General features: G+C 47.4%; 2 protein-coding genes across 2 annotated transcripts; both read right to left on the bottom strand.

Moving 5' to 3' along the window:
* Positions 1–16,264: 16,264 nt before the first annotated feature.
* LOC119954238 (late histone H2A.2.2) lies at positions 16,265–16,812 on the bottom strand. Its single transcript, XM_038779313.1, has one exon. The coding sequence runs from the start codon at positions 16,773–16,775 to the stop codon at positions 16,329–16,331; it is 447 nt and encodes a 148-aa protein (XP_038635241.1). The 5' UTR covers positions 16,776–16,812; the 3' UTR covers positions 16,265–16,328.
* An 11,491-nt stretch (positions 16,813–28,303) lies between these two features.
* Positions 28,304–68,822, bottom strand: c2cd2l (c2cd2 like). The gene is given in 15 exon segments (XM_038778805.1): positions 28,304–29,141; positions 33,043–33,091; positions 33,093–33,329; positions 35,187–35,323; positions 36,913–37,005; positions 42,101–42,272; positions 43,295–43,422; positions 44,879–44,943; positions 48,534–48,657; positions 53,869–53,986; positions 54,616–54,726; positions 56,754–56,861; positions 62,820–62,939; positions 66,041–66,253; positions 68,733–68,822. Coding segments are annotated over 15 exon segments (1,995 nt in total). The 3' UTR covers positions 28,304–28,911.
* Between the last annotated feature and the right edge of the window lie 3,267 nt (positions 68,823–72,089).

Below are 72,089 nucleotides of genomic sequence, written 5' to 3'. Positions count from 1 at the left end.
CGTAACTTGAAACAAGCCATGATTAGTGCCCCTGCCTTGGGACTTCCTAATCTCACCAAGCCCTTTACTCTTTATGTGAATGAAGCAGGGGGATTTGCAAAAGGGGTCCTGGTGCAGGAGCATGGAGGAGGGAAACGACCCCTTGCCTACTACTCGGTCGCCCTATGTGCAGTGGTAAAGGGTATGCCAAGTTGTTTAAGGGCAGTAGCAGCCACGCCGCCATAGTAGAAAAATCAGTACCCCTTGTACTCGACCACCAGTGTACAGTATTGGTTCCTCACTCTGTTTTGCTGCTGCTTAATTCATCCGCAACGCAGCATTTTTCGGTGGCCCGACACACTGGGTAGGAGGTAATTCTTCTCTCTAAGACTAACTTTACCTACAAGCGAGCGCCGGCTATCAACCCTGCTACACTCTTACCCGTGCCTTCGGAAGAAGAACATCTGTTTCATCATGACTGTGTGCAATTGGTTGAAGCCATCACATCTCCTCGCCCTGATTTACTGAGTCACCCACTTGAAAATCCACACATCATTTTTTTTACTGATGGGTGTGCAACCCGACCAAATGATACGACCCCCCTGGCCGGCTATGCAATAGTAACTCCATTCGAGATAGTGGAAGCCTTTGCTCTGTATTCGGGAATGTCTGCCCAAGCGGCTGAATTATTTGCGCTTACCCGGGCATGTATTCTAGCTAAAAATAAGACAGTCAACATTTACACTGATTCTCGATACGCTTTTGGGGTAGTACACGATTTCGGCCAGCTATGGAAAAGCAGGGGGTTCATAACCTCCTCCGGCCAACCTATTAAACATGCTAAATTGGTTTTAAATTTACTGGATGCTGTTCAGCTGCCCAGCAAAATAGCCGTATTAAAGTGCGAAGCGCGTACTACCGCAGACGATGAGGTCTCCAGTGGTAACAGATTTGCTGATAGAATAGCAAAGGAAGTAGCTCTCAAACAGCAGCAGCAACTGCAAGCTGCTGCAGTTGAACTTCCATCCACCATAACAGAACCACAGTTAAAACAGGCCCAAGGAGCAAGCCCCCCCCACAGGAGCATCGCTCTTGGCTAAAAGCCGGTTGCTCTCAAGACAGACATCAGATCTGGGTCCACCCCGATGCCCGCGCAGTATGCCCCAGGAGTCTGCTTTTGCCACTATGTCGCCTGGCCCATGGACAGGCTCATGTGGGCAAAGAAGGAATGACACACGCAATATGTCAACAATGGTATGCTCCTGGTATTACGGTAACTACTGAAAAAGTAGCCCGCACATGTATGATTTGTCAAAGAAATAATCGGGGCAAAACACCCGTTGTCTTTGATCACCTCCCACAACCCGAAATGCCTTTTGAAAATTTGCAGATAGGTTTTGTACACATGCCGATGGCCAAGGGATTTAAATACACGCTGGTGATAGTGGACATGTTTTCACGGTGGGTGGAGGCTTTTCCCACCAAAAGAGATGATGCTAGAACAGTGGAAAATATTCTATTGAAAGAAATAATACCTAGGTTTGGAATAGCGATGGGTATTAACAGTGACAGGGGGACTCATTTCACTAGCAAATTGACCAAAGCTCTCGCAGAAGCCATGGGATTTGACTGGAAATTGCATATACCATATCAGCCACAATCGTCAGGGATGGCGGAACGAGTGAATGGAATAATTAAAAACGCAGTAACAAAAGTGTGTCAACATAATGGCCTGCTATGGCCAGATGCAATACCCGTAGTAATGTACGCCCTGAAAAACCAGTAAAATCGCAATACAGGCCTAACCTGAGATATTAATGGGACGTCCTGTGACAACTGGAACTAAACCCCCAATGACCCCAGCGGTAGTAGCCTTAATTTGGGCAGATGAGGCATCACTAAAATATGCCCAGGCCGTGTGCGAGACCGCTGGACAAATACATGAAAAGGTGCGACAGGCTCAGATGCATCCAAAAGAGGGAAATACACACCCCTTTAAACCTGGAGATCAAATATATGTGAAAGCACAAAACAAAGATTCTCTTTCTCCTAGGTAGAAAGGACCCTACCAAGTGCTGCTAACAACTCCACAAATGCATTTGTGTCAATAAATTTCCTTAAATCGAACCTCGAGGAATTTGTCTTTATTATGATTTCCACGACATGACCCAATCTCACTGGAGCACGTCTGAACTTAAAATGGCTATAAATGAGCTGATATCAGCATATGTAAGTCAGGAAATGAAACATTTCAGCCCATTGCTGGGGTTGTTTAGCACACTGGGCTAAATCGCTGGCTTTGAAAGCAGACCAAGGTAGGCCAGCAGCACAGTTCGATTCCCGTAACAGCCTTCCCGAACAGGTGCCGGAATGTGGCGACTAGGGGCTTTTCACAGTAACTTCATTGAAGCCTACTCGTGACAATAAGTGATTTTCATTTATCTGAGGATGTTTAGCACAGGGCTAAATCACTGGCTTTGAAAGCAGACCAAGCAGGCCAGCAGCACGGTTCGATTCCCGTAACAGCCTCCCCGAACAGGCGCCGGAATGTGGCGACTAGGGGCCTTTCACAGTAACTTCATTGAAGCCTACTCGGGACAATAAGCGATTTTCATTTCAGTTCATTCATTTAATTTCATCCATCATTCATGGCCCTAACATGTTTAAGAACCTTCAACTGGGGAAACATTAAAATTTTGAATTTGATTGATAGAAAATACATTTAATGAATCAGAAAATACTGAGCAGGTCCCAGTGAGGATATATTTTTTACAATGAAAAGATCGAAAAATTTGGTTGGGGCTTTGCGAGTTCTCTAACCCCAAGTAAGTGCAGATAGAGAGGACTCACATTTAGAGTTGGGTGAAGCATTTGATGGGCAGAGGTGGCTTGGGCGTAACTCGCGCCCAAAATTCCAAGAGCTGGAGCACAAAACCCTGAAGCTGATTAATTGAGAAAGACAGTTGCTTACCGTGTTCACACTGACGCTACCGGCTCACAATATCACCAACTTGCCACCTGAAAAATTAAAACCTCTCACCCAGTCGAAGGGAAGGTTGCCTCAAATGCCCAGCTGCAGCCAAAGTCTGGGCTAGACGACTCTCATCCGTTATTGGTGAAGCCTCTGAATGCCAACGTGGTTTTGATGAAAGATGTTCTCTGTGCAGATCAAAGTCACATTGGCACACCCAGATCACGGAGAAACAAAGGTAAGATTCAAACATAACATATAGTGATTGGAACTGAATGATGAGATGGTAAATTACTGTCTGAAAAAAAACCTGCCAATAATTATTGAGTATGTTTTTTGAGTATATAGTTATTAACTCTTCAGATAGACTTGATGAGTATTTCCTGTTTTGACATTTCCAAATAGTTTTCTACATCAGGCACTCAGTTCTGCTTTGATATCTGATCAAAGTTACTGACACCTCATTTGTTCATGACAGGTTCTTTCATTTTTAAACTTTATTCTTCTTCAGCATTAGCTACCTCGACAGCCAAGGTGGAGACGACCCTGCTACCCACGGCAAAGCTCGGAAAGACCATCAAGCAGGTCCAGCAGAGGCCTGTTTTATTAAACATCCGGAACTCTCTTTGCTTCATCGTGCCTTCAACTGCCGAAACCCTAAACTCCAGAATTCTCTTTCTAACCATTCTCATAGAACTTGAACACAGAACATTCAGTGCAGAAGGAGGCCATTCGGCCCATCGAGTCTGCAACGACCCATTTAAACCCTCACTTCGACCCTATCCGTGTAACCCAATAACCCCTCCGAGCCTTTTTTGGTCACTAAGGGCAATTTATCATGGCCAATCCACCTAACCTGCACACCTTTGGACTGCGGGAGGAAACCGGAGCACCCGGAGGAAACCCACGCAGACACGGGGAGAACGTGCAGACTCCGCACAGACAGTGACCCAGCAGGGAATCGAACCTGGAACCCTGACGCTGTGAAGCCACAGTGCTTATCACTTGTGCTACCGTGCTGCCCCTTCCGTCTCCTTCCACCTCTCTCCTTTGATGGCATCCTCTAAAACCTACCTCTTTGACAGAGCTTTCAGTCATTCCTCTTCTGCTTTAGTGTCAGTGTTTGTCCAGTGACGCACGCTGGGATGTTTCCCCATGTTAAAGGTGCTAGATAAAGGCAGATCTGTGTTGCAGTAAGGTCTAGAAATGTCACACGCTCACTTTGACGTGAGTTCTATGCGGGTCACCCACTGCATTGTTTAAAGGCTGCTTTAACAATGATCACATCTGAATGCTGAATCATCTCCTTGGATGGAATGGAAATACCGGAATAACGGGGAATGCTTATGTTAGTGGCATCAGATTCAATACATTTAAATCCTGGGGAATATGTAAACAAATATACAAGATTTATTTTCTTAATACTGGCATATCTTATGACGTGGAGATGCCGGCATTGGACTGGGGTGGCACAATAAGAAGTCTTACAACATCAGGTTAAAGTCCAACAGGTTTATTTCGGATCACTAGCTTTCGGAGAGTAACTCCTTCATCAGGGTGTCAGATGAAGGAATCATAGGATTTACAGTGCTGAAGGAGGCCATTCAGCCCATCGAGTCTGCACCGGCCCTTACAAGAGCACCCTACTCAAGCCTACGTATCTACCCTATCCCCGTAACCCCCACTTAACCTTTTTGGACACTAAGGGCAATTTAGCATGGCCAGTCCACCTAACCCGCACATCTTTGGACTGTGGGAGGAAACCGGAGCACCCGGAGGAAACCCACGCAGACACGGGGAGAAAGTGCAAACTCCGCACAGACAGTGACCCAGCCGGGAATCGAGCCTGGGACCCTGGAGCTGTGAAGCCACAGTGCTAACCACTGTGCTACCATGCTGCCCTGAGGACTGCACCATCTTCCAGAGCTGTACTCCGAAAGCTAGTGATTCCAAATAAACCTGTTGGACTTTAACCTGATATTGTAAGACTTCTTACTGGGCATATCTTATAGCATTGCGAAAGAATAGCATGCGTTAAAAACCATAACACACAATTTTTCTCACCCAGAGCATTGAGATAAATTATAATTTTAATTCTAATTAATAAATTCAACTAGTTGCAAAAATGTGAACTTTATCTGCTGCTGTGACTTTTTATAAGTATCATTCAAGTGTAGATTCTCCAATACATTGTTACAAAGAGAAAGGAACCTATACACGGTTGGCACGGTAGCACAGTGGTTAGCACTGTGGCTTCACAGTGCCAGGGTCCCAGATTCGATACCCTGCTGGGTCACTGTCTGTGTGGAGTCTGCACGTTCCCCCCTGTGTCTGCGTGGATTTCCTCCGGGTGCTCTGGTTCCTCCTAAAGATATGCAGGTTAGGTGGATTATAAATTGCCCTCAGTGACCAAAAAAAGACTAGATGGGGTTATTGGGTTACGGGGACAGGGTGGAAGTGAGGGCTTAAGTGGGTCGGTGCAGACTTGATGGGCCGAATGGCCTCCTTCTGCAGTGTATGTTCTATACCTCGCTGTCCTCTTTTACATAGTGTGCCAACAAACTCTTCATTTTTAAATATAAAAGCAGCTGCTGCCTCAATGGTGCCACCAGAAAATCTGGCCAGCAATTTAAATGGTGAAATCTGTATTTTAATTCCAACCATCTTGATTCTGTAACTAACAACGTTTCACTCAGAGCAAAAAGGCTACGGACCATAGTTTGAAATTTTCAATTGAGACCCATCCACGACAGTCTGAGGGGAGAGATCCCGATTTGCTTTATGTGAAGAAGTGCTTTATGGCATCACCCCAAATGGCCAAGCTTTAATTTTTAGGCTAAGCTCCCCCCCCCCACCCCGCCCTCGACTCTGGACCTTTCCCAACTCACCCCATACGGGAATAGATTCTGTCTCCCCAATCCACCCCTCTAACCATTTTCAACCGGTCAATTACATCACCCAATTATCTTCCACATTCAAGAGCATACACACAAGACAAGGCAAGATGTGCGCAGACGTTGACCTTTTTGACCCAGTACCATTCTGCTGCATCTGCGTTCTGCCCTCCTCCACAGGCAAGATATCTTCCTGAGGTACAGTGGCCAGCATGGAACACTGGACTGTAAACAGGGTCTGGACAAACTTCCATCCAGTTGTCATATTTGTTTAAATTCATTTTTTACAGGATGTCGGCTAGCCCAGCATTTGTTGCCCATTCCTAATTGCCCTTGAGGAGGTGGTGAGCTGCCTTCTTGAGCCGCTGTGGTCCATGTGGTGTAGGTACACCCACTGTGCTGTTAGGGAGGGAGTTCCAGGATTTTGACCCAGCGGACAGTGAAGGAATGTTGGGTATATTTCCAAGTCAGGATGGTGAGTGACTTGGAGGGGAACTTCCCAGTGGTGATGGTCCCATGTATCTGATGTCCTTCTAGATGGTGGTGGCCTTGGGTTTGGAAGGTACTGTTGAAGCAGGCTTGGTGAGACCCTGCAGTGCATCGTGTTGATGGTACACACAGCTGCCACCGTGTATGAAATAACGTAGTGTTTGCAGATGGGGTGCCAATCAAAGTGCTTTTTCTTGGATGCCGTTGATCTTCTTGAATGCCGTTGGAGCGGTACCCATCAGGCAAGGAGAGTATCCCATTAAACTCCTGACTTGTGTCTTGTAGATGGTGGACAGGCTTCGGCAAGTCAGGAGGTGAGTTACTCGCCACAGGATTCCTAGCCTTTGACCTGCCCTGGTAGCCACAGTATTTATACAGCTAGCCCAGTTCAGTTCATGCTCAATGGTAACGCCCAGGACATTAACAATGGGGGATTCAGTGATGGTAATACCATTGAATGTCATGGGGTGATGGCTTGATTTGGCACTTATGAGGCACAAATGTTCCTTGCCAATTACCAGCCCAAGCCTGGATATTGCCCAGGCCTTGCTGTATTTGCACATGGAGTGCTTCAGTGTCTGAGGTGCTGGATATTGTGTGAATCACCATCAGATTCAATTCCCACATCTGACCTTGTGTTGGAAGGTCATTGATGGTTGGGCCCAGGACATGACCCTGAGGAACTTCTGCAAAACTCCTTCAACAGCACCTTCCAAGTCCACAGCCTCAACCACTTGGAGGAACACCATCGCCTGCAAGTTTCCCTCCAAGACCCACAGCATCAGTTCCACAGTTCAAGGCAGCTCAGCATCATGCCAGTGATGAATAGTCTCTCGCAATAAATCAGAAGTTTTTAAAAATTGGTAAAAGATATCATGGCATCCAAATTAAATGAGAATTTACTATTAAAAACAAACCTGCAAGACGACTTCCGATGGCGACCATGGAGTGAGTGGTCGTACATTTGGCAGCTCAAAGCGTTTTTTTGAGACCTTTTCCCCACTTGTAGGGTGGATGTTTTGCTGATAAAGGTGCAGAAGTGACTGGAGAAATCTAAACTGCACTGGGTGGGGCTGGTGGATGGATCCACGGACCAGTATTGGGTCAAGAAGAAGGGAGCAGTTGGAGCAAGAGAACCTTTGTGCGCCACAGGTCAAGATGGTGGAGGGTAAAGGGCTTGTCCTGCCTGCCTAGTGGTCAACAGAGCAACTGGTGGACTTCTTGAATGAGAAGTTCAGCCAACAGAGGTAGGAACCCAGGAGGACCTAGCCAAGGCGGTGGAACCATTGAAAGGGGGAATTGATCGCGTGGAACAGAGGCTGGAGTCCCAGGGCCAGGCTATTCAGCGGAGGCGGTGGAGGCTCACGAGGTGCAGCTTGCCTCATTGGCGGCCAAAATAGGTATGATGCAGGAGACCCAGGAGCGGTAAAAGGAGAAGATGGAGGACCTGGCGAATCGCTCCCGGAGACACAATTTACGCATCGTAGGGGTGCCTGAAGGCTGAGGGAGTGGACTCTGGCACGCATGTGGCTAAGATGTTAGAAGAGTTGATGGGGGAAGGGGCCTTTGACCGGCCCTTGACTGAGCTCACAGGGCGCTGATCAGGAAGCCGCAGGCGGAAGAGCTGCCGAGGGCAATGGTGGTGCCTCTCTACCGTTTCCTGACTAAGGGAAAGATATTGAGATGGGTGAGGCAGGCGAGGAGGTGCACCTGGGAAGAGAACGAGCTTTGGGTGTACCAGGAACAGACAAAGAGGCGAGCCGGGTTCAGTCGGGTGAAGGCTGCCCTCTTTAAGAAAGGGGTGAAGTTTAGGATGTTGTACCCGGCCTGCCTCTGGGTGACTTTAAACAGCCGAAAACACTATTTCGGTTCACCAGAGATAATGGACTGGCAGGAGGAGGAGGATATTGAACTGTGTGAGGACGTGTTTGTTTTTTCTGTCTTGTGGTTGTTGTTGGAGAACTTTTTTCCTCTGAAATGTTTTGTTGGGATGGTGGCGGGATGCTTCTGGAACGTCGAGGGTGAGTGCACCTTTTCTCTTGTTTCTTTGTTGTGTGTTCAATGGACGTATGCGAGTGGTGGGGTGGGGATTAGTGGGGAGGGGGGGAAAGGAAGCTCAGTAGCCTTGGGCAGGGGCTGCCAGGCTAACTGGGCAGGCTAGTTAACGGGAGCACATTCTGACAAAGGTGTGTCTGCTGTGGCGCAGCAAGGAGTGATGACGGAGGGAATCCGAAGATGGGCCTGGAGGGTCATTTGACACGGGGCAGCGCTGGCCCAAGAAATGATATGGTTGATCGGCAGGGGAAGGATGTCCCCGACCAAGCTGGTCAAATGGAATGCGAGAGGGCTGAATGCGCCAGTAAAACGGTCGCGTGTGTTCGTGCACTTGAGCCTGAAGGCGGACGTGGCTTTTTTTTACAATAAACACATCTGAAGATCAAGGATCAGATAAGGTTAAGGAAAGGGTGGGTAGGGCAGATCTTTGACTCGGGTTTAGAGACGAAGACGAGGGTGTAAGCGGTGCTGGTAAACAAGCGGGTGGCGTTTGAGGTTGGGAACATTGTGGCACATTCGGGAGGCGGGGTTTGTGATGGTGAGCGCGAAGCAGGAGGGAATGTCGGTGGGTTTGGATAATGTTTATGTGCCAAACTGGGACGATGTGGAGTTTATGAGGCGGGCAATGGGGAAGATCCCAGATCTGGACTTGCACCAGGTGTTGATCATGAGTGGGGTGGTGGGCAACAGACTTTAGCACGGTCATTGAACCAGGTTTGGACCGGTTGAGCCTGAGGTGGGGGAGTGTCGACGGTGGTGAAGGAGCTGAAGGGGTTCATGGGGCGCATGGGGATGGGGGTTTGGACCTGTGGAGGTTTGGGAGGCCGAGGGCGAAGGAGTTCTCGTAATTCTCCCATGTACGCAGGGTATACTCCCGGGTTGATTTTTTTTGTGGTGGACAAAATGCTGTTGGCGGGGTTGTCAACTCAGGGTACTCTGTGATTGTGGTTTCAGACCACACTGGGTAAATTTGCAAACGGACCGGGGTGGGGTGGGGAGGCACAGTGCCCGCATTGGAGGTAGGATGTGGGGCTACTGGCAGAGGAGGTGTGTGAGCGGGTGAGGGCCGCCATCCGGAGTTATGTGGAACTGAATGATACAGGGGAGGTCCCGGCCACCACGCTATGGGAGGGGCTTAAGGCAGCGGTAAGGGGAAGAGTTAATAATAATCTTTATTGTCACGAGTAGGCTTACATTAACACTGCAATGAAGTTACTGCGAAAATCCCCTAGTCGTCACATTCCGGCACCTGTTTGAGTACACAGGAGAATTGAGAATGTCCAAGTTACCTAACAGCATGTCTTTCGGAATAGTGGGAGGAAATTGGAGCACCCGGAGGAAACCCACACAGACATTGGGAGAATGTGCACACTCGACACAGACAGTGGCCCAAGCCGGGAATCGAACACAATGGGAAATGCCATTGCCGTCTGGCGGGACGGAGAATCCTGCCCAGCCAGTTTATTCCATCAAAACACCTCACAATTTCGAGCATCTCTACCAAATTTCTCAAATCTCCAGGGAACATTCCCAGATTCTCCAGTTTTGCCAATAACCGAGGTCCATCAGTACCGATGTCAAATGCACCATCTCCCGGGGCATTTGATCAAATTGCAAAAGAGGCACTGAACTTCTTTCGGATTGATTGATTAGCCAGCATTTTCATTTCCTTGAGCTGCTGATACAATGTCTGGTGCAGCTACACAATGTCAAAACAATCTAGTGCCTGAAGTAAAAGAGATGACTCCACAAACCCAAAGTTCTGGCCGTAGAGAGAGCTGGGTGCAGTAACAATGGAATGCACCCTGGCTGGTACTCGAGCAACTTCAAACGCCAGCAGAAACTAGGAACTTCCACTGGATATTGCAACAAAAAAAATTCCCAACTGACAAATTGCCTTCGTTAAATTATGCCAGGGATTTGCCAAGATTAACATCAGCTCTACAAAAATGTCATTGATGAAATAAGTTTCAGTCTGGGTGCAACAGGGGCTGGTTTAGCACAGGGCTAAATAGCTGGCTTTGAAAGCAGACCAAGGCAGGCCAGCAGCACGGTTCAATGCCCGTACCAGCCTCCCCGAACAGGCGCCGGAATGTGGTGACTAGGGGCTTTTCACAGTAACTTCATTTGAAGCCGACTTGTGACAATAAGTGATTTTCATTTCATTTCAAATGAGTAAAATCAGAGTGGACCGACGCCTTTCACTGTGCAAACAGCTCACCCGTTAAAACTGGTGAAATGTGCTCTTTGAATCAACCCTTAGAAAAATAATAGACTTAACTGCTCATTGAATGTGAGAGGGGCGATATTATCCACCACATCCCCGATTCACCACTCCAAATCCCACTGATACAAATGGAGGTGTGTCTTTGGAGGATAAATTCAGCCCAATTATTAACGGATTTAGGATGTTCGTGTCCAGTGTAGCGAGCAATCAAGTTCCAAGCCTACACTTACAAAAACATCGCTCTCCGTTCAGTTTGTATTAGTTCCTGTGTAAGATAGCCAGTTCATGGGGATGAAGGATTGTTCATCTCAATCCGGGCGCATGAGGGGGAGGAACATGCTTATCCATTGGCAGGTAAGTTTCAAGTGAAAGACTGTAAGCCGTAGGTAAAAATGTAAACTGGTCCTGGCTCCCTGATTCCAACCACCATATTAGCAACTCATTTCTGTACAGTTCTACCTTTACCTTGCAGCAGTGGGAAAGGTCATTTCCTCCCCAGTTTGTTACAGATCATAAATGCACACGGGGCCGGCGTCTGTGTTACTGTTTGGTTCAAGCACGTTTTTTCGTAAGCAGCAGTGATGTGTTCATTCAGTTCTGAGTTGTTACTAGTGTACGTAGCATCTGCGCATACACATTACAGCCCCTCCATTGAGAGGCTTCTTGAGGCAGTTACTGTGTTATGACAAATGTTCCATTTAGATTGTCAGCTAATTTAGTTTATGTTTGCAACGCAATGGGGCACATTTTAAAATCAGGGGCACAAACACTACATTTGTGTGCTGACAATAACCAGTTCACTTTATCATACTAGCAATGGCGAAAAATAAATGAGAGGAACACCCTTCCAATTATCTAGGTCTCCCTCCATGCATGAACTTTTATCAGTTAGGGAAAAAAAATGCTTGTATCTTTGGGCAATGTCTCAGACTGCGGAAAGGAAGCACAATGAACATCATGTAAAAGCAACATACTGCGGATAAAAACAGAAAATGCTGTATTAACTCAGCATGTCTGGCAGCACATGCAGAGAAATAGTTAATGCTCGGTCCATATGACCCTTCTAAAGGGCTCAGAACATGGAACTGCGTTTCTACCTCCACAGATCCTGCCAGATCTGCCGCGTTTATCCAGCATTTTCTGTTTATATTTCAGCAATACATCATGCTGGTTTTCAACAGGCCAAATAAACAATAGTCAACTTTTTAGATTTAAAACAATACCTAACAATGGGTTTCCTCCAGGTGCTCCGGTTTCCTCCCACAGTCCAACGATGTGCAGGTTAGGTGGATTGGCCATGCTAAATTGCCCGTAGTGTAAGGTTAATGGGGGATTGTTGGGATACGGGTTACGTGGGTTTAAGTAGGGTGATCATTGCTCGGCACAACATCGAGGGCTGAAGGGCCTGTTCTGTGCTGTACTGTTCTATGTAAAGAAATACCATGGTACTCATTTGGTATTGACTCCAGATGCCTGAGGTAGCAAACGTCCTGTCGGACAAACAAGTTATGGTGCATAAGCATTGGTCAGATGTATTATTCTCCTATTAGGAATACATCCTTCCAGATAGCCTTTCAGTGTGAAATCCCCCACTACTGTACAATGAATGGGGAGTTCAACTTGCATTTCAATGGAATACTTAAGGGAACAAAATATAAATGGCATTACATTCTTGTTAGTAATGGGAGAGCTGCAAATTAACTTTCTGAAACAAAATAAAGTTAGTTGTGTGGACTGTATCATAGGAATGATATATGGGCCTTGGATGAAGCATTGTAATTTGATTGAATGATACAGGGACTCCAAGAGTTAAGTTACAAGAGTACATAAAGTAGGGTTAGTGGTTACAATTTACTGTTGTATGCCAAGCTCGATTTGATTAGTTATGGGGTAGATATAAATTAGAATGTTTGGGATGTCTAAGAGTAGGGAGCATAATCCAAATGATAGTCCACTTAGTCTGCCCACCAGCATCTATTACGAGCCCATTGATACCCAACTACATTGATGCCTCCAAAGCCTTCATTCCTTTTGTGTTTCTGTCACATCAGGTCAATGTCCCACCAGGACATCCTTTTTCCTGTTGGCAATTCGCCTCTAATGGTCGTTGACAGGCCACTTCATTGCCCATGTCTCAAATTTTGCCCAACACCCTTTCATCCCACAATTGAATCATAGAATCCCTATGGTGCAGGCCATTCAGCCCATTGATCCTGCATCAGCCATCCAAAAGAGCACACTCCCCACCTAACCATTGGTCACTAAAGGGGCATAGCCAACCCATCTAACCTGCACATCTTTGGACTGTAGGAGGAAACCCACAGAGACAAGAACATGCAAACTCCAGTCATCAAAGGTTGGAATTGAACATGGGTCCCTGGCAATGAGGCCCTCATATTTTACCCCAACTCCTGGATCCAATTTGAGCAGCACTGATGCTTCACAGCCCCAGGGTCGATTCCCCTCTGGGTCAGTCTGTGTGGAATCCACATGTTCTCCCCGTGTCTGTATGTGTTTACTCCAGGTGCTCCGGTTTCCTCCCAGTCCAAAGATGTGCAGGTTAGGTGGATTAGCTGTGCTAAATTGCCCTTAGATTAGGTGGGGTTACTGGGTTAAGATGTGGGCTTAGGTAGAGTGCTCTTTCCAAGGGCCACTGCACTCGATGGGCCCCTTCTGCACTGCAAATTCTATGGATCATCCACTACCATTTACATCTTCCCAGTATTGATGTTAAGACTTGATGACTACCCCCACTGTCAGTGAGCAGATGCTGCTGGTTGTGGGTGGAAGTAGTGTGAGCTTGTTTTCATGTAGACCGTTCCAAGGTCAGATTTTGCAACCTTCCCTGCTCCAATGTGTTTTTTTCAGTAATTGCCTCAACTGTGTTGCACCATTGGTTTGTGTGGTCATTTAACCGCTTCAGCACACCATCCAAACCTGGTGTCACCCATTTACTCAAAAAGCAAAACACTTTAACCAGACATCTGTGGAGACAAGTTAACATTACAGCTGGCCGACCAAAGGGTTTCAGAAAACTGAAATGGCTGCCTCTATTAGATATTGCCCCATGTCTCCCTCTAGATTTATTAGATCTAGTTTGTGAAAATGAGAATTGAAGCCTGTATCTTCATTAGGTGTGCAACCAAATCAGCTGAGCGGGTGTAGTTTGAGTGTTCAGGAGACATTTTAGCTAAAGGTTCAAAGAAGCTGGGGCTACTCTACACTGAGCCAAGGAGGTTGACAAGACCTAGAACAGTCCCAAAGGTACAAGAAAACCCTATTTAATATTTGAGGCAGGGAGAACTGGCAATGCCCAACAAAGATGGACACCAGATGTTAGAAACATTCAGCAAGCAAGCCAGCATCAATGGAGTAGTTTCATTTCACTATTTGTTCTGAAAAGTCTTCAGCAACCTGAAACGCTGCCCGAGTGGTTATTTCAAGCAATTTCAGTTTTTACAGCCTGAACAACTGGTTGGGAGAAAGGAAAGTACTGTTGCCTGATCAGTCAGTAACTATTGCTGGCACGGAGGTTCCTTTCCTGTACGTCAATGCACTAGATCCTACACGGTCAGGTGTGGCGCATTCCACTCACTGAGACAAGTCCTACTTTGACAAAGTCATTGGACTCGAAACGTTAGCTCTTTTCTCTCCCTACAGATGCTGCCAGACCTGCTGAGATTTTCCAGCATCAGCAGTAATTTGCTTTTATCTAGTGTTTAACTCACTGCCACTTCTCTTCCAGGAATGTCTACCTGAAGTACTGCTCTTCTCTCCGACAGGTTTTCCGCATGTCCCTCCCCCACTATCCGCCTTCACTGCTTTCCATTTCTCTTAGTGTTGGACTAGGTATTTGCCAAGACTCGCTTCCACAACCATATTTCCTTCCTCAGGGGCTTTGGCAAAGTCATTGGACTCGAAACGTTAGCTCTTTTCACTCCCTACAGATGCTGCCAGACCTGCTGAGATTTTCCAGCATTCTCTCTTTTGTCGCACAAGTGCTCGGTGTAACATGTCACAAGAGTACTCCCCAGCAAACCCCATCTGTGAAGCAAGGAGGACTGAAACAAAATAAGATCCATACAGATTCAATTTCAAAAAGTAAATAGGTAATCTTTATTCTGAACGGACTAAAATCTTCTTACCCACCCAAGGCTAGTAGCAGACCAAAAGTCATTTTACTTATATACATGGAATACTACCCTTGTATCTAAAGACAGTTCAAACAGGTCTCCAAAACATCATTGGACAATTCACTTGCCATAATCTACAAAACAGCAGCTGCATACACCCGCTTAAAAAGGCAGCTTACTTGGTTTTCAAAACAATTCTTGCCCCTCATCTTGAAGAAATGTAACACTTTGAAATCTAAACCCTTGCTCGTGGGCGATCCAACGGAGCACATTAACCTCAACATTATAGGAAACCTCAAGTGTAACAAGTGTAGCTCGATACTTGAGGTAGCACCACATTCGTCAGAAGAAAAAAGTTATTTAAAGAACGGTTACAGTTGAGGTTACACATTGCCCATTTACTGAACTTCAGGCTACAATTATCAGGACAGTACATTTTGTTACAAGATCTTGAATCTTATCTTGAACCGTCTGACGAAGTGCTTCGACCAAGTTATGAAGACTGCAACAACACCATGGAAGTTGCCTGAAGCCGGACACAGGGACTGTTTTTTGCCTCGGTCAGAGCCCAAGTCAAAAAGGAAAACTTAACTCGGAAACACTCCAGGCGAATATCGGAAGTCTTCGGCGAAACAAGAGGATTACCAATAAAAAAATACATAACGAAGCACAGGCAGGAGCAACACCTTCTCATTACAAAAGTAAACTCAAAAGGGAATGTTAAAAAAAAAACACTGACTGAACCTGGTAGCAAACCCAACCCAGACTGATAACCCCCCAAAAAAAACAAGTCAGGCAAGAAACCCAAAAAGTAAAATATAAACAACCAAAACCTCACAGCAAACCCCAATCCACCCACAACTGACATGATTTTTTTTGAAGGGGGTCTTCAAAAAAAATCATGCACAAAACCAGCAATGTAATGAAAAATTAGTTGTAAGAATTGTTGTTTCAAAACAGCACAAAAGAAAATTAAGGGGGGGGGGGGGGTTAGAAACAAAGCAGAGAGAAGGAAGGAGAATGAATGTAGAGGAAGGGAATGCCAGGCATCCTATGTGCCCATGTGGGAGAGAAACAAAACAAGAGGACGGGGGGGGGGGGGGGGGGGGGGGGCAGGGAGAACAAAACAGAGATGGGGAATGTAGAGGGAGATGGAAAGGATGCCAGAAGTCCCGCGTCCATGTGGAACAGAGAGGGGGCGGGAATGGAGAGGATGCAGATAGAGATGTAGGTTTCCAAGGTCTCCCCCATATCCATGGGGGAGGCGCTGAGAAGGGCCAGAAGTTGGGGATGATTATTTTTGTTGTACATAGAGTCTGTTCTCAATGTCCATCTCCTGATTCTCTCCACGCTGGAGGGGGGTGGGTTAGGGGGAACGGGTTTGGGGTAGGGTGGAGATGGGTTGGGGGAGGGGATGGGTTGGGGGGAGGGGATGGGTTGGGGGGAGGGGTTAGGGGGATGGGTTCGAGGGGGGATGGGGGAGGGGTTCGATGGGGGGGGGGGGAGAAGGGTTCGAGGGGGGTGGGGTTGGGGGGGTTGCGGAGTGGGCTGGGGAGGTCGGTTGTCAGCCGGTGAAGGATCTAGAACTCCTGCGACTGCTGCGAGCTCTTCTTGCCGCCGCTCTTGCCGCCTCCTCCCCCTCCGGTGCCGGCGGCCGACCCCGACTTCTTGGGCAGCAGCACGGCCTGGATGTTGGGCAGGACGCCGCCCTGGGCGATGGTCACGCCGCCCAGCAGCTTGTTGAGCTCCTCGTCGTTGCGGATGGCCAGCTGCAGGTGGCGGGGGATGATGCGGGACTTCTTGTTGTCCCGGGCCGCGTTGCCGGCCAGCTCCAGGATTTCGGCCGTCAGGTACTCCAGCACGGCGGCCAGGTAGACCGGGGCTCCGGCGCCCACGCGGTCCGCGTAGTTACCCTTGCGGAGCAGGCGGTGCACGCGGCCGACCGGGAACTGCAGGCCGGCCCGCGACGAGCGCGTCTTGGCCTTGGCGCGGGCCTTGCCGCTGCTGCTCTTTCCTCTGCCGGACATCTTCACTCCGCAAAATGGCGGCCGGCTGTCGGCCCGCCACCCCCATATATACCTCTCCCCCGGCTCCCGCCCCCGCGCTCCGATTGGACTGTGCCTGGACCCGCCCCACTCCCCCATTGGCCAATGCCCACGTCAGTCAGAATCCAACCGGGTCCCGCCCACCGCCCATTTACAAACCCCTCCCCCGCGCTCCCATTGGACCGCGCCTGGTCCCCGCCCCCCTCTCCCATTGGCCGCGGTCCACGTCAGTCAGAGTCCGGCCCGCGCGCCCCCCGCCGCGCTCCCCTGCCATTGGACGCCTGGGGGTCGGTCGCCCACCCAATGGCTGGCGTTCCCGCCGCTAGCCCCCCTCTTCAAAAAATTTGAATGGGAAATATAGCGCGCGTTTATTCGCGCGGGAGTAAATGGGGATGAGATGGGGGGAGGGGAGGTAAAGATTCCAAATTATATCTACCCAAAATAAATCACCGGAGCTGAAAATAACAATTGCCTTTTTTTCCTATCAACACAAAAATCATCCGCTGCACATAAAGATGTGGATTTTTTTTAAAAGAGAAAAATTGCAATTGTAGCAAGTTTAAACTTAGGTTGGTTCAAAATTCCACTTTTGTCAAATTTTATTCCGAGTCCGGGACAAACAGTTCCTTTTTAAGAAATGGCAACTCTTATCATTTATTTGAGCTGTTATACGAACGGAAACTTTACATCCAACAACGTATTCCGATGTTTGATTGTTTGTTATAATCAGAAGGAGCAGCTTTTCTAAGGGAAGGTTGCAAGAGAAGCTGAAATTGCATCCGAGAAAATATAAGCACCGGCTGTGGGTGGGCCTGCTGTCTATTTCCCTGACTTGTACATTTAGAGCGCCTGCCCTTATTTGATAACAACAACATGCATTGATATAGCGCCTGCAACCTCGTAGACTATGTCAAACCATAAGGCAGGAGCCTTACACTGAGCCACGTAAGGGGGTATTGGGGCTGGTGGCTGACGGCTTAGTTAAAGGTGGATTTCACAGAAGATCTTAAAGGAGGCAGACCAGCTTGGGAGGGAAATGCTAGTCTTTAGGGTCCAGGCGGCTGAAGCCGCTGCCACCATAATACTGTTTTTTAAATTTAAGAGTTAATTTTTTCCAATTAAGGGGCAATTTAGTGTCACCAATCCACCTAGCCAGCGCATCTTTGAGTTTTGGGGGCAAAACCCACGCTAACACGGGGAGAATGTGCAAACTCCACACGGACAGTGACCCAGAGCTGGGATTTGAACCTGGGACCCTGGTGCTCTGAAGAAACAGTGCTAACCACTGTGCTACCATGCCACCCAAAATGGTGCAGTAATTAAAAGCAGCAATGCTCAAAGGGCTGTATGCCTGGGAAAGATTAGAGATGTAGGGAGGGATTTGAGGGAGGGGCTGGTTTAGCTCACTAGGCTAAATCGCTGGCTTTTAAAGCAGGCCAGCAGCACGGTTCTATTCCTGTACCAGTCTCCCCGGACAGGCGCCGGAATGTGGCGACCAGGGGCTTTTCACAGTAACTTCATTGAAGCCTACTCGTGACAATAAGCGATTTTCATTTTTTTCATTTCAAAAGAAAGGACAAGAATTGTAAAATTCAGGCATTGCGTCACCGGAAGCCAATGTTGGTGAGAGAGCAACAGGGGAAATGGGTGACTGGGATTGAGTGCGAGTTAGGACGGAAGCAGCAGAGTTTCAGATGAGCCTGAGTTTGGGGATGGTAGAATTGTGGGCAGCCGGCAGGTGTGCACGTACAACCACAGAACACACTGACTCAAGCTGCACAGGAGTTTTAGGAGCAGAAAAAACACAGCCACAGGAAATGAGTCACAGTAGATTTGTTTTGAATACTTTGAGTATCATTACTGCCACAGAAAGACACCTTCAAGAAGAAAATGCTGCTGAGATCTTATTCACCACCTTAAAAAAAACAAGTTATTCATTTACACAGATTTACGTGAAGTCAAAATAGTCACCTACTCGAGGTAAAATAATACATCTTCGATACAAATCCCCCCCTCCACTACTTAAAAATCGCATGGCCATTTGCTAGCCACTTCACAAACTCCCAAGCCAATTGTAACTTCTGTGCAAGACCATGTATGTTAGATTTTTTTTATTCCTTGTGAGAGGATGTCACTCCTCTCCATTTAAAGGAGATTCTTCTCAACTTCTAGTACCAGTTTAGTTTTCATGCAGGTCTGACCCGCAATGCCATGATCTCCACCAGGGAAAGGGCAAGGAGGCAGCTCCCAAATCCACCCCAGGGGAGAATGACCGATCTGATCCACACCAGCCATCCGGCCAAATGAGCCAACCAGTACCCCAGGGTTAAGGGTGGCGGTGGCAAGCTGCGAGTATCCGGCACTATGCATACAGATAATGAAGACTCCAATGTTCTTTCCATCACTGGTTGTCCAGGAATATCTCCCACTCTTATCTGGAGATGTGGTGGCATAGTGGTATTGTCACTGGACTAGTTACCAGAGACCAAGAGATATGCTCTAGGAACCCAGGTTCAAACCCCACCATGACAGATGTCGAAACTTGGATTCAATAAAAATCTGGAATTAAAAGTTTTATGATGACCATGAAACCATTGTTGATTGTTATCTTTACCCGGCCTACATGTGGCTCCAAATTCAAGCAATTTGCTTTGGACGGGCAATAAATGCTGCCCCATGAACAAATACAAAAAACACTTGCCAATGGTGGTGTGGCTTGGTAAGATTTAAAATTGATACGCTGTTGGTTGACTTTGTTATTCAAGTTCCTTGAGTGCAACCCAAACCCGGGCTCAGAGGCGGGGACATTAGTGAGAGATGGTGGCAGAGTGGTAATGTCACTGGACTCTGGGGATATGGGTCCCATATGGGAAATGGGTTTGAATCCCACCACAGCAGTGAATAAATCTGGAATATAATGCTAGTCTCAGCAATGGTGGCCATGAAACTATTATTGATTGTCAGAAAAGCCCATTAATGTCCTTTAAGGAAAGAACTCTGCCATCCTTACCTGGTCTGACTTACCTTAACTGCCCTCTGAAATGGCCAAGCAAGTCAGTCAGTTGAAGGACAGTTAGGGATGGACAATAAATACCGACATTTCCAGTGCTGCCCATGCCCATGAAAGAATAAAAGACGTCTCACAAACCTGATTTTAGGGAGGTACAAATATCCAATCTTCATCATGAAGAGTTTGAGGAGTGACCGATGCATTATAAGAACATGCAAACAGTGAGCTTTCTCTACCATTCAGTGAGATCAGAGCTGATTGCCCCTTAATACCTTTGGTTCACAAAAATCTATCTCAGAATTAAAATGAACAATTGCCATTTATGGAAGAGTTTTCCAAACTTCTACCACCAGTTGTGCAAATAAGTGTTTCCTGAAAGGTCTGACTCTAATCTGTTGACTATGTCCCATAGTCACAATTAGCAGAAATGTGTCTATCTGTCCTATTAATATTTTGAAACTGTGACCAAATCATTCCTTCATCTTTGAAGTTCACGTGTGGTCTGAGCGAGCCCTTGTAGAGCTGGCTGGAAGGGGCTTTTCTGTCAGGATTTGAGCAGAATGATTTTGATGCCCCCGAATGATCGTAATAGAGAGAAACGTTGGAAGTTACAAGTGAGACAAACTGAATTTATCTGATGCAAAAATACAATTTTTGGACTTTATTTTTATAACCGGCTACTCCATTTGTCGTGGTGTCGATTGCTCACTGATGTTCTGCAAAGCTTCCTGCAAACAAAGTCTGATTTTAGGGCTCTAATGAAATGGAGATCACGCAGCATGGCCTTGGAATCATTTGTAGCTGATTAAATGGGCGGCACGGTAGCATACTGGTTAGCACTGTTGCTTTGCAGTAGCAAGGACCCGGGTTCCATTCCTGGCTTGGGTCACTGTGTGTGGAGTCTACACGTTCTCCCCATGTCTGTGTGGGTTTCCTCCGGGTGCTCCGGTTTCCTCCCACAAGTCCCAAAAGACGCGCTCGTTCGGAGAATTGGACATTCTGATTTCCTCCTCTGTGTACCCGAACAGACGCCGGAATGTGGCAACTAGGGGATTTTCACAGTAACTTCATTGTAGTGTTAATGTAAGCCTACTTGTGACATTAATAAAAGATTAGATTAAATGTTGCAACATTTATTTTGTACTGTAGGGGAGACTGAACAGGTACTGGGGGCAGCTTTGTGAAGCATGATGGGGGCAACTCCAGAATTTCATGCAAATGGCTAGAATAACTTCACAGTTTCACTCCAGAGCCATTTTCAAAAAGACTGGGAGGGGCCAGAACGGCTACCCACACCACGAGTAACAGGTAGCCAAGGGACCTATTAAGGAAGCTGTCCTGAGCAGACTGGTAATATTAAGCTGACAGGCGGGTCCCCTGTGGTGATCAAAGCACAGCCAGTGAGAGTGGGCAGCCTCACAATGTTTCCTCAACAAGGTCGGACTCTTTCCATTCTTATATTTTTTTCAAGGTGTTCAGAGGGCACCTTTCTCTCTCTCCTACATACATCAGCATCTCCTACCTCATATGGAGGACCTTCCATTGTGGCATTGATGGAGGGCATCCTATCGGCCCTCCATCTTAGGGGCGAGCCTCCAATCCTCAACTGAATAGTGAGTGCAGCCTTCAGTAATTAATTGGCCTGGCACTAAAAAAGAAATAAATCACATAAATGACCCAGTGCAGGGGCAGGAACTGAAAGCTTTCCCTGTGCCGGGGGACAGGAAAATGCAGTCCCAGCTGCCTCTCCAGATGTGGTCGGAAACTATTGAAGGGAGCACCTCAGACCAGCATTGTGATGGATAACTGCTTGTGACCTGCTCGGACTGGCAATGATAGATTCCTGGGAGGATGCTGCCACTTGCTGTCAGGTGTCATGTCTATGGGGCATCAGGGGCAACTGATGACTAAACACTTCACTCCCAAAGAGGCGGAAATCTCTTTCTTGAAAATTCATCCAGTAGACCAATTGGAAATCCCAAAGATTTCTGGAATGGAGCTAACTATGATGGGCATAGACATTAGTGTCATGTTATCGCTGTAAATCTGACAGGGCATCTATTAAGACAGATGGTGTGATTTTGACAGTGGCCACAGACCAGTAAAATTCAGATGTAACAAAAGTCATGTTTCAATATCAATGATTGACTCTTAAGGTGTCCCTTCGCAGCACGGTGGCGCAGTGGGTTAGCCCTGCAGCCTCACGGCGCCAAGGTCCCAGGTTCGATCCTGGCTCTGGGTCACTGTCCGTGTGGAGTTTGCACATTCTCCCCGTGTTTGCGTGGGTTTCGCCCCCCACAACCCAAAGATGTGCAGGCTAGGTGGATTGGCCACGCTAAATTGCCCCTTAATTGGAAAAAATGAATTGGGTACTCCAAATTAAAAAAAAAATGTTCCTTTCCATGATGCTGATGCACAGAGCAACACACATATACATTTCTCGCAATAGGCTTGTTGATAGGCTTAAAAGCAAATTACTGCGGATGCTGGAATCTGAAACGGAAGAGAAAAAGCTGGAAAATCTCAACAGGTCTGGCAGCATCTGTAGGGAGAGAAAAGAGCTAACGGCTTTGACAAAGAGTCGTCGGACTCGAAACGTTAGCTCTTTTCTCTCCCTACAGATGCTGCCAGACGTGCTGAGATTTTCCAGCATTTTCTCTCTCGTTGTTGGTAGGCTTGTTGTAAGGTACCCAACTTAGAAGCTTGATGTCCAACCGTGCTGTACAAGATGACACATCTGCTGACAGGTGCCTACGTGTTGAGTGGAAACCAACAATGCCACATTCAAATCTCACTTACAATCCTGCACCTCTTATCAGCACAGAAGCTCCTCTGAAACCAGGTGAGCTCTGTCCTGGTCAGATCTCACTGTAGGTTGTCCACTCATTATGGCCGACTGCTTTGGAGCCAAGGCCCGATGAGATTCAGGTGGAATGCGCACTGTAGTCTCAGGTTCCAAAGGCAAGGCAGCAGCTGCACAGGTTACATGACTGACAATGGGGAATGACTGTGCTGAAACTACCTTGGTCCCAAAGACTGCACCAAGAATTGGACAGAAAAGGTGTTGAAACAAAAATAGAAGACAGCATGTGAATTGCATGCCAAAACCAAGGATTAATTATTCAGCTGTCCAACCACTTTTCTCAAACTGTCTGTTGGGACCTCAAAATAATAAGGGAAGTTATCAGGTGCTGTTTGGAATCTCTTACTGCGGTTTCTGGTGGCAGAATTAATAACATTACCTGAGAAATCAAGGTGATTCTCACAGTGAATTAAGTACCATGTGATAATCCTTCTCATGTGATTTTTAATTCCAGCATTAACCCATTTATTCATAGCGGGTAAATGAATAGAGATAAGAGGATTTTCACACATTATGGGTCATTTTTTAAAAATAAATTTAGATTACCCAATTATTTTTTCCAATTAAGGGGCAATTAAGTGCGCTCAATCCACCTAGCCTGCACATTTTTGAATTGTGGGGGCGAAACCCACACAGACATGGGGAGAATGTGCAAACTCCACAAGGACAGTGACCCAGAGCCGGGATCGAACCTGGGACCTCAGGGCTGTGTGGCAGCTGTGCTAACCACATTATGGGTCATTTTAACTTTCATTGTTCGGTAATAATAAATCAACACCTATTTTGGACATTATATTGGATTGAGTATATAGGATCATAGATTCCCAACAGTACAGAAAGAGACCAGTAAGCCCATCGAGTCGAGCAGTCTACCCAGGTGAACTGCCCCATCCATCTTGTCTTAGCCGCGTAACCCAACCTGCACATCCCTGGACCCTAAGGGCAATTTATCACGGCCAATCCACCTAACCTGCACATCTTTGGACTGTGGGAGGAAACCGGGGCAGCCGGAGGAAACTCACGCAGACTCCGCACAGCCACTCCACAAAGTCAGAATTGAACCTGAGCTCCAGTTGCTGCGAGGCAGCAGGATATACAGCACCGAAACAGGCCATTCAGCCCAACCAGACCATGCTGTTTATTTTGCACTCGGGCTTCCTCGGTCTGTCCTCATCTAAATCTATCAGCATTACCCTCAAATCCTTTCTCTCTCATGTACTTTTCTGGTCTCCTCTTAATTGCACTATAATATTCACTTTCTGCTGAATGTTCATATCCTGTCGGATATGCTCCTGTATTTCTGGTGTCCTATCCCGATGGCTATCCCCACATTCCTGGTGTCCTATCCTGATGGCTATCCCCACATTCCTGGTGTCCTATCCCGATGGTTATACCTCTGCTGTTTTGGTATTCTGTCCTGATGGATATGCCCCACATTTCTGGTATAATAATAATCTTTATTGTCACAAGTAGGCTTACATTAACACTGCAATGAAGTTACTGTGAATATCCCCTAGTCGCCACAATCCGGCGCCTGTTCGGGTACACTGAGGGAGAATTCGGAATGTCCAAATTACCTAATAGCACGTCTTTTGGGACTTGTGGGAGGAAACCGGAGCACCCGGAGGAAACCCACGCAGACACTGGGAGAACGTGCAGACTCCGCAAAGACAGTGACCCAAGCCGGGAATCGAACCTGGGACTCTGGCACTGTGAAGCCATAGGGCTAACCACTGTGCTACCGTGCTGCCCATCCTATCCTGCTTGATATGCCCCACATTCCTGGTATTCTATCCAGATGGATATGCCCCCACATTCTGGTATCTTATCCCGATGGATAAGCTCCCTAATTCCTGGTATCCTATCCCAATGGATATGCCCCCATATTCCTGGTATCCTATCCTGATATATATCCCTGCATTCCTGGCATTCTATCCTGATGGATATGCCCCCACATTCCCGGTATCCTATCCCGATGGATATGCCTCCACATTCCTAATATCCTATCCTGATGGATATATCCTGCATTTGTGGTATCATCCTTGTCAACTTTCTTCGAACTTTCTCTAGTGTGTCTATATGTTGTTTATAATAATGGAGTCCAGAACCCTGTACAGTACTACAGATATGGTCTAACCGAGGCTGGATACAAGTTTATAATGTATAATTTATTTTATATATGATATATATATTATCTGTAATATATATAAAAACATCAAACTGTAAAAGGCAAGTTGTTAATTCGCTGCTGTTGGTTTTACCCAATAGCAAAGATTCAAATGACCCCAGTCAGTGCCTGCCTGCTGGTATCTCCAACAGCGAGTTCCAGGCACCTGTGATTCTGACACTCGGGTAAATCTGATTGGCTTCAAAAAAATAAACAGAAATGTCGCTCCTGGTGCCTCAGCGTGTTTGAGAGGGATGGGGAAGGTTGCCCATTGCCCCAACACACTGGGGATCAGACAAATTTCCCTGCGCCCCAATCTACCTGGTGACCCAGAGGGACAGCGACAGGTATAGCAGATCAGGTGAATACGCTAGGTTCATAATGGGCTGAAGCACATCCTCAGCTGTAAATATAAACATTCAGAAAAACGATCGGATCCTCCATGAATCATCCAGTTGCAACATGATGGACGCGTTTTTTTTTTAATAATCAACTTTTATTTCCAAGGTGATTAAAGATGCGTATGCTCTCTTTGGAGTCTGGGTTTAAAGTAGCATTCAGGACAGTGCAGCACATAACACTCTATGGGAAAATGTCTACACCCCATTTGCAGTCTGTTTCCTCTTCAAATGGAGTATTTCTAACGCGAGTAGGCTGACCCTTTCCGTAGCAGCAGGTACCACTCTGAAAATCAACAGCAGCTACTGTGTGACTGATGTCACTGTCTCGGTAGCGTAGGTGTCGAGCACGCTGTTCAGTTGTGCTTCAGAGGCAAACAGAAAACCTCCAGCCTTTCATTCCCCAACTATTTATCTGACCCTTGCTTCTCTGGAGACATTTGGTTGGTGGAGTTTTGATAAAAATTTCAGTCTCAGCAGAACAGACCTCAGACGTTGAGCTATGATCACATTCCCTGCACCCACTCCATCCCATTCACCTGATAATCGACACAAACTGAAAACAAAATGGCTGCCAATGAATTGCAGAGTGTCACCTGCTGCTGTGAAGTACCCGCCTATAGCTGCTAGAAAAGTTTCACATCATAAATATAACCACGCTCGTATATTCCACCCCCCCCCCCCACATTACCAACCTCCCCCAGACACTAGATTAAAATTTACTATGTACAATAAACTTTTTACACTCGTATCTCACAAAGAACCATCTACAAACATCTCCTTGAACCAGGGGCTCCACCCTCTTCACAATGGAAATTGACTCAGATGCTTCAGTATGTACCTGGAAAACAAAATCTCGAAAAGCCTCTCTGTAGGTGGGGAGCCACTCCGTAAACCCCGTTAATAGTTTCCCCGTATCACCCATCTCCCACAGCCCAAGGACAAGTTGTCTTGGTTCCACTCTCCAATTTCATCAATATGCAGACAAATCTTTCGGAACTTTGAGTCTCAATTTACCTTCTCTCGAGATACGTATAGGAAACCTCTGCAGCAAGGGAAGAAGAAACACTGTCACCTCTCCAGTCCGGAATGCTTGGGACTAAGTCATTTCTAGATTTTGGAATTTTCTGGATTACAGAATGACGTTCAAATGCCTAACCACAATTGTGTGGACGGAAACTCCGTAAACCGGAAGCATAGAGCGGTGATAACACATCATAAAGCAGTAATTAAAAAAACAAATCCAAAGACCATATCTTCCATGTTTCAGCTTCCAAAGCACTGGACTAATGTGATGCCGTGAGTAACTTGGTGTTTGCTCAATAGATTTCTGGACGATTGGTGTTTCCGGGACTTGAGAAGTCACAGTGTAACTGGCCTATTGCTATCGAGGGGCTGACGTGCTGCAAGATCTGGGTACAAGACAGGTTTTTGATGTACAGACAGTGGCATCTACCCCCCCACCCCCCCACCCCCCCACCCGCTCCCCACTCCTCCCCCGCCACTACCATAAATTTCTATACAACATGCATGACAACATTCCTCAAATAACATTTTAACTTATTCGCTGAAGGTTGCCACTGTGATCATAATCACCTAATACTGTGCTCAGGGTGTGCTGCGGGAATGGTTATGGACACATTGAGCGTTCCTGTCAACGCTCCCTTAATTGTGGCAAATTTTACTTTCATGTCAAATTCTGGCCCATTAGCCAAGTCTCCTCTCTGGATAAAATTTTGACAAAAAGCAAAATACTGCGGATGCTAAGGAATTCTTTTATAATTATTCACTGGGATGCGGGCATCGCTGGACCAACATTTATTGCCTATCCCTGCGTGCATTTAAGAGGCAACCAGTTAGGGGTGGCAGATTTCTTTCTCCAAAAGGTCACTCGAGAACCAGATGGGTTTTAAGAACAACAAAACTTTTAAATCCATATTTTTTTCCATTGAATTCAAATTTCACCATCTGCCACGGTGGGATTTGAACCCAAGCACCCCAAAGCAATAATCTCTGGATTACTAGTTCAGCGACAATATCACTACCTCACTGCCTCCTCTCTGAAATAAAAGACAGTAAATTATGGGAATACTCATCAAATCAGGCAGCATCTGGAGAGGGAGAAATAGAGTTAGTGTTTCAAGAAATGGCCTTTTGAGTTCTGGTGAAAGGTCAGCAACCCGACATGTTAACTCTGTTTCTCTGCCCTACCGATGCCGCCTGACCTGTGTTTTCCAACATTTTATGATGATGTGTTGAAATGGTTTAGCTGAAGGTGTAAATTGGTGTCGAGGTTCCTTGACCTAATGGGAGCATGCATAGAAAAACGGGAACAATATCGCAATGAAGGCCATTCATGCTTGTCGAAGGAGCAACTAAAATCAATCCCTTCTGCTCTTTCCCAATAGACATGCACTCCCCCCCCCCCCCCCCCCTGTACATATCCAACTCACTTCTGAAAATTACTATTAAATCTGATCGCCCCCCCCACCTTTTGGGTAGTGCATTCTGGGTCATTAGAAATCATCGCATAGAAAATAAAATAAATCCCATTTGCCCCTGGTTCTTTTTGTCAATTAACATAAATATGTCCTCTAGTTATCGACCCTTTCTACAATGGGAAACAACTTCTCCTCGATTAAACTCTCCTAATCCTTCATATAGTTTCGAGTATCTCCATTAAATTTCATTTGAAGCTTCTCTGCTACAGGGAGAGAAAACCCAGCTTGGTGAGTCTCTCCCAAACCAAAGTCCGCACACTAGTGGTACCATTTTAGCAACCCTCCGCTGCGCCCTCGCTCAGAGCCTGACAGAGTTCCTCAAGTGCGGTGTCCAGAATTGGATACAATATTCCAGCTGAAATCTATTTACGCGCACACTTAGGGAACTGGACGAGAACATATGTCTTTGAGACCCGTGAATCGGGAGAACTAAGTGCACGTTAAAGGCAAAATATTCCAACTCACTGACATTATTCCCCTTTCCCCACAGAGCGTGCACTCTGTCCTGCAAAAATAACTCATCTCACCGTCCACTAGGTTCTGTTCAAGGACTTTAGGCAGTACAGCAACACTAAATCAAGATGTTTTCTTTTTACGTCGCAAAGGTGTTTACATTTGTTTTTTTCATTTACTTTCCAGAAGAACAACACAATATAATGCCCCAGCAAACAGTCGAGGGTAGAAAGCAATCAATGAAATAGCTGAATTCATTCGTCCCAATTAAAACAGGATCTCCTGTGAAACATTTTGGAAAGCTGCCACACCTGGCACCATTATAGATTTTCAATAAATAAAATTGGGGGAAGAGGTGAAGAGGGTCTAAAGAATTTACATTTAAAGCTAGTGTCACCAAACAAATGCATTTTGTCTCCGGTCCTGACTCAAGGTCATCCTTTAGCGTCAGCGTGTCCAAAGCTTCAGGTTTCCTCCAGGCTTTGATGTTTTTGCGATGTAACGATGGAGGAACATCACTGCACAGTGGCTTTCACAAGCAATGATCGATGAAAGATGGCAGTTCTCCTTTCATTTCACAGAAAAGTCTTCGAGAAGAAACCAGGAGATAAATTACTGCAGAAATCCCGACAGAGGTCCAAGTGCTCCCTCGCCTGTTGCTCTACCCCAGGTAGTCCAGCCTCCAGGTCCTTTGTCTGACAACCCTCTCTGGGATTCCCAGTGTAGTCAGTTCCCGGTTGCCGCGGGGCTGCCGTTAGCGCTGGCCTTTGACTTCGACTTGGACTTAAAAGAGAAACGCTTGATCAGCTTCCGCGAGAAGCTGCCCGATTTCTTCCGCGTGGAGGCGGGGCTGTTGCTCACGTTGGAGAGATCATCGTGCGAGTGGCTGAAACCCGGCTCCTTCTGTTTGTTTCTCCTCCTGAACAAGAGCTTTGTGCCGCTGCGGAGAAAGCCAACTGCAGGGAAAGGGGAGAGGAAACTGAAGTCAGAGTTACACAGGTAAGAACATCGGTGGCAACCTGTCGCGGCATTGGCAAGCAAAGACTAAGGACAACTCCGTGATGAATGTATGAATTTCAGATATGTTGTATTATATGTTTTTGGTGCAGTAAGGGTTAAAGTCCTGGGTTAGTGTATATAACAGGCAGCATGGTAGCATAGTGGTTAACACTATGGCTTCACAGCACCAGGGTCCCAGGTTTGACTCCCAGCTTGGGTTACTGTCTGTCCGGAGTCTGCACATTCCCCCTGTGTCTGCGTGGGTTTCCTCTGGGTGCTCCGGTTTCCTCCCACAATTCCTGTAAGACGTGTTATGAGGTAATTTGGACATTCTGAATTCTCCCTCTGTGTACCCGCACAGGCGCCGGAATGTGGCGACTAGCAGCTTTCCACAGTAACTTCATTGCCATGTTAATGTAAGCCTACTTACGACAATAAAGATTATTAAAAAAAATATTAACTCCTGCAGTGGCGTTTTTAAAAATCCTGGTTTGCAAAGACAGCTAGACTTTCTTTGAAACCAGAGGTGCAATTAAAGCTTCGTAAAAGGTTGGGCGAGGGGGGGGGGGGTTGGGGAAGGGGCGGGAGCAGTCCGATGTTGTTGTGGTTTGTGTTTAGGTTTGAGATTGGGGTTGTGAACAGAAGTCGAGCATCTGCTCTCGATACAGTTCAGTTAAAGATCTCTCTATGGACAGACTAGCAGTTTCTTTCCAAATTAGTTGGGAGCTGAATGTGAAGCTATGAAGGAAGTTTCCGAAGACATCAGCTGGAGATCCTGTATTGTTCTGACACGGTCAGATCTCTTTCTTTAAAGCAATCAAAATGTTTCTCTTTTTCGAAGTGCAGTTTCAAGAGGTTTCTGTACGGCACATATTCCTGAGTGCTAACAGTATTTAAAAGTGGATTGGAATCTGAGATGATTCTGTTGTCATAATGGAAGTAAAGATAGCAGTTAAGGGTTATTTTGTTACTGTATTGATTAGCATTGTTTAAGGGGTAATTATAAGCTATTTACTGGTGTGATGTTAGAGATATTTTAACACTGTGTTAGTAATAAAGTTTGTTTTCAAAATATAATTACCCTATTTTTGCGTTAAATAATTCCTGGAGTGAGGTATCTTTTCCTCACATCTTACAAAATTAAAATTAAATATTAGGGTTTCTGCCCAGTACCCTAGCCACTGTTGGAGTCTGGTCTGGGAGTGTAATGACATCAACATTCGAACATACGGTACCATGACAGTTCAGATGAAAGGTCATCGATCTGAAACATTAACCCTTTAATGTGTTTTTGTAGATTTATGTCAATGTACTTAGCATTAGTCTTTGTAGCAGCTTTAGACTCTGATTAGTTAGCATGTGTGTCCCCATCGGGACCCGAGTTTGTCTTTAGAAGTTTGAGAGCTTACATGTTGATGGACAGCGGTACTGAATTCGACCTACTTAAATTGGTCTAAAATCCGCAAACCAACAACAATAAAGTATGTTTGTAACAGGTAATGTAAAAATAGACCAAAGGGACATGTTTAAATCACTGCGTCGATCCTTTCACCAGATCCACTCAAGGAACCTGACTGGCTCAGGGTCTTCTGCAGCTGCAAAGTTACAAGGGTTAACAGTGACCTATAACTCAACTGATGAACACACACCACAGTGGCACTGTGGTACACAGATTGGTCTGGATCGCCACAGAGTTTGTTGATCTCAGTTGCGGCAGCCACCAGCAAACTACAAGTTGCCTCTGTACCCCTTCTATTAAGTACAGGTAGGATGGTGGGAAAGTATCACCCCGGTTTTAACACCCTCTTAAATAGTCTCCAGGGCCGACAACCTAGGTGCACAATGTTGCTCTTAAGATACATGTGCTTTATCATTGTTTGAGTGGGCGGCAGAGTGGCACATTGGTTAGTACTGCTGCCTCACAGCACCAGGGACCCAGGTTCGATTACCGGCTTGGGTCACTGTCTGTGTGGAGTCTGCACTTTCTCCCCGTGTCTGTGTGGGTTTCCTCCCACAGTCCAAAGATGTGCAGGTCAGGTGGACTGGCCACGCTAAATTGTCCCTTATGTGTCCAAAGATGTGCAGATTAGGTTTCAGGTTTATGGGGATAGGGCATGGTAGTGGGCCTCGGTAGGGTGCTCATTCAGAGGGCCGGTCCAGACTCGATGGGCTGAATGGCCTCCTCCTGCACTGGGGGGATTCTATGACTCATTTGAAGAGTTTTAAGGCTCATACTTGAGGGGGGCCGGTTCAGCTCAGTTGGCTGGACAGCTAGTTTGTGATGCAGAGCGAGACCAGCATCGTGGGTTCAGTCCCAGAACGGGCTGAGGTTATTCGTGACGGCCCTGCCTTCTCAATCTTGCCCCTCGCCTGAGAGGTGGTGATCCTCAGGTTAAATCACCACCAGTCAGCTCTCCCCCTCAAAAGGGGAAAGCAGCCTATGGTCACCTGGGACTATAGTGACTTTACCTTACTTGAGAAACAGGTGCTTGGGTAAAGTGCCACTGAACTGTGTACCCTAGCAACAACTGGCATCGGCAGGGAGCATTCACTGTCTCACTCCCACCTCAGTTCAGAATGAACTTTGGTCAGTATCACATCGCCGTTTCAGAGAGCTCGGTGTGAACAACTTGGATGCTGCATTTCCTACATTACCAGAGTGACTATATTTTAAAGGTGTTTCATTGACTATAAAGCACATGGGGGTGTCAAGTTACAAGAAGCAGATTACAACAACTTGTTCCAAATTTGCAAGATTAAGAGATCAGACTGCTGTCTGAGAGTAGTTACTCTTCAATTGATTGGAAGCAGGTGAGTGCAGCACGGAGTGTTGCTGAATAGTAAACTGCTCATTCAGAGGTTCGGTGAAGACTTGATGGGCCGAATGGCCTCCTTCTGCATTGCAGGGATTCTATGATTCTAAGAAGTGGATCCACTAGTCATACTGTAATTGGTCCCCTTTATGTTAGACTGAAGACTGGTTAACATTTAACATGCTGTTGCACCTTACGCTCCAGTGTAGATACTATAACATTTGTTACCTGGTGCATTAGGGAATATAAGCATAGTAGGCAGGTTGTGTATCACATCACCAAGCCTCTTTCGACTGCAACTTTCAAACCTCTGACTTCTATCACCCAGAAGGACAAGGGCTGCAGACGTACAGGAACATCACCGCCTGCAATTCCTCTCTGACTCAAGTCATCCTGACTATAATTGCTGTTGCTTCACTCTTGCAGGATCAAAATTCTGGATTTTGACAGCACTGTGGGTTGCTCTTACCCCACGTTGATGGTTCACCGCCACTTTCTCCAAGACATTTAGGGATGGGCAATAAATGTTGGCCTTGCTCATGACACAGAGTTCCCAAGAATGAGGAAAGAAAGTGTTTATTTAAGCTATCTTCAGTCATTGAATATATACAAGACAGATATCGATAGATTGCTATACAGGAATGATATGGGGATAGTGCGTGAAAATTGCATTAAGGTAGAAGGTCAGTCATGATCTAGGTGAATGACGGAGCAGGATTGAGGGGCTGAAGGGCATATTCCTTGTTAAGTAATCGGTCAAGAGACATTCCAATTTGTTGTCTCATTTATATTAAGTATCCAATAATTGACTGATATGTAAAGGAGCTTCAGGTGACCTTTGTGTCAGGTGATGTGATGTGAGAGTTTTGTGCAGAGTCTGTTGAAGTAAATTAAAGGTGTTTTGTGGAAAAGCAGCTAAACGTCTAACAATTCTGCTCCCAGTTCTTACATATTATACAGTGTATAGATGCACCATATTTATATCACACAGTACATGAGGAAGAGAAACAACAGAACATTACAACAGAAATCAATTTCCTTTTACCTTTATGATCCTTTAAGCTTCGTGTTTCAAGCGCTCCCGTCGACCCAGTTTTCTGACTCAACGTCGTCCACCGATGGACGCTCAGAAATATCCGACACGGCCGCTTCATCCAAGTCCTGACTGACCATCTGCCACTGGCTTTGGGAGTCGGCCGATTTGGGAGAGTCCAGCGCACTTTGAGCACTGCAATGAGGCAAAGCTGGCAGCCCCGGCTCACCCTGCAGAGAGGCATCCATGGAGGCTGCGTAGCCCACTGAGAGCGCCATTTCTTCCTGGTCAATGGGAGCCTAGGTCACAGGGCAAGAGAGGAGGGTAAGTGTGTACTTGGCAGACAAGAGGAAAGGCCGGCTGATCAGACAAGACTACACTGGGCCTTTATGTGCGCAGAAGCAAGCTGGGTCGCAACACTAAATACACAAGAGCTCCACGACAAGAACTGACTCATTTTCCCCCACCTGACCTGGCTTCAAACTATTGCCTTCCCTCAGCCCTCACTTCCACAGTCTTAAGGAAATGGAGGCATGAAGGTTAATTGTAGTGGTTGGGATCTGGAATGCTCTGCTTGAGAGTGTGACGGAGATGGGTTCAATCAAGGCATTCAAAAGGGGATTGGATTGGCAGCATGGTGGCAGAGTGGGTTAGCCCTGTTGCCTCATGGCGCCGAGGTCCCAGGTTCGATCCCGGCTCTGGGTCACTGTCCGTGTGGAGTTTGCACATTCTCCCCGTGTTTGGGTGGGTTTCGCCCCCACAACCCAAAGATGTGCAAGGTAGGTGGATTGAACACGCTAAATTGCCCCTTAATTGGAAAAAAACTGAATTGGGTGCACTAATTTTACAAAGGGGATTGGATTCATAGCTGGTGAGGAAGAATGTGCAGGGTTATGGGGTAAGGGGGGATGGCACGAGGGGCATTGCTCATTTGGAGACCTGCGTAAACATGATAGGCCGAATGGCCTCCTTCTTCGATAGCTGAAGATGATCAACTTTTTAAAAGCAACTAAATGATCCCAAGTTGAAAATTACTGGCAGAAAGTTTGAATCCTTGTCGCAATGGGCAGACATCCCCCTGGCTTTGCTGATAAGACACAGGTTTGGCAGAATTAAGTGCGCTGTTTATGGGAGGAGTGCCCTGTGCACAAGGCGGTTACAATTAGGCTCGTTTACACTTTCGACATCTGACCCCTGCATTTACACTTTCTACATCTGACCCCTGCATTTACACTTTCTACATCTGACTCCTGCCTCTTTGTCTTTACCGAGGATTTTAGCTCACTCTTTCTCCAAGAATAAATCATCAAATGACATAGCGTCAACAAGGCCATTCGACCTCTTTCGATCAACTTTTTAAAAGCAACTAAATGATCCCAAGTTGACAATTACTGGCAGAAAGTTTGAATCCTTGTCGCAATGGGCAGACATCAAGGGTTGACAACAAGGCCATTCGACCCATCAGCCCATGCCAGCTTTTTGAAAGTGCTCCAATTGGGTCCACTCCCCTGCTCTTAAACTCCCATTTTGACCTGTAAACATACCCCCTTCAACTGCACAGGAGTTCCGCACTGCCGGAAATCCTTATTTGAGCCATCAATCAAACAAAGCCAAGATCTCAGCTCCAGTCTGAACTCTAATTGACCCAATCAATCATTTCAAAAATGCAGAACATGTGCACCTTTTAGCTTGAACGTGACACTCGCCTGCATAGTGCAATTTCCTTCAATTTATCAAACGTTAGGTCCTCTGACATGTCGTTAGAAACTACCACAGACTTGCTAGTAACAGATCGTTTAAACGTTTTCAGTCAGGTTTAGGCACTAACTCTGTCCCATTTCACAATTTATGTTGGTGAATTAAACATTCACAGCTCATTACCTCTTCCTCAACCACTGATTGAATTGTTGCTCCCGAACCCACGGCCCCCTTTCAGTCACCCGTTGAAGGCCACCGAGCGGGTGAGGCACAAACGTTCAGCAAATCTCTGGGGTTCCCCGTTCCAAACCTCACCAGGGTAGATGGTTGAATTTGAATCCTTAAATAAATCAGTCACCCACTGATGGACTGGTATAGGAGCTACATTCGCAAAATAACCCAGTGAGCTGCAGAGAGCGAATTCCTCGCTCCGGGGAGCAGAAGGCAGAGAGGATTACCTTGGAAACGCCTGATATAATCAAGGTGCTGCGTTTTGTTGGCGTCTTTTTGCTTGGCTTGTTGGCGGATTCTGTCAGCTGCCGGATTGCTGTCTGTACCACTGGATCCAAACCATTGGCAAGGTGATTATCCGCTGCTGACCACATATGAGAACATTATTAGCAACATGAGACAGCGGGCGTGATCTTGTAGTGCCAGGAACGACCCCGCTAGCTAACGGCACTCTGTTGCTATTTCGGGCCCTGGCGGGGAACGCCTCCTCGAGGCCTCAATTTAGCGTTATTTCTCCACCGAGCGGACATCCTCAGTGCAGGAAGAGATCGGGACTCCCTGATCTCTTGCCCCACCCCCCTCCAACCATGTAACACCTTTCCCCCAAAGCTCCAACTCACATGTTGGTGGGCCCTTGTGGACCCCACTCCGCACCCCACCAAACACCATCAGGGTACTCTTGGGTCTGATCCCCAGCATAGGCAAAGTGCCAGCGTGGCACCTGACTGGCACTGCCAGGCTGGCAGTACCAAGGTGCCAGGGTGGCACCAGCAGTACCAGGGTCCCTTCCTGGAGGCCGACTTACCCTGGGGCCTCTGATCACCTGGGTGACCCCCCGTGGAGAGCAGACTGAACGGCACCTGGCTGGGGTCTCCTCGGCGAGGCCAGGTGGCTGCTCGATCAGGCGTCAGCTCGGCTAAGTAGGCCTTAAGCTCAGTTAACCGCGTGAGCGGGTCCCGCCCACAGATTGCGACGTCTTGCAAGATCTGGTTCGACTTCATGAGGGGTAACGGCCACCGGGAATCTCGGGGGAGGCCTCACGTGGGAACTCGTGGCCGGGTCTCGCCCCAACTCCGTCAGCGTGTGGCCGTTAGATTGCGACCAGAGAGGGAGAGAGAGAGAATGAGGGAGGGAGGGAGGGAGGGGGCAGAGAGAGAGAAGGACCAAAAGGGGGAAGGAGGCAGAGAAAGAGAAAGAAAGAATGAGAGGGAGGGAGGCACAGAGAGAGAGTGCAAGAGAGGACGGAGACAGAGAGTGAGGGGGGGGAGGGAGACAGAGAGTGAGGGGGGGGGAGGGAGACAGAGAGTGAGGGGGGGGGAGGGAGGCAGAGAGAGAGAGAAGGGGAGGTAGAACGGGAACGAGGAGGAGGCGGAGAGGGTGCAGAGCAGGATCGAGGGGTTGGGGGGTTGGGGGTTGGGGGGGGGGGGAGGGGGAGAAAACAGAGCAGGACAGTCCAGCCATAAAATCTGAAAACTTCCTGGTCTCTTTCTCTCAGTTATCGTACCAGGCAGACTCACTACGCAACAGGAAGAAACCTGGCAGCTTCGAAGGTGGTATTGCCAGAGGCACAGGGCAGGTCTGCTGTCTTGGCATGGAAAGGTCTACGGAGCTAGAGGTCTTCAAAACAAAAGAGCCTTGTTGAAACTTGGCAAAACTCACCACTGCAAATAAATCTTGATCAGCAAACACAAAACCTAACACATTAGGGGTTGTTTTAATATTTAACAATTCTATGCAAAACAATATTGAATTGGTCACCTACTGTACATCACAGCCCATTTTTCCTTGCCATTGAAGTGCGATGGAGAGGGAACTAACATTACCTGTTTTACACTATGGAAAACAATTATAAAGGCCCCCAAACTCACTAAAGGCACGAGAGTCCCTCTCAACGCTATTATCCCCAGAATCAAACAAGCAGAACACACACTCCCAACGAACACGTGGACATACCGTTGTTAGGAGACAGATTTACAGGGCTGTCATCCATCTTGATGGACCTCTTGTCTGTTACTTCCACCTTGGAGGGTGACCGTGCAGGAGAATCTGTGGGTGGCAGACAGAATTGGTTACGGTATTGTATTCAAGGAGCTGGCAATACGTTTGCGGAAGCTGTGGTTTGAGCTCCAGTAGTCAGTGACTGACATGGGCACCGTGAACATTGATGACACCTCGCAGGAAAGATAGGTGTGGTAGTATGACTAGAGGTACTACGGTACCTGGGAGTGCTAAGCCACCATTGGTGGAGAAGGTTTGCTGCTCATTGGCCCAATGGTTTGTAACCCATTGGTCAGAATGTACGGTAGCTCCGCCCATTGAGGCGGGGTATAAGAACCCGTGTTTCCCCTGCAGCTGCCTTTTCTGTACTTGAGCTGCTGGGGAAACATCTTGTCGATTAAAGCCTTCAATTCGGACTACATCCTCGTTTCTGTGGTCATTGATAGTGCATCAATAGGTTAAACTGCTTTAGATAGAATTACACTGAAAATACAGCACAGAAGCAGGCCCCTTGATCTACTTGGTCCATGCCGGTATGTACCACCACATGAGCTTCCTTTCACCTCCACCATCTCAAACGCTCTTTTCTTTCCTGTACGTAACAAGCTGCCCCTTCAATCAATTCATGTTAATCACCCAAACTAATCCTGGTGGTAACAGGGTCGCTATTTTAACCACTCTTTGGGTAGAAACTTGCAGCACGAAAGGAGGCCATTCAGCCCATGCTGGATACCAAGCAGCCATTCAATCTAATTCCACATTCCAACTCTTGATGCACAGCTTTGTAGATTCTGGCGATTCGTGGCCATGGAAGGTTTTGAGGGACTCTGCCTCTATCACCTATATTATTGTCTTGTTGGGTTGGAATAGTTTCAATAACTCCCAAATTCTGTTAGCTGCAAACACTTCATTGTAATATATTTACTTTGGTGAGAACACTCCCTTCCACTAACTTCTTTCCAGACTGCTTTCTCTGAGACACTCTTCGATTATGAGTATATGTCACTTCCTTCCACATGACTATTACAGTCAACTCTTTATGAGACTTGGGGTGGAATTTTGCCCCCAAAAATGGCAAAGTGTCAGGGCGTGATTCTCCGAACCCGGGAGAAATCGTGAGGCTGGCGTCAAAAACGAGCGGGTTTGACGCCAGCCTCCGCCCCCACCGACCGGGAACCGATTCTGGTCCCCGGTCGGGGCTAGTATGCCGCGGCCGTGAACTCCGGCATCGCGGGCTTAACAAATTTCGTTAAGCCCGCTTGCCAGAGTTTGCGACAGCTGACGCGTCACATGACGTCAGCCGCGCATGCGCGGATTGGAAGACTCCAACCCGCGCATGCGCGGATGACGTCATCGCGGAAGGATAAAGAGTGCGCGGGGTAAGTACCCGCTGCCCGCGATCGGTGCCAACCGATCGCGGGCCCATGGCACCCTTTGCACGGCCGTGGTACTGCCGTGCCAATCGGTGCCATGGTTCCCCAGATCGCAACTTTACGTCCGTTTTTACGAACGGTCAGACCAGGTGTGTTTGACGTTCCTAAAAACGGTCGTAAAGGGCTTGGAATTCGGCCCATCGGCCAGCTGAGAATCGCTGCTCGCCGTAAAAAAACGGCGGGCAGCGATTCGTGTCGGGAGGCGGGCGTGGGGGTGGGAGAATAGCGGGAGGGCGTTAGACCAGCGTGGCCGTAAAAATTTACGACCCCCGCTATTCTCCGCACCGTCGTGAGTGCGGAGAATCGCCCCCTAAGTTTCTGGCTGAAAACCGGCATTTTCCTCCCCAGAGAAACAGACGTGTTGTCTGTCGGGATCTTCCCGCACTTTGCCATTTATTTTAGGTGGGGGGGGGGCATGCTTTGCGCCGCCATTGCGAGGGGCGGGGCCTAAAAATGCCAGCAAGGCCGGCTCCACAGAGACCGCGGCACCACCCCCACCCCACCCGATCTCAGATACTGGCTGAAGACCTCCCCCCCCCCCTCCGCCTCACCCCCCCCAGCCTCCCCCCTCTGCCTCCCCCTCCCTTCTCTATGCTTACCCTATCAAGCCCCATCAAAATCTTCAAAGACACCGATCAGGTTTTGTCAGAACTTTCCCTTTCCTGTAAAAAAGTAATGCCCTCGCCTGTTCCAATTTTGTTTAGATGAGTATAGGCTCTCAGTTTGAGGTTTATCGTTGTCGATCTTTTTTGCCCATTCTCCAGTGCCTCAATATCCGTTTCAAAATCTGGGGATCAGAGCGAGGCGCCAAGGACAAAACCAAACATTTCCTCCATCAAATATTGAACAGTGTTAATAAACTGCTGAGCTGACAGAAACACGGATGTAGGAGCTGGAGAGAGGGGCGGTCTGTAAACTACCTGCCGAAAGAACACCGAGAAGGTGAGCAGATAGATGGCGGAGGCCTGGAGGAAATTCTTTCGTAAAGGACCGTAGAAAGACTATCAACATGCCAAGGATGTTATAGTGCACATCGTCACTACTTCCAGGATGTATGGAACAAAAGAGTCAATCCACATGCACGCCAGACACAGAAACAAGTTCCCAGGCCGATCTTTTTGCAAACCCCCACCCTCACCCCGCCTGCAGCAAATTTTCTGCCGACTGTGGTGGCTTGCCATTGGCCGGCAGGAGATCTACCCGCCCCGCCGAAGGAAATGACCTTTGTGTCGCTCGCCAGTCGGTCCGAAAATCCAGGCCTCAATTGTCCAGCATTGCACCCAAGCGATCATCCAGCTTGGTCTGGAGATGCTGAACAATTCATGCAGCCTCTCCCTGAACCAACAAGGCACGGTGGTGATCACACTTTGGAATAAAGAAGTTTCGGGAAAAGCTTGTAAAAATGGCAACTTTGACGTACCGGCGATTTTTTTTTTTAAAAAACATGTCATGAAGATTGACAAAGGGCAGAATTCCCCAGCCCCGCCACGGTGAGCTTTCCTACAACCGAGGCGGCTCACCACCGGCGGTAGTGCCTGTTGTGTTATGCTCTTGACGTAGCATAAGCTGCTTCCTTGATGTGCTCTCTGACAAAGGAAGGTTCAGACTTGGAGATAGCTTGAACACGTTTATTAAACTGTTAACAATTCTCCTACTTGGATTCGACTCTCCTGTTAATCCTGCTATAGCTACTCAGACTATCTAACCAGTCTGCGACAATCCAAGTGGCGGGTGTGATGAGTTTCAAATCAACCCTGTGTCTGTACTCACTGAGTGTCTCCACTGGAAAGAGGAAGATCATATGTGCTATGTCCTTTTATATGAGTTGGTGTAATGCCCTCCAGTGGTAGTGTCACCTCTGTGTGTATCGTGAATGCCCATTGGTCATGTCCTATCTTACTGGCCTATTGGTTGAGTGTCTGTGTGTCATGTCTCTGGTGCTCCCTCTAGTGTCTATCTAGTCTATGTGTATTTACATTAACCCCTTGTGTATCTACAGTGATGCATATCACCACAGTGCCGGCAAAGTCGATGCCGATTTACATTCCTTGCCCGTGTTGCTGTCGGGGAACTTGCGGCAGGGATTGACTTTGGTGGGCCGGATGATCCCGCCAGCGGAAAGGGTTAAACAATTCCACCTAAAGTGTTCCAGGTGAGTTATCCGATGTGCTACCGCTCCCTCTCACTCTCTCTTCCTTTGAAATGCTTCTTAAAATCTTTGGCTCACCTGTTCAAATGTTGCCTTCCCAGGCTCGATGTTAGTTTTTGTTTGATTATTCCGTTGAACCATTTTTTGCTATATTATTGCCAAAAATGAGCTTCGGGAGACGGGGTTGAAGGAAATGGTAAGAAGATAGGCATTGGGATCGTTTGAATTAAAATGGATAAATGAGTTAAATGAGCCCTCCAGACTCGAAACGGCAGCTCCGTTCTCTCTTCACAGATGCTATCAGACCTGCTGAGATTGCCCAACAGTTTCTGTTTTGGTTTCGATTTAATGACCTTTCGTCGCTGCGAGTATGTCTTCTGTTCTCATCTAAACTACCCACACAAGAATTCTGTCAAGCGTATTTTACGTGGAGGCAGAAGCCGACCTGAATCTGCAATGACAATAAATGCATTTGTGCAATGTCTGAGCAAGGGCCTGCTCGATTCAGGCCATTGCTTTCCTGCGAGACTCACAAGCACCGTCTCTAATTCCACGTTTGACTGCAGCTCTACATTCGCACGGCCTTGTGAAGGATACTTTAATCCCACCCCTTTGTCAATGCTTTGCAATTGGCCAAAACAAACGCCATGGAAACACAAGCACATTCAGTCTATCGTGATGGGACAATGAGGTAAATCTGTTAATCATTCTCTCTCAATTTCGGGAGTTATGGTCAAGTTGCACAAATCCAAAATGAGCATTTCGGAACAAAGAAAGATAAGGGGCAGGATTCTCCGTCGCCCGACGCCGATATCATAATCAGCGATCAGGCGGAGAATCCACTCTGACACCCAAATTGGGGGGGGGGGCTTTGACATCGGTCAGCCACGCTCCGTCCCCTTGGCAGTGGCGTAATCGTGGCGCATGCCGTTGCAATGGCATTGACGCGTCATTGGCAGGCCCTCCCGTGATGCTCCACCCCCAATGGGCCACCTCACGGACAGCGCTGTCTTCAATCCAGCTTTCAAAATTTTTATATGATTTATACGCAGGCATTTTTAAAATTTGCTTTCCAGCTATGGCTGTTTGGGTAAATTGGGCCTATATTCTTTGGGTTTAGAAGAATGCGAGGTGCTCTTCATTGAAACATTCAAGATTCTGAAGGACCTTGTTCGGTAGGTGCTGAGAGATTGTATCCCCAGGAACTTGAAACATGGAGGCCACAGTCTCGGGATAGGGGCTGAGATGAGGAGGGATTACCTCACTCAAAAGGTTGTGCCTCTTTGGAATTCTCTGTGGATTGAATACATTTAAGGCTGGGGTAGTTTTGGTCTCTCAGGGAATCAAGGACTATGTGGAACGGGAGAGAAAATTGAGCTGAAGTGCAAGGTCAGCCATAATCAAACTAATCAAAACAGGCTCGGCAGCCGTACAGTCCCCATCTCCTCCTATTTCGTGTGTGTACGACTGGACAGCCAACGGCAGAGCAAAACTCTCCAATTCATAACTCGAAGAGTCAGCATCACAGACAGACGAGCACGAGTAGAAATGGGAATCTTACCCATCTTTCCATCCATCTTGGGCCGAGATTGAATGGTTGTCACAGTTGTCACAATAGTCCCATCAGGCATAATGATTCGATCCATTTCAATCTTTTTTGTAGGGGTGACAGTTGTTCGCACAGGGACGAGTGACAGGCTAGCCTTTGAATCTGTAGACTCTATATAACTCAACTGGAAAAAAAAAGAAAATCCATTGTTTTGTTGGTACTTGGTTCTATCTCCAATTTTCTTCCCTTTGAAGTTGAACTTTAGTGGTGGGGAAAATTCTAGAAACAATAATTAGAGACAAAATTAAACGTCACATGGACAAATGTGGGTTGATTAATGAAAGCCAACATAGATTTGTTAAGGGAAAATAGTGTTTAGCATGTTGGGGATTTTTTGAATACGTAACAGTGAAGGTTGATGAGGGTAATGCAGTTCATAAGGTGTATATGGAGTTTGAGGAAGGTTTGTATGGGAGTTCCTCAGGGGTCAGTGTTGGGTCCCTTGCTCTTCCTGGTATGTAAGGCCTGGGCCTTGGTGCATTCTGCTCACCGTATCTGGAATGGCTGGTCGAGTGAACATTTCACCTAGTACCATTCTCCCACCTTCACCCCATAACCCTAACAATCCAATTTCCCTTTGAAGGCCTCCATTGAACCTGCCTCCACCACACTGTCTGGCAGTGTAACGCAGATCTTAACCACTTGCTGTGTGAAAAAGCTTCCCCATATGTCTCCTTTGCCAATTACTTCAAATCTGGGCCCTGGTATTCTGTGATGTTGGTGAGCAATTCAACTGGGGGCACCATCACAGCTGAGCTCTGCAAATACCAGGGATTAAGCCCGTAACCCGGGTGGGTTTGTGTGATTTAGTCGTTTGTGTCATTTACTGGTTAAAGTCAGTAAACCTTGCCTTCAGCTGTCATGTCCCTTGTGGTTACAAAGAGGTGGATGCACATGTTAAATGGAAGATATTTTCTGGTCTCAAGCATTTTACACGTTGCACCAGCTATTTGCAAATTCACACCAAAAATGAGTAGAAAGGAAAGTCTAACTGGAGAATGGTAATGGATCTCCCAGAGAAATCCAGTATCATCATCTGGTTAAAGAAGGGTGATCAGGGATTGATGCAACAAAAGACAAAAGGGACCAGAATTGGGGAAAATAAAAATAATTTAAAAAAAGTTACAGGCAGGACAGTTAGTGTACCTCCAGTGAAACTGATCCAGGCGGAGTGTTTGACATCCCTGGGGCGGCTGTTAATGGAAAGTTGTGACATCCAGAGGGGGCTCTTCGAGGTAAATCCAGTGGGATCACACTCTGCCCTAATAAAATGTCTGTAAAAGAACAAATAGGCCACGTGATTCCTACTTTGTAATTGACCAGTTCCGCCCACCCCTCGCTGGAGACTCTGCAGGCCGAGGCTCTGATTCTTTACAGCCTTGTGAAGTCCGTTAATGACCAACTTTTCCCGTTTCCCTTCACGTCAACTGTGCCAGCTGTATTCACTTATAGTTGAGCCAATGTTCACCGCCTGTCTTTAACGAAGCTATTGGCTGAAGAACGTAATTGCCGAAGGATGTTGATGATACATTGACGGGTCTGTTTTATCGCTTCAGCTCCCTCTGGTAACCAAACTAAGATGGCCACATTGACATAATGCAAATTCATTGGCCGCCATTCAACTAAATGGGAACAAATTCCCATAGTGAGCGCATTTAGCCGCGTGTTTCCCGGTGGAACGGGCGATATATTTCCAAGTCAGGGTGGTGAGTGACTTGGAGGGGAACCTCCAGGTGGTGGGATTCCCAGGTATCTGCTGCTCTTGTCCTTCTAGATGGTTAGTGGCCGTGGGTTTGAAAGATGCTGCCTTAGGGACCTTGCTGAGTTGCTGCAGGGCATCTTTGGGGTTCAAGTCCCACTCCAGAGACTTCGGAACAAAACCAAGGCTGCCACTCATGGTGCAGTATTAAAGGAGTGCTGCACCATTGGTGATATCTTCTTTCCAGTCCAATTTTAAACTGGAGCCCTGTCTGCCCACTCAGGTGAACGTTAAGAGATCTCTCACGGTACTAAATGATGAGCAGCAGGAGAGTCGTCGTCCCCCCCCACCACCGGTGTCCTGCCAAATAATTATCCTTCAACTAACATAATTAAAAATAGATTATCTGGTCATCATTCATTGGTGTTTCTGGGAGCTTGCTGTGAACAATTTAGGAGCTGTGTTTCAAACACAATGACACAAGGGCCTTCAGGCCATCCTGAGGTAATAGTAGTTTCTACATTAATGCAAGCTCCCTCTCCTTCCTTCTTTCCTAATTAGCCTATTGAATGGGGGGGGGAGTCCAGGGGGCTACCCGGCACTGTCCCTGACCACCCACGGGCCTCCGATGGCCTGGGAGATCCCCGGGGGCCGTTCCGCCAGATCGACGTTTGTGTGGGCCAGTACTGAATGGCACCCAGATAGGGACTCCCTGGGGAGGCTGTTAGATGCCAGGAGGATGGTAGATCCCAGCTTAGTAGGCATTAGTAGGTTTAATACCTACTCAGGGGAGCACGGCTTTGTCATGCCCACTGTGGACAGGTCCTGATCACACCGCCTCGAGAGGTCCAGATGGATCTCATGAGGCATACTGGCTGCTGGGAAGGCTTCGGGAAGTTTCGCACAGCATCCACTGGCCACGTCACGCTCCCGTTCGGAAGCGATGCGGCCGGTATCGTCTCCCCCCCCCCCCCCCCCCCCCAAGATTTTTTGGTGCTGTGTGGATTTTCTTGCTCCGAGTAAACACTTACTCTCACTGCGCTCCGACCTTTCCACAATTTTCACTTTCATCTCCTTGCTTCTTGCTCCCAGCTCACTAGCAAAGAACACAAAACACATCCCGTTACTAAAAAGATCAACAGTGAGGGAACTTTAATATCAGAACAAGCATTGCAAGACACAGGAGGGGAGGGGCGAAGAGTTAGACTAGTGGGAACCAACTGGATAGGGCAGGGGTGGGCAAACTACGGCCCACGGGCCGCATGCGGCCCGCCAAAGGTCTTTATGCGGCCCACCAAGTCATTAAAAAAAAAATATTTAAAAAAATTTTTTTATTTTTATTTTTAAAAAATTTTTTAAAAGGTTAATGGGGGGGGGGCTGTTGGGTTACTGGTATAGGGTGGATACGTTGACTTGAGTAGGGTGATCATTGCTTGGCACAATGTCGAGGGCCGAAGGGCCTGTTCTGTGCTGTACTGTTCTATGTTCTATATAATGCACCCAGAATCATAACCGGGTGAAGTAATTATTTTACTTAATATACTATGCGGCCCTTTAAAATTGTGAATTTCTGAATGTGGCCCTTGCACGGAAAAGTTTGCCCACCCCTGGGATAGGGTCTCTCAAAGGACCAGCACCGGAGCAATAGGGCCAAATGGCTTCCTTCTGTGCTGTGTGGTTCTAGGATTTACGGAAATGGGTAGACAGCAGCTGACACAATCCATAGTGGTAGTTTTTTCTGTGCAAGATGGGGGAAGAGAGTCTTCACCACCCAGACTGAGATTATTGCGGGTGACTCCAAGACTTAGAACTTCCAGCAGGAAGTATTTTCAGAGACCTGCCTGTTACATTGATCATGGCCAATCCACCTAACCTGAACACCTTTAGGTATTAAGGGGCATAAATGGGGCTCCAGCTGTCAGGATCCATGAGAAGGAACACCAAAGAACAAGCAACATGTACCACCAGGGGCAGTATGGTGGCGCAGTGGTTAGCATTGTTGCCTCACGGCGCCGAGATCCCAGGTTCGATCCCGGCTCTGGGTCACTGTCCGTGTGGAGTTTGCACATTCTCCCCGTGTCTGCGTGGGTTTCGCCCCCACAACCTAAAGATGTGCAGGGTAGGTGGATTGGGCGCACTAAATTGCCCCTTAATTAGAAAAAATGAATTGGGTACTCTAAATTTAAAAACATATACCACCAGTCCTGTGTCCCTCCCCTCCCCAAACATATACCACCAGTCCTGTGTCCCCCCCGGAAATATCCAACGGTGCCAAATTGCAACCTCAACTTTTTCAGGACATTAATTGTCATGATTAGATAACTCCATTAACATTGCTTCATGTGACTACCAGGAACGGTAGAAGTGAAATGGAGGATATTGGGCTGATTTCTCTGGCTCCGGCCTTGAAGAATGCAGCGAGCTATCCAAAAGCCCCAATCACTTTTGAGGGGATTCGAAGACCCCGGGGTGGGCAGGGCTGGAAAATCTCAGTCTTGGTCTTTCACAGTGCAGCGGATCCCACTTTCCCGAATCCCTGGAATTAAACTGATCATCACACGGCATCATCACTGTCCTGACAAATGGTCATTGTCCTGAAGCGTTAACTCCGTTCCTCTCCGCACTGACGCTGCCAGGTTTTATTTCAGATTTCCAGCATCTGCAGTACTTTATTTTTGTCTCAAAGACGGCGACAGTAAACAAGCTTAAGGATCACATTCCATTACCCTAATTAAAAGCAAAGCTACATATACTCATCAACATAGACTGTAACGTTAATGGTAATGTAAAAAAAGAAATATCTGCCAACTTAACGGAGTTCAAAATGCCACACAATGGTTGCTCTGTACGTACCAATCCATATACCTGGTGCCTGTTGAGGGTGAGCTATCTCTCTGGCCCTGCAGGCAAACACTGAAACCTACAATCCACATGGCTTGGAAGTAGCTGCTTTAAATAGTTAGATTGACAAGTCATGGAGCTGGATTTGATGGGGTGGAGGAATGTCACAAGGTTCCTCTCCCTCTTACAACCGGCGCCCCCTCTTCCCCCGGTTGCAAGAGTTGGCCGGCAGCCGAGGCACTTGAAAGAAGCCCACGGCCAGACACGTTGCTGGTGGGCTATAATGATCAGAGGGTGGGACTTCAGTGGCAGGACCTCCCATCCTTGAGAGCTGCTGGCCAATCAAATCAAGCAGCCCCAGCAGCAATTCAGTAGTGGGCTTTACTAGGATTGCAAGGAGGTCCAGTGACGAAAAGGACATGAATCCCAGAAAGAAGCAGGTTGAGGGGAAGGAGGGGGAGCTTTGGATGGGGAGGGGTTCAGGGTGTCCAGAAAGGGTGGGGTTGTTTTTTGGAGATCAGGCAGAGAGGGTTGGGGGGAGGGTAAACATCTTGGAGAGGCGGGGGGTACCCTGATGCGCACCGGGTAGCCCCGAAGGACAGATCTCCCCCCCACCTCGTCCTTTCATAGATATTAATCATTTGTTCTTTCATAGAATTTGCAGTGCAGAAGGAGGCTATTCGGCCCATCGAGTCTGCACCGGCTCCTGGAAAGAGCACCCTACCCACGGTCAACACCTCCACCCTATCCCCATAACCCAGTAACCCCACCCAACACTAAGGGCAATTTTGGACACTAAGGGGCAATTTATCATGGCCAATCTACCTAACCTGCACATCTTTGGACTGTGGGAGGAAACCGGAGCACCCGGAGGAAAACAAAGCACACACGGGGAGAACGTGCAGACTCCGCACAGACAGTGACCCAAGCAGGAATCGAACCTGGGACCCTGGCGCTGTGAAGCAATTATGCTATCCACAATGCTACCGTGCTGTCCTTCCCACCTTTTAAGCAGTTTCCTTAAGAAAATGGGCTGTGCACTCCTGCCTCTCTGCCCATGTCAACCGTATCCATGGCGCAGGCAGCACATTGTCCCAGTCAATTGGTAACAAAGTTTAGTTGTCTGTAATTTATTTTAAAATAGCAGCTGGGCTGCCGATTACAGCTCCTGCCCACCTAATGGGTGGGATTTAACGCAAAGCTATAAAACACACGCAGGGCCTCAGCGGGGAGTGCGCGGCCAAGGCCACACATAGCCCCATTTTTAAATGACGTCCTGATCTCTGGAGAAATCCCCGACCACCCGCCCAAAGCCCCAGTGCACCATGGGAGGGTCTCGGGTACCTTGGGAAACTGCATGCTACAGTGAGACTAACTGTCTCGCTCTAATATACTGATCTGTCTAAAAGCGATCCCGCCCGCCGGGATTTACATCGCAACGTCTCTCGAGGTGTGGCGAGCCGGGTAGATCCCAGGAGCAGGGTCTCCTGGCTACTATCGGCGAGCTGCTTTTCAGGTACAGCGTGGCCATTCAATCGCGCCCATGGTGTATTGTGGAACAGCTTGGGGGAAAACGAGGAGGTGGTGGGCTTGCCCCCCTTACATCCAAACGCCCCCGCCCCGCCTCCCCGGCGAAAACATTTGCAACGGGTAGCTGTAAAGTCTGGCCTGTGGAGCGGAGAAGAAACTTTCCTTTGGCCTAGTCGCTGTGAAATTTCCTCATGCAAACTCAGATAAGTCTTCCAAATAACAGTATGGCCACCTTAATGGGTGGAGATGTCGGAAATTCCTCCTTTTGACGTTTCGTTGTCTGACAGTCAGAGAAAAATGGCGCTGGTTACTCACAAGATCAGCTCCTCATTCCACTTCAGTTCCGTGTTTCCATTTCGAGACTTGGGGGCCAGGGATTTTGTTCTTTTAAGCTGCACCGGGCTGTCGAGCTCCAATATACAACACAGCTCTCCACTTCCTGCAAGGCACGAGTGAGTGACAAAAAAACCCATGAGGTAGCACAGCACATGGCGTGGAGTCTCAATCCCCGTCTACAGTCACATACTCTTTTTTTTCCATAAAGTACCCAATTCATTTTTTCCAATTAAGGGGCAATTTAGCATGGCCAATCCACCTACCCTGCACATCTTTGGGTTGTGGGAGTGAAACCCACGCAGACACGGGGAGAATGTGCAAACTTCACACAGACAGTGACCCAGAGCCAGGATCGAACCGGGACCTCAGCGTCGTGAGGCAGCAGGGCTAACCCACTGCGCCACCGTGCTGCCCTCGTGACGTACCCAAGTGATCAGCAGCTACAGAGGTGATGTCAGTGTGGCTCAGCAGGAGCACTCCGAGTCAGAGGATCGCGGGTTCAAGCCCCACTCCCGATAGAACATAGAACATTACAGCGCAGTACAGGCCCTTCGGCCCTCAATGTTGTGCCGACCTGTGAAACCACTCGAAAGCCCATCTACACTAATCCCTTATCGATATCTCGGCTATCACTTCAGTGCAGGGTTCAGGGAGTGCTGCATTGTTGGAGATGCTGTCTTTCTGATGAGTTGTCAACTCAAAAGCCCAATTTTCCTTTTTAGATGGATGAAGAGGATCCCATGGAATCTTTTTTTTTGAAAATGAGTGGACCACTTGCTGAGTAAGTGGCCTGTATTTACCCCCAAACCAACACCACTCAACAGATTAAATGATCATTCCTTTTTTTAAATAAATTTAGAGTACCCAATTAATTTTTTCCAATTAAGGGGCAATTTAGCGTAGCCAATCCACCAAGCCTGCACATCTTTGGGTTGTGGGGGCGAAACACACGCAAACACGGGGAGAATGTGCAAACTCCACACAGACAGTGACCCAGAATCGAACCTGGGACCTCGGTGCCGTGAGGCAGCAGGGCTAACCCACTGCGCCACCGTGCTGCCCTAAATAACCATTCCTCACGCTGCTGCATATGGGATCTTGATGCCCTTAAAGCTGTTTTCCACGCTGGCTAACAAAACAAAGTGATTGCGTTTCAAAAATAACTTGGTTGCGAAGCAGTTGGAACACACTGAAGATATGAAAGGTATCTTATCAACACAGTTTCTTTCTTTTTTATTTAATTCTTTCAGAATGCTGTTTGATTTGTTGCCTCGTTTTCTCCTACAGCAACCAGCAGTGGCGTAAAATATGAACCCTTCGACAGCACAGTCCCTCATTCAATTTTCTCCTCAGTGTCAGCCATGGTTCAGTTTTTTTTTTAAACGCATTTTATTCAAACTTATATCAAAGTAGGTTACAGCAAATAAACACCCCGGGAAACATTCTTCCCAACAGTCAACTATACAGTTTGTACAGATTTTTCTCCTTTTTCACCCCCCCCCCCACCCCCGTCCCCGTCACCCCACCCCCTCACCCCCCCTGCGACGAACAGCTCCTCAAACACGGTCACAAACACCCCCCACCTTTTCTCAAACTCCTTGCTGAGCCCCTTAACTCATACTTTATATTCTCTAACCACAGGAAGTCATACAGGTCACCCAACCATGCTGCTACCTCCGGTGGTGATGCCGACCGCCAGTAAAATTCATCGCCGTGCAATCAGAGAGGCGAAGGCCACGACATCGGCCTTCCTCCTCTCCATGAGCTCCGGCTTCTCTGAAACCCCAAATATCGCCATCAAAGGGTCCAGGTCCACTCCCTCCTCCACTATCCTGGCTAAGACCGCGAACACTCCCGCCCAGTATCTTCCCAATTTTCCATAATCCTAAAACATGTGCGCATGATTCGCTGGCCCCCACCCACACCTCTCACACTCATCTGCTACCCCCTGAAAGAACCCACTCATTCTCGCCCGAGTCATATGCACCCTGTGCACCACCTTAAACTGTATCAGGCTCAACCTTGCACAAGAGGAGGTCCCGTTTACCCTTCGCAGTGCCTCACTCCATACTCCCCAATTGATCTCCATTCCCAACTCCACTTCCCATTTCTCCTTGATCTTCACCACCCGCTCGCCTCCCTGCTCCCCCAGCCACCTATATATATCCCCAATTCTTCCCTCCCCTTCCACATCTGGAAGCAGCAGTCGCTCCAGCAGGGTGTATCCCGGCAATCTATGGAACCTGTTCCAGACCTTTCATGCAAAGTCCCTAACCTGTAGATACCTGAACTCACTACCCCTCGGCAGCTCTACCCTCTCCCTTAGCTCCTCCAGACTGGCGAACCCTTCCTCCAAATACAAATCCCTTACCTTGACCAACCCCACTTCCCTCCACCTCCTGTATACACTATCCATCCCCCCTGGCTCAAACCCATGATTCTCACACAGCGGCTTTAGCACCGACATCCTTTCCATATCTTCACCGTGGACTGCACCACTAGGCTCCCTGAATCCCTACTCGGAGCCATTGGCAACCATAGCCCTCAAACTGGACCCCTTACAAGATTTCTCTTCCATCCTAACCCACTCTACCCCTTCACCTTCCAACCACCGCCACATCTTGTCCACATTCGCCGCCCAATAATAATGAAGCATGTTTGGCAACGCCAACTCCCCCTGCTGCCTCTGCCTCTGTAGCAAGGTCCTCCCCACCCTCGGCACCTTCCCCGCCCATACACAGTCAGAGATGATTGTGCCCACTTTCCGAAAAAAGACCTTTGGTATAAAGATCAGGAGAGCCTGAAAGATAAACAGGAACCTCGGCAGAATATTCATTTTCATCACTTGGACCCTCCCCGCCAACATTAAGTGCCGTGTATCCCACCTCTTAAGATCCTCCTGGCCTCCTCCACCAGCTTCGTTAAGTTCCACTTATGGAGCCCCGTCCATTCCCTCGCCTAAACCTATCCCTCGCTACCGTAAATGGCATCCCCCCTAAATTAGCCTGCTGTGCCAGCTCATTCACCGGGAATACCTCGCTTTTCCCGTCATTCAGTTTGTACCCCGAGAACCCTCCAAACCTCCCCAATAGGCCCATAATCTTTCCCATACTCACCAACGGATCCGAAACATACAGCAAGAGGTCATCGGCATAGAGCGACACCCGATGCTCCCTCTGTCCCATCATTACCCCCTGCCACTCTGCTGACCCCCTGAGAGCCATCGCCAACAGCTCTATGGGCAGCGCAAACAGCAGCGGCGACAGCGGGCGCCCCTGCCTCGTACCCCTGTGTAAGTCAAAGCTTTGTGAGCTCATATCATTCGTCCTCACCCTCGCCCTTGGCGCCACTTACAGCAACCGCACCCATGCCACAATTCTCAGCCCAAACTCAAACCGTCCCAAAACTTCGAACAAGTACCGCCACTCCACCCAATCAAATCCTTTCTCCGGTACCAGAGCTCTCGACGGATTCATCACCACATTCAACAGCCGTCTTATATTACTCACGAGCTGCCTGCCCTTCATGAAGCCTGTTTGATCTGCAAAAACCCCCGGGACACAATCCTCCATCCTCCCCGCCAACAAGTTAGCCAATACTTTCACATCCGTGTTCTATAGCGATATGGGTCTATACGACCCACATTCCACCAGATCCTTCCCTTTTTTAGGGATTAGTGTGATTACTGCCTGCTTCATCATCTCCGGCAACTCCCCCTTCTCCAGTACTTCATTAAACCCGCCATGGTTCAGTTGGCAGCACTCTATACTCTGAGTCACAGTTCATGGGATCAGGAACAATTCCAAGGTTTGAGCGTAAAAACCCAGGACGACGTCCCAGTGCAGTACCAAGGAAGCGCCACACTGCTGGAGGTACCATCTTTCAGATGGGATGGTAAACTGCGGCCCTGTCTGCCCTCTCAGGTGGCCACAAAAGATACCTTTGGTGCTATTTCAAAGAACAGTAGGGGGAGCTATTCCGAATTCCCTAGCTACTATTTACCCCTCAGTCAACATTACAAAACGAGACTACCTGGTCATTCATCACATTGCTGTGCACAAACTGGCTCCTGTGTTTCCTCCAGTACAACTTTCGGAGTATGTTATTGGCTATCAAACGCTTTGAGATGTCTGGTGGAAGGTGCCATGTAAAGGCCAATCTCTTTCTTTCTTCCTCTACCTCCTCTTTCCCCAATGTTTGGCCTCTTATTTTCTACTTCTTTACCCCAATGACTGTGACTTGGAACTGGGCAAAGCAGGAAATTGAACATCTGCCTACGTTTTAACTCAAAGTCTTTGTTTTCTTCGGAATATTTCTTCCTTTTAGGTCTTCTTTGCTCACAATTTCTAATTCCTTGTTAGGTTATGTTTGCACGGACACTAAATGTCCTGGAGCGCATCATTTAATGATTATGGATCTGTGACTATGGCGCTTGGTGTTACCCGACTATTCAATCGCTTCTCGTTGTGTTGACTGCACCCTCTGGCACAGAATACACGCAGCAGAGATTCTCCAGAATGATACCAGGAATGGACATGGAGATTAGGCCGGAATACTCCGGCCGCTGGGCTTCCCTGTTCTGGACGGCAGCGCACCCCGCCTGCGGGTTTCCTGACGGAGTGGGGTGGCTTCAACGGGAAATCCAATTAACAGGCGGCGGGTGTAGAGAATCCTGTCGCCAGACTAGAGCGGGCCGCCGAGAAACACGAGGCCGGGGGACAGAAGAATCCAGCCCTTAATGTGGCTCTTTTAGTCCAGCGGAGAAGGTGATGTGTCGAAGCCTTCTGAATTATGAAGTGTCACAATAGGCTAAACATTGATGGGGGTGTTTTCAATGGTCATTAACACACGCACAAAAGGACACAAAGTTAAAATAGTCACAAGAATCAATCCCTTATGTGGTTAAACGTGGAATTCGTTACCATTGGGCTGAAGCAAAGCCAATATAATACTTTAATTAAACAAGAGACCGAGTAAGGAATTAGGCCAAAAGTGAAGAAAAACCTGGCCTGCATTCGAAAGACGGAATGGTCTATGGCTTTCGAAGGTGAGAGCAAATTCCCACCCAGGAACTTTAGCTAATGTCTTTCCTCTCCCGAACCAGGGGAGACTATTTCTTGAAGGAGCAGCTGGTCAAAGGGCAAATTACCGCACATAACCCCAAAGGAGGGGCTGGTTAGCTCAGTGGGCTAGCGTGTGTATCAGATTAGTGCCAACAGAAAGGGGGTTCGATCCCTGTTCCGGCTCAGGTGGACTTGGGACCCGCCTCTGCATCACAAAGTCGCTACCTAGAAGTGAAATCCCAGAGCCTTACCCACTTCCTCCGCTCTGCTCACATTTGCCTTCAGCTCTCTGACCACCAGTCTGCACCCGGCATTAAGCACGGCCTTTGATGGAGATGCCAAACCCTTGCCAAATTTCTCGGTAGGCACCTAGAAAAATAGTGAAGAAAATGGTTACTTTGACAATTCCCACTCAATTCAGTTGGACAATTAGGTTTTGTTCTATTAGTTTTTGTGTGAAGATCACTAAACTCGCAATCTGTCTTCCTTCACCACCCATGGTCTACACTTCCTCCAACAATCTTCAGGCTTCGAAGGCCCAACCTTGATTTCACCTGAATGCATTGGACTCAGCTTATCGCCAACCCTTTTTAGCCACACACATGTGGTTGCAGGGGACACTTTAAACAAATTGATTCCTAGGAAGTGATTGTCGCTGTTTGTTGCCCATCCCTAAAGTGGGGACTGGGGACGGTTCTGCCGTCTGGCTCCAATCCCGTTTTTGGGCGGATGCAGGATTCTCCGCCCCGATCGGGATTCCCGATCTTAGCGATGGGGAATGGAGAATCCCCACAGCTGTATGGTCCCACCCATGCCCAAACTCGCCCCCAGCGGTTCGAAAAAAGCCTTTGGTTAGTAATTATGATATCCCCACTTAGTGAGTTCTGGCAAAGGGACAAACAGTTCTGATATGCATGTACCTTTTTAGGAAGGCAGGAGTGTAGGGAATGTGTGTTGCCAGAGGTAGAACAGATATAAATAACAAGGCGGCAACTTACTGTGTTTGTTATGTGTGCCTTAAGGTTGACCAACATAGCTGGACTGGTGCTGACTATCGTATCCTCAATCAGCTCTTTGATGGTGGAGACGTCCACTTTCCCCTCATTCCCCTGTCCAGGTAAAAATGTAACAGGTGAACAAATTTGGGATATTATTTTCAGTGTAGTGGTGGAGAATGGACCCACTTGAGAGCTGGCAGAATACAATGCAAGCACTTGCATACAGTACATCCTCCAACATATCCTAACTTCCATGCTCCAGGCGTCGCAGTGCAACCCATCGATTTGGGGGAAGCTGCTGAGCAAGAGTCCAATCCCACATCGACAAGGAAGAAATCTTGCAACATTATGGACGCCCCATAATAATAGACAGACCCTCCAAAGAAACTCCAACTTGGACCACCCAGGACTCAGGCCTGCGGGTGTCTGCAAAACTAGCCGATGTCGGATATTTTCCCAGCGCTACATCATCCGCTTTAAAATATATGTGGTTACCTGTGTTGTTAGAGTTCTGCCAATCTGAACATTGCCAATCAGAACACTGCCATTGCTCCAAATATGAAAGGCCATGGCACTGTTTATATGTGAACATCATTATATAGACACAATGGTTCTTAACGGATGCTTTCATTGCTATGGATTCAGACAATAGGTAATTGTCCACCAACCACCCTTATACTAATGGATGGTGGGTATGCTGATGCTTATAAGCTAATGGGGCAAGTTATCTCTCACGACATTGCCATTCCCTTTTCTTACAAAGGAATGGCCCATGAGCTGTTGGTTGGATTATGGAGGAGGAGGGCTGGTCAAATTAATTGGTTCAGCAAAATCTAGGTGGTCTCTGTCCATCTCCAATGTCAGCAGTACACCATATACTGTCATTGTTGCTGATGTTCCTGTAACACATTCCTCGCTATGACATCGCTTCATAAAAACTTGCCTGTGTCACATACTTTGTTGGTATTAATGCTTCACTCTAAGATTCCATTACTCATTGCCCATCTGAGACCAGACTTTTAACACCGTCAGCAGCAATATTACAAAGAACAAAGAAAAGTACAGCACAGGAACAGGCCCTTCGGCCCTCCAAGCCTGCGCCGACCATGCTGCCCGTCTAAACTAAAATCTTCTACACTTCCGGGGTCCGTATCCCTCTATTCCCATCCTATTCATGTATTTGTCAAGATGCCCCTTAAACGTCACTATCGTCCCTGCTTCCACCCCCTCCTCCGGCAGCGAGTTCCAGGCACCCATTACCCTCTGTGTAAAAAAACTTGCCTTGTACATCTCCTCTAAACCTTGCCCCTCGCACCTTAAACCTATTCCCCCTAGTAATTGACCCTTCTACCCTGGGAAAAAGTCTCTGACTATCCACTCTGTCTCTGCCCCTCATAATTTTGTAGACCTCAATCAGGTCGTCCCTCAACCTTCTTCGTTCCAGTGAGAACAAACTGAGTTTATTCAGCCTCTCCTCATAGCTAATGCCCTCCATACCAGGCAACATCCTGGTAAATCTCTTCTGCACCCTCTCTAAAGCCTCCACATCCTTCTGGTAGTGTGGCGACCAGAATTGAACATTATACTCCAAGTGTGGCCTAACTAAGGTTCCATACAGCTGCAACATGACTTGCCAATTCTTATACTCAATGCCCCGGCCAATGAAGGCAAGCATGCCGTATGCCTTCTTGACTACCTTCTCCACCTGTGTTGCATCTTTCAGTGACCTGTGGACCTGTACACCAAGATCTCTCTGACTGTCAATACTCTTGAGGGTTCTACCATTCACTGTATATTCCCTACCTGTATTAGACCTTCCAAAATGCATCACCTCACATTTGTCCGAATTAAACTCCATCTGCCATCTCTCCGCCCAAGTCTCCAAACGGTCTAAATCCTGCTGAATCCTCTGACAGTCCTCATCGCTATCCGCAATTCCACCAACCTTTGTGTCTTCCGCAAACTTACTAATTAGATATTGATCGTTTATGATTGGCCGAGCTCAGGAATGGAGGACAACAGCTAAATTCAACTGCTTAGGCTCAGCTAATGATTCACCCGGGCAGAAAGCATCCCCCAATCACTTGTTTAAATTAAATTAAGTACCTAAAATAATGAAACTTTGTTCATTCTCTTACCCCTCTTTGCAGTTTGGAGGTGACTGTAAGGGACAGAGAAGGGGGTTCCTTAAATGACCAAGTAACCAGCAGGCCCTCAACATCTGCTTCTTCCAAACAAATCTCCATCTGCAGAACGAAAGAAAAATTAACAAAGCAACGTGAGAAACAGGAACAGGATCAGACCATTTGGCCCATCGGTCCTGTTCCTCCATTCAACACAATAATGGATTTCAACACTATTCTCCCGCCCGTTCCCATGTCCCTTATATTCCCCAAGACACCAAAAATCTGCCTATCCCACAGCCTTAAACCTATTCAACAATGGAGCATCTACAACCCTCTGTGGTAGAGAATTCCAAAGATTCACAACCCTTTGGATGAAGCAACTTCCCCTCATCCCAGCCCTACATGGTCAGCCCCTTATCTTGAGACTGTGCCCCCGCATTTTGGATTTCTCCCAACCAGCGGAAGCAATCTCTCGACGCCCACCCGGTCAAGCCCCTTCAGAATCCTGTGCGTTTCGATGAGATCGCCTCTCGTTCCTCTAAACCCTAGAGAAAACGTTCAGCGGCCATGTCCAGCAAACACACACACCTCTCCTGGAAGTTACACCGAGACTGGCAACGGGATTATTTTGCTTCAGCCACGTTCCTCTAGATGGCCCTGCAGCATAGCACATTCAGAGGCTAATGTGTACGGTGCTACGTAAGAGCATGACACAGGCTCATAGCCACAATCTTTACTCCCATCAAGTCTTAACTCAGGCATCAGCAGAAGGCATGAAACGGAGGCTCCCCTGACTCAAGCCAGGGTAAGGTTCCCAGGGGTTTGCCCACCTTACAGTATCTCATCCAAGTGACCGTTCTTTGTATTTGAATCCAGACACAGATACATGAAAAAAACTCAGTAAGAAGCCTTACAACACCAGGTTAAAGTCCAACAGGTTTGTTTCAAACACTAGCTTTCGGAACACTGCTCCTTCCTCAGGTGGATTGGCCACGCTAAATTGCCCCTTTATTGCCTCCTTCACCTGAGGAAGGAGCAGTGCTCCGAAAGCTAGTGTTTGAAACAAACCTGTTGGACTTTAACCTGGTGTTGTAAGACTTCTTACTGTGCTCACCCCAATCCAACGCCGGCATCTCCCCATCATAAAAAAACTCAACATTGGGCTAAACCATATATCTGTCGTGTTGCTGTTCCAGCTGTGAATTAAAACAACGTATACTCCTTCAAGATACCTGTCCAATTAAACCTTGTTAAACTCGAAGGAACGTACCCCTAATTTTCAGTAAGGTGTTCCAATGTAATTGTCTTGCACACCCTGTTTAAAGTTACACACCTGTCCCCAACATTTCGTTGTCTCAAATCTTCATTTATGTCTGGCAATCATCATTTCAGTTGTTCATCTCTGTACCTTTTGTCAGTTTGAGGGCTCCCCCGTACTGTATTGTGAATCGCAGAGCTGTACACAATACTCCAGATGCAGCCCAATGAGTGCTCCATCCAGCCCCTATCGATCCAGCTCAGCGAGTTGTTGCTAATGGGCGGCACAGTGGTTAGCACTGCTGCCTCACAGTGTCAGGGACCCGGGTTCAATTCCGACCTTGGGTGACTGTTTGGAGTTTGCACATTCTCCCCGTGTCTGCATAGGTTTCCTCCAGTACTCCGATTTCCTCCCACAGTCCAAAGATGTGCGGGTTAGGTGGATTGGCCATGATAAAATTGACTCCTAGTGTCCAAAAGATATGATGGGGCTACTGTGATAGGGTGGTGCGTGGGCCTAGGTAGGGTGCTCTTTCGGAGGGTCAATGCACACCCGATGGGCCGAACGGTCTCCTTCTGCACGGCAGTGATTCTAAATGCCATTTTAGCCAATCCAGAGTTTTTTTGCAATGAGGCGCTACACCAAAAGCTTATTAAAATCAGGTTTTCTTTCTTCTTTAAAAGACAATTTGGGTTGGCTGACTGTGAGATATTGCAGCTGAATCTAATGCTGTCTGTATTTAACATTCACATCCGCAGCAGTCATTAGGTAGCAATTAGCAGCAGGGATTCTTCCCCCCCCCCCTCCACTTTTTGCTAGCTCAATGACCTTGTAGCCATTGACAATGATGCAATAGTATTGTTGCCCTAGCTGAAGTCAGGACACGCTTTGGATTGAACACAGAGCATTCTGGACTATGATTTGCTTAACGCGCCACAAAGGGGGAAGTTAGCAATACCCTGTCTTAGGGTAGCCAACTTTAATTGAATATATTTCTGGAGGTTTCATCATATGCATTGCCCCCACAGTCCAGCCATTTGTCAGACAATGGGTGGGATTGTCCAGTCCGCCGACAGTGACACTCCCTCCCGCCAAGGATTCCCGAGCAGCTGAGTGCTCGACCAATAGGAAACCCTGTTGACAGCAGCGGGACAGTAAGATCCCACTGCTGGTCCCGGTGGGCCATCTGCACCGCCGTAAAACATGCCGCGTGGGTGTGGGGAGTGGGGTAAATCCTGCCCAACACACCCATCCTTGCGACACAGTGCCTCATTACCCAGCTGCAAGATGCTTAACTGTTTCCCAAACAGCCTCTTCTCTTCCCATTTTCAGTGTCTTCATACTAAGTGAAGGGAAAAACACAATTAAAAAAAAAAATGTCCAGGGCTGCACACAGCAGTGTTCTGGAGGTCGATCTGCAATTCCCGGAGACTCCAGGTCAATCTTGGAGAGTTGGCAACCCAACCCTATTTGCCCGTGATCCATTCATCAAGGCGTTCGATTCGATGGGCGTTTTCTTTAGAATCAATAGGTCCTTGTGGACGGCGAGTGACAAATGGAAAGACTAGTGGCAGTTATCCTAAATTCCATCTCGTATTAGATTAATTTTGTGAATAAAATTGGATAACCAGATGGCAGTTTGACAAGGTAAATGGCAGCAAAAAGCACTCTGGTTTTGATTAATGCCCCTGCAGTTCCTCTCCATCACTATAACTTAATGATCTCCAGTCATCAGTTGAGAGGCTCAACGATGTATCGTAAGAGAAATGTCAGATACATTACTTTTGAGTCTGCACAATCAGCCTTGCAACAAATTCCCTCTTCACAGTAACAGGCAGCTCTCGGTAGCCATTAAACCTCCCATTATTAATTCATCTTCAAAGCTTTTGCTAAGTGTTACTTTATTGCTGATTAACATAATATTGATTGAGCTCGATTTCCTGATGCAAACTCCGCTTGTCCGCCTCCGCGCTGGGGGGCAGATGGCGCCATGGCTATATTTCACTGTAGCGTTATCTCTTCTGTTCTTTGTCTCTCTCTTTAATTAAATGTGCCTCGTTAATGAAGGGCAGTGGAATGAAATGGGCGCCTGGCCACGTTCCCCGGGTTGAACAATCAGCTCATTGGCTTCATGAGAGAGCAGAGAGAAAAAGAAGGGGCCGTCTCTTTTAATCTCCAATTCCTGCATGACATGCGCCAATTATGTCATCCTAATCACATTAAAAAAATACCCAGCAGCTCTGGGTCTATCCAAATATTACTCGGCAGATTCCAGCGGTGAGAGGTCTCCGATACAATGGGCCTGTATTTCCAGAGGTGTAGAGGAATGACAGATTATCTCATTGGAACATATAAAATTCGTAGCGGGATCAAGAGTTATCACTTCTCATCCCTACCCTTTTGTAAAATAAATTTAGAGTACCCAATTCATTTTTTCCAATTTAGCTCGGCCAATCCACCTACCCTGCACATCTTTTAAGTTGTGGGGGCGAAACCCACGCAAAGCCGGGGAGAATGTGCAAAGTCCACACGGACAGTGACCCAGAGCCGGCATCGAACCTGGGACCTCGGGGCGGTGAAGCAGCAATGCTAACCACTGCGCCACCGTGCTGCCCTCTCAACTCTACCCCAACTGCTTGCATGTCCTGGTTTCCTGAACTGAGGTCATCCCTCTCTCTTGTGCTAATATTCATTTAGGCACTTGGGCCTACTCTACCATTCAATTAGACTATGGCTCGTCTGCACTTCGCTTCACGTTCCTTTGTTACCCTCACCCGACAGAAAATTATTAATCTCGGTTTTGAAAGCTTCAGAAGGTTGTTGGAGTTCACCAAAATTTGTTCAGAGCCTTTGTTTGATAGGGCAAGCTTCATGGTTTTGCTCCTGAATGGCTTAACTCGGGCAGCACGATGGCGCAGTGGGTTAGCCCTGCTGCCTCACGGCGCCGAGGTCCCAGGTTCAATCCCGGCTCTGGGTCACTGTCCGTGTGGAGTTTGCACATTCTCCCCGTGTTTGCGTGGGTTTCGCCCCCACAACCCAATGATGTGCAGGGTAGGTGGATTGGCTATGCTAAATTGCCTCTTAATTGGAAAAAATGAATTGGGTACTCTAAATTTAAAATAAAAACTGAATAGCTTAACTCTAATTTTAGGGTGCGATGAAATGGTTCTCCGTATTCACCCTACCAAATAATTTTTTATACCACCTGAAACAAGGGAACACAAGCTGGATTTATGCAACCTGTCTTCATTATTTAATCCTTTCTGACCCGGTATTATTTTGGTGGACCTGTTCTGCTCCCTTCCAAGGCCAATTATGCATTCCAAGGTGTGGTGTCCAGAACGGAGAGCAGGTCTCCACAGAAAGCTCAAGCAAGTCTCTCTGCTACTGAAGTCTAGCTCCCTCATATTAGTATTTCCTGAGCCTCCTCGAGGGATGGTGGCACAGTGGGCAGCACTGCTGCCTCACAGCGGCAGTGACCCAGGTTCGATTCCCCGCTGGGTCACTGTCCGTGTGGACTTTCCACGTTCTCCCTGTGTTTTCTCCCGGTGCCCCGGATTCCTCCCACAGTCCCAAGACGTGCAGGTTAGGTGGATTCGCCATAACCAATTGCCCCATAGTGTCCAAAAAAGACGCGCAGGTTAGGTTAAAGGGTTATTAGGATAGGGCGGGGGAGCGAGCTTGGGCGGAGTGCTCTATCAGAGGACCAGTGCAGACTCTCAAGGCCGAATAGCCGCCCTTTGTACTGTCGTGATTCTGTGATTGTTTTTTTTTTGTAACTGTTTACTGATCTTTAAATGATTCGAAGGTGTAGTTGTCATAAAATAATCATTGACAATTACAGAGTGTTTGCGCTGCAGATTGTTGCTGCAATCGTTCCCACCCTATAAACAAACAATAATATCCTTTGGAATAATGGCCTAGCCAGGCACTCCAAGATACAAGATTCGAAGAAAAGATACAATAAAACTCTTCAGAAGCCCGTGTGGCTTCGAGAAACAATGGCAGCCACCCAAACGCAAACTTGTTTCTCATCGTAGCAGGTTTCCCACTCGGACGCAGCGAGCCATTGGTTGCCGATGGCATCCACCGATCCCGCTGCAGCCCATGGGCTTTTTGCGTGGCTCGTCCAGCCTACCGGCAGGGTACCCACCACAAGGTGTTGATAATACGGGACCGGAAGACAGGGGCCGCTAAATCCCGCCCATGGGAACAGAAGGAGGCCACTCAGCCCATCGAGCCTGTTCTCCCATTCAACGAGGCCAAGGCTGATCTTGAACCCATGTCGCTCAATACTTTAGTTAACAGATATCCAACAATCTCAAGTTTTAAAATTTACAACTGGTTTGAGCACGAATTGCCGTTTGTGGAAGAGAGTTCCAGACCTCCTTTGTGTGCGGAGGTTTTTCTTAATTTCATCCCCCCAAAAAAAAATCAGTTTTACATCACGTGCCCGTGTAACAAACTCACCAGCCAACAGAAAGAGTTTTTTTTCTATGTACCCTCTCTCTTCCCCCTTATCATCTTGAAGCCTTCAATCAAATTACCTGATTACTGTCTAAATTCCAGGGACTATGACCCTAGTTCTGTGGAACCTCTCCGTGTAATTTGACCCTCGGAGGCCTTACCGGGTTTACCGACCTGCGCTGTACTTTCTCCAAGCTTTTTATATCTTTCCTCAGGTCTGGTGTCCAGAACCGCTCACGGTGACATCAAACTGCCATCGAGATCTCTCTTGAATGTTTGCACAATGAACAGGAACGCCAATCACTTATCAATGTTAGCAAAGATCAATCACTTATCACTGATGCGCTGAATACCTGTGCTTTCAGTGGAGCCAAGGTCACCTGGTAGGAATCCATGGAAACGGCAGCTGGAGACTGCTGGGTAACCGACACGGGGAACTGAACTGCATCCACCACCAACTGGCAGCACAGAACCTACAGCAAACAGATACGTCGTTAGCAATCAAGCCCTTTACAATAATCAGAGATTTCACTCCGCATTGCCCTCTTTCTGAACACTCTTCTCTGCTCACAATTTAAAGTTCCGACCATTCACTTTAAATTTGAAGCAAAGCTGGCATGAACAGGAGCTTGAGAGCACCACTCGTGAAGACAAAAAGCAAAACTTAGATTTAAACAGCACCTTTCATCACCACCGGATGTCTCAAAGATCTTTACACCCAATGAAATACCTTGGGAGCGTTCGTCACTGTTATAATGTGGGAAACAGCAGCTAATTTGTACACAGCAAGCTGTAGTGATCTGTATGTGCATGTACATAAGGGGTTAATGTGTAATCAGTAGCACCAGATGATCACTAGAGGGCCGGACCAACAGGGGTAAGAGCAACCACATTGTGCCGCTCTCTCTCTTTCGGGTGAACTGTGACCAGGACAGGAGTATCAGATTAGCTCAAATGGTAAGTGTAGTTAAGCCTAGTTACTGTAGTTAGATCTTGCAGACCTTATCACTAGTATCAATGTTAAAATCAAGAACTCACATAATTATTGTTATAGTTACTCAATAAACCTTTTGTTACTACTGGGCGAGTTCAAGTCTTCTTCATCGAGATTCAGAAAACCTCATCAGCAACCAAGGTTTGAGTAACACATATTACACTCCGTAGTATATCAAAGCACACAAAGAAATGTAATAAAAGATGATGCAGGAGTGTAATAAAAGACCACCGACAGCAAGACGATAACCATCAGGAATGATGCTGATTGAAGGGTAAATATTGGCCAGGACAGCGGGACTGACTCCCCTACTTTCCTAGGATTTTTTAACCTCCTCCTCAGAGGTGCCCACAGGGCCCTTTGATTCAACGGAAGGTCAGCAACTCCCAACACCGCGGCACTCTCTCCGCACTGCACTGGACCGGACTGTCAGCTTGGTGCATGTGCTCAAGTCCTGGAGTGGGACTTGCAATAATGGATTTCAACACTAAACCATCTGAGCCACAGCTGACACACCCTTGAATATGGAAAATCCATTACGATGGACACTGCTTGATGTCCCCTTAGTTCCTGGCTTCACATCAGTTTGATTGTGTAAGCCGATGATGGTCCCATAACAACTGGTATCTGACAATCCTGCAAACAAACTAGTCTGTACTAGATTGTACTCGCAAGACTGACGATGGTGTTTTGTTTGAGGGGACTTACCAAATGCTGTTGTACATAACATTTTAAGCTGATGAGAAAGATAGCACCAGCCGCTCACAGGGAAGGAAAACAACGGCATGGCATATTCTCAAGATCAAGATCGATAAGATTTTTAGATATGGGGATCAGACAGGAGAATGGTGATGTGGTAGAAGATCATCCATGTCCTTGTAGATCTGGAGCAGTCTTGAAGCGCACTATGGCCCATCCCAGCTTCATTTTAATGTCATCTTGTGTTATGACTCGTTGGGTTTAAGTTCTACTTTCTCCGTAATTCTCTGGATAATACATTCTTTCTGATTCATTGCAATGTTCTCTGGACAAGAAGTTATAGGTGAAAAAAATCAATGAGGTGTCAGAAATTAGTTTATTCAATCCTTGACACCTCGCCTTTAACACTGAGGGGTCAGTTGACTTGATGAAGGAGTTATTAAGTCCACACCAAATTGTGAAGTTCCACTTATCCCTTTTGAACCACCCATTGGAGCTCTGACATTCAGAATATGAAGGATAGTTATCAGGCACCATGGCCCTAATTTTTCGAAATGCGTCCTCGCCGACTTTGACAGGCCTGCTGCCATTTTACCCTCGAATGCGCATTGGTTGGCAGCCGGTGGGACTTGTGTCCACACTTGGAAGGAAGTCCCTCCTTGGAGAGCTAACGGCCAACCTGATTGGCCAACAGCTCTCCAGCCCATTCAGTTACAGCGCTGCCGTGTCCAGAAGAGGCAGTTGCCTGGGACTAAGTGCAGGGATCCGGTGTGAGCTAAGTGGGAGGTGTCACATAGAACAGTACAGCACAGAACAGGCCCTTCGGCCCTCGATGTTGTACTGAGCAATGATCACCTTACTCAAACCCACGTAACCACCCTATACCCGTAACGCGACCCCCCCTTAACCTTACTTTTTAGGACACTACGGGCAATTTAGCATGGCCAATCCACCTAACCCGCACATCTTTGGACTGTGGGAGGAAACCGGAGCACCTGGAGGAAACCCACGCACACACGGGGAGGACGTGCAGACTCCGCACAGACAGTGACCCAGCCGGGAATCGAACCTGGGATTACCACCATGCTAACCACCATGCTGCTGGGGATGGGTGTTGCGATAACCTGCAAGCACCTTACGGGGTGGGAACAATGAACTTCCCCGAGGACCTTGCAGAATATGAGCTCCCCGTTAAGGGTCTATAAAGCCAGGCAGTTAGACACCGGCAAGGAAGCCCAATTGGGACCTGCTGTATGATGTATAAAGTAGTTATTGTAACTCAACCAAATTTTGTTTGGGGGAGGGGGGGGGGGGGGGTGGTTAATCTTATTGCTGGTGCTCAGGGAACGCCTGCATAGTCTTTCACACAAAGATACAAATTAGGAGCAGGAGCCGGCCACTCAGCCCCTTGAGCGTGCTCCACTATTCAAGAAGATCATGGCTATTCGGATTGTGACCTCAACCCCACTTTGCTGCCGAACCCTGATACCCTTTGACCCCCTTGTTAATCAGAGGAGACTTCAAATCGCAGCCCTGTCTGATCTCTCAGGTGAACGTAGTACCATTTTGAAGAAGAGCTGGGGACTTCTCTCCTGTGTCCTGGCCAATATGTATTCCTCAACCAACATCATTGATAGTGTATCATCTGGTCATTATCACATTGCTGATTCTGGCATCCTGCTGTGTGCAAAAAGCTGCTGCATTTCCTAAACTCTGTGACCACACGCAATCCATCTGCAGAAGGCTTTATCTTTTCCAGTTACTATTGTGCAGTCAGGGGATAGTTTTCTCTCCGACCTGATCCGACATCTTGTCTGCCCTTTCATTTCTCTCAAGACCAACAGCCAGACGATGGACATCTTGTTCCGTCCATCAACTTACCATGCTCTGCTCAGATTGATCCACACAAGCCACTTGACTGATGCATGCCGTGGATGGTAGCTGGGGCCCTTCTTCAAAGCTGATCTGTACAGAGCTCTGGAACAAAGAGAGATAGTGAGTCAATGAAGTGTGCAAACCACTAATCAGAGACCACAGATTCACAGACCATGGCCAACAGCTAAAACACTTGACTAAAACCAACTGGAGGAAATCCTGAGAAAGGAATATCTTCCAATCTCATGGCTGTTGAAAACTTCACTCCTGTCAGCAATGCCTCAGCCGGTAGCCTCTCGCCTCTCAGTCACAAAGTTTCAGGTTCAAGTCCCACTCCAGGACCTGGGTACAAAACTCAAGGCTGACAGTCCAGTGCAATACAGAGCAGAAGCACAAAGGGACTTGGGAGTCCTTGTTCAAGATTCTCTTAAGGTTAAAGTGCAGGCAGTTAAGATTCATGTCAAGAGGGCTATAATACAAGATGAGGGATGTACTTCTGAGGCTGTATAAGGCTCTGGTCAGACCCCATTTGGAGCCTTGTGAGCAGTTCTGGGTCCCGTATCTAAGGAAGGATGTGCTGGCCTTGGAAAGGGTCCAGAGGAGATTCACAAGAATAATCCCTGGAACGAAGAGCTTGTCATGTGAGGAACGTTTGAGGATCTGTACTCGTTGGAGTTTAGAAGGATGAGGGGGGATCTTATTGAAACTTACAAGATACTGCGAGACCTGGATAGAGTGGGCATGGAGAGGATGTTTCCACTTGTCGGAAAAACTAGAACCAGAGGACACCATCTCAGACTCTAAAGGGACGATCCTTTAAAACAGAGATGAGGAGTCATTTTTTCAGCCAGAGGGTGGTGAATCTGTGGAACTCTTTGCCGCAGAAGGCTGTGGAGGTCAATTCACTGAGTGTCTTTAAGACAGAGATAGATAGGTTCTTGATTAATAAGGGGGTCAGGGGTTATGGGGAGAAGGCAGGAGAATAGGGATGAGAAAATATCAGCCATGATTGAACGGCGGAGCAGACTCAATGGGCCAGGTGGCCTAATTCTGCTCCTATGTCTTATGGTCTTATGGAGCCTTTGAAACAAACATGTTGGATTTTAACCTGGTGTTGTAAGGCTTCTTACTGGTCTTCTGGAGTGTGGTGCTGTCTTTCAAATGAGACGTTAAACTGAGGCCCCTTCTGCTGGGGTGACAGAGGACATGTTCCCATTTACAGAACTTACCCACGTATGAAATAACAATGCACCAAAGCAGAAAGAGGTCCAGTAATGCAACAATCCGCTGTTTAATATTTAATTCTCCTGAATATTGCCCTTTATTTAATAATAGTCACTGAACATCAATGTAATTCCTTATAATGTTGAATCACTTTGAGATGTTTCTGGCAGATGCGATGATAAATCTTCATTTATCTCGCACTTTTTCTTGTCTGTTACATGAGGGAGGGAACAGAATGATGCTATTAGACATGCAACGAAAGGTCAACTCTGTAAATTGTGAAACTTAATTCAATTGGTCCGGTAATTTGTAAAGACAATCACGGATGTTCTTTAGGGCCGCCCCCGTGCTCCTTCTGACTCTCGATGCCCACAAGACAACGACGGGATTTCAGTGTTTTGTGCACAATTTTCTGGAAAATAAATGCCTGGAATTTCACTCTGGAGCAGTCCTGTGCAACCTGCGGCCCAGGCACGAGGTCCACCTGGGTTCCTCGTGTGGCCCACAAGACATTTTTTTTTTTTTTTTTAGATTATCCAATTATTTTTTCCAATTAAGGGGGCAATTTAGCATGGCCAATCCACCTACTCTGCACATCTTTGGGTTGTGGGGGCAAAACCCACGCAAACTCCACACGGACAGTGACCCAGAGCCGGGATCGAACCTGGGACCTCAGCGCCGTGAGGCAGCTGACGAGACATTTTGTTGACCGTTGCCCACGCGCAGAGTTGCCACATTCCGCTGATTTCCATCCGCGTAGGTTTTTTTTCCTACCGGTATGACTGAAGTGGGCCGGAATTCTCCGTCCATTCACCCCGGCGGGATTCCCCAGACCCGCTGCAACGAATGGAGATTTGGCTGCGTGCCAGTTTCTCCAATCTCGCTGGCAGTGTTGGCGGGGCGAACTCGGATCAAAGAAACCCGGCTTTGATACACTCATAAAGTCAGGGCAGTCCAGCTGCCAGCACGCAACGCTGACTTTGAGAGCCCTGCTCTGAATCTGCATCCAATCAAAGTGTAAATATTTATTTTGCGTTTTTACCATTTGAAGCTGATGACAGTGCTATTAATATAGAAAACGCTTAATCATTCATATAATTGGCTATGAACTATTCAGCGCATATGAAATTTATTTAAACTTGGGGCAGCACGGTGGCCTAGTGGTTAGCACAACCGCCTCACGGCGCTGAGGTCCCAGGTTCGATCCCGGCTCTGGGTCACTGTCCGTGTGGAGTTTGCACATTCTCCCCGTATCTGCGTGGGTTTCGCCCCCACAACCCAAAAAAATGTGCAGAGCAGGTGGATTGGCTATGCTAAATTGCCCCTTAATTGGAAAATGCAATTGGGTAATCTAAATTTTTGAAAAAAAATAAAATAAAATATTTAAACTTATTTGAGGATCGTAGTTTGTGAACAAGCCCAATTTCAGTCTGCCCACTGAGATTATGGAGGGTCTCTCATGCGGCCCACTCACCAGCCTAGGTTGCCCATCATCAATTAATACTGCCAGGCTACCTATGCAGGTGTCAAAGTCAAGACTGATCATGTTGTCCTCTGGGCACATGTGCGTGTACTTTTCATCGGAGTCACTGGAGATGGAGCTGCAGCTGGAATGATGGTGCAGTGGTAATGTCACTGGACTAGAAATCCAAAGTCCAGGCCAATGTTCTGGGGATAGCGGTTCAAATCCCGCCACAGGTGGAATTTAAATTAAATTAACAACAAATCTGGGATTTTAAAGCTAGTTTCAGTAATGACGACCATGAAACCATTGACAACTGTCATAAAATAAATCCATCTGGTTCATTAATGTGAAGCAAATCTGCTGCCATCACGCAGTCTGGCCTACGTGAGACTCCCGGGCCTACACAAATGTGGTTGACTCTTAACTGCCCTCTAGAATGGTGTGGTAAGCAACTCAATAAATGTTGACCGTGCCAGCGATGCTCACATCCCCTTAAATAATGAAGAAAAAAATTACTCCGTTGAATATTAATAATCAAATCCACATCTCTCACCACAGACTGACTCCATGAGGCCTAATTACAATAGGTCAATCAGCTGTTTTTAGCGCTCTTATCATTTCCGAACACGAACCGTGTTCATTACGCCACCAAGCTGCAGGTGTGGCTCCAGCCACGGGTGGAAGAAGATCACAGTATTTGATGAAGTGCGAAGGATGTAGAGCGGGACTTTAGGATAGGTTGGGGTGGGGCAGCACGGTGGCACAGTGGGTTAGCACTGCAGCTTCACGGCGCCGAGGTCCCAGGTTCGATCCCGGCCCTGGGTCACTGTCCGTGCGGAGTTTGCACATTCTCCCCCGGTTTGCATGGGTTTCGCCCCTACAACGCAAAAGATGTGCAGGGTAGGTGGATTGGCCACGCTAAATTGCCCATTCATTGGAAATTAAATGAATTGGGTACTCTAAATTTATATTTAAAAAAGGATAGGTTGGGGTATTGGAGGAATCCAAATGTAATTAGTTGCATGGGCAAATCTGTTGTTCTTCTTTTGTGCAACTAAAACACTACAGCCAATCAAGTGGAACAACAGAGGTATCTGCCCATGTTGGAGGGTTAGCTCATTCTTATTGGGTCACCAACCCTCCAAAGTTGGCCTGGAGTCTCCGACAATCGAGGCTCAATCTCCAAGACACTGCTGCGTGCAACCCTGGAGATAAATCATCGGGAATTTAAAAAAGATTGCTTCGTTTGAATTTTCTTTGAACATTTCTCCTGACCAGATAGAAAAATTGAAAATAGGAGAAAAAGGATCGATTGGCTGACGTTCAAGCATCATCCAATCGTCAAAGCGAAATGGGAGGAAGAGCTAGGGGAAGAGATTGAGGATGGGACGTGGTTGGACGCCCTGGAGAGGGTGAATTCTTCCTCCTCTTGCGCACGGCTCAGCCTAATTCAGCTGAAGGTGCTGCACAGGGCTCACATGACGGGGGCAAGGGTGAGCCGGTTTTTCGGAGGGAAGACAGGTGTGGGAGGTGTTCGGGTGGCCCGGCAAACCACACCCATATGTTTTGGGCATGTCCGGCTCTGGAGGGGTTTTGGAAGGGGGTGGCGGGGATTTTGTCAGAAGTGGTTGGGTCTAGGGTCAGGCTGGGCTGGGGGCTCGCGATCTTTAGGGTAGCTTCGGAGCCGGGAGTGCAGGAGGCGAGAGAGGCCGGCATTCTGGCCTTTGCGTCTTTAGTAGCCCGGCACAGGATTCTGTTACAGTGGAGGGATACGCGGCCCCCGAGTGCTGAGACCTGGGTCAACGACATGGCTGGGTTCATCAAGTTGGAGAGGATGAAATTTGCCCCGAGGGGGGTCGGTACAGGGATTCTTTCGGCAGTGGCAGCCCTTTCTCGATTCCTGGCGAAGGGGTAGAGAGTGGTTGGTCTCGGCAGAAACCAGGGGGGGGGGTTTGTTTTTGCGGCGGTAGGTTTGTTATGTTATTTTCTTCTTTCTTGTATTGCTATTTGTTATTTATTTTTGGGGGGAGAGTTCTTTTCTTGTTTTGGTGTGGGAACACGCCTTATTTGTTTTAATTTGTGGGGAGAAAATTTGTTAAAATTTGTTATTGTTATTAAAAAACTTGAATAAAAATTATTTTTTTTAAAAAGCATCATCTAATCGGGTAGCGAGTCTTTTTCCTTTCCAAATTGGCGTAGGGAGGCAGTGCGTCACAGAATGGATGTGTTGACAGACTAATGGCTGGAATTGTGCGGGCAGGTCATGTGATGAAATCTCCAGGAATGCATTTAATCACAGTTGGCAACCTTATATCCACACAGGCCTCATTTTACTAGTTGGCTGAAATGCAAATCTCTCTTTAAAACAATTCCAATAATTTAGAAGTGCGTTATTAATACATTTTAAAATGAGGTTAAATGAGTCATGATTTTGCATCAAACCCATCCAGAGGTTCGTTACACAGATGGAAATTGTGTGCATTTTTCATTCAAAGTAACGCAGGAAGCAATGACAACTCACACTGCCGCACTGAAATGCAGAGAACTGAAACTAACCGCTTTTATTAAAAAGGATGAGGCGGGGTTGGCTTGTAGTGCGGACCCACAGTCTCATCAAGCAATGGGAGCACAAGATCGGCTGCCAACTCTGGTCTGACCCATTCCTGGAGTACACGCGCGCGTACTCATCCAATCAAAAGCCATTTCCATTCCCCCATCTTGAATATTTTCATATCCAATAAACAAGAGTCGCAAAGCAAATTATAATGATGCAATTGTTTATGGTGCCCCTCTGAATTTTGGCCTGGGTTGCTGATAGGGGTTTGAGCTTGCATTCCTGGAGAACCCAGGGCATTAATGAATTAGCCTGGAGCATTAGCTATTCCAAGTGTAGGCTTGGTTCTTCAGATAGGCCTCTGCTCTTGCTCTCTAGTAGGAAGTGAATGGGGACCAGGCAACATTTCACGCAGAGGAAGGTAAGGACCAGCAGTGGAACATTTGGCCGCTCCCTCTGTCAGCCCTCTTGGCAGTGCCCTTGGAGGATGCCAGTTGTTGGCAATCTGCCACCTCCCTCGTTGCCATGGTGAATTACCCTTTGTAGACTGGACTGGGTTGGGGGATTTTAACATAGACTCACTCGCAGAAAATTGCTCGATTGCTTTTTAAAGATGGGGACGAAAGTCTGATTTGTGTCAACTCATTGACTCCAACCATCACCATCTTGACCCAAGGGTACCAATATTGCCGAGAGGCATTCTTACGGGGGTTTCATTACATCACCTCCCATCGGCAACAGCCTTTCACTCCCCCAGTCCATTTTCAATATTTCTACAACTAATAAACAACGGTGCTCAAAGAATAGGAAAG

Source organism: Scyliorhinus canicula, chromosome 19 (assembly GCF_902713615.1).
Source record: "Scyliorhinus canicula chromosome 19, sScyCan1.1, whole genome shotgun sequence".
NCBI lineage: Eukaryota > Metazoa > Chordata > Chondrichthyes > Carcharhiniformes > Scyliorhinidae > Scyliorhinus > Scyliorhinus canicula.
This window is presented reverse-complemented; position numbering and strand designations above follow the sequence as displayed.

Bases quoted from the DNA above. Each gene is read 5' to 3' on its own strand.
- LOC119954238 (XM_038779313.1), bottom strand. From the start codon at position 16,775: ATGTCCGGCAGAGGAAAGAGCAGCAGCGGCAAGGCCCGCGCCAAGGCC.